The sequence below is a fragment of the Dipteris shenzhenensis genome, chromosome 27 (genome assembly GCF_047967505.1).
Source record: "Dipteris shenzhenensis isolate YYH24624 ecotype China chromosome 27, Dip_SZ_1.0, whole genome shotgun sequence".
NCBI lineage: Eukaryota > Viridiplantae > Streptophyta > Polypodiopsida > Gleicheniales > Dipteridaceae > Dipteris > Dipteris shenzhenensis.
In genome coordinates this window covers 28,276,622-28,348,710 of record NC_141622.1, presented here as the reverse complement: position 1 = coordinate 28,348,710, position 72,089 = coordinate 28,276,622, and the positions used below count along the sequence as shown (strand labels likewise).

At 43.1% G+C, this 72,089-nt stretch overlaps 1 protein-coding gene across 2 annotated transcripts; it reads right to left on the bottom strand.

Annotated features, from left to right (window-relative positions):
* Positions 1 to 18,524: 18,524 nt before the first annotated feature.
* LOC147884120 (3'-5' exonuclease domain-containing protein) lies at positions 18,525 to 57,441 on the bottom strand. Of its 2 annotated transcripts, none has more exons than XM_087398594.1 (8): positions 56,660 to 57,441; positions 56,410 to 56,550; positions 41,216 to 41,348; positions 38,646 to 39,088; positions 32,112 to 32,188; positions 31,866 to 32,001; positions 18,864 to 19,067; positions 18,525 to 18,751 (listed from the first exon to the last, which is right to left on the bottom strand). In XM_087398594.1, exons 1-8 carry the CDS (start codon positions 57,425 to 57,427, stop codon positions 18,677 to 18,679), a joined length of 1,977 nt encoding a protein of 658 aa, XP_087254720.1. In that variant the 5' UTR covers positions 57,428 to 57,441; the 3' UTR covers positions 18,525 to 18,676. The 2 variants fall into 2 exon arrangements, with proteins under 2 accessions (XP_087254720.1, XP_087254721.1); XM_087398595.1 differs by having other exon boundaries at positions 41,216 to 41,339.
* Positions 57,442 to 72,089: the final 14,648 nt, after the last annotated feature.

Here is a 72,089-nt window from a genome sequence, read left to right as displayed (position 1 = left end):
GCTATTGAGCTTGATGACTGATGGTGATGCAGAGTTTACCTCTTCTAGATTTCAGCATCTATGTGATACACTTGGTATCAGGAGGGTGTTGACCACTCCTCATCTTTTTGCTCACGATGCCTTAGCAGAAGGCATAAATCGGATTCTATTGGACAGGATGGGTAGCATGCTACGGTATGCAGGTCTTACCGAATGCTATTGGGCTGAGGCATGTAAGACAGCTGCATACTTGCTTAACAGGTCACCCAGGAGATCTCTGAATGGTAGAGTGCCATTTGACTTCTTGACAGGCAAGGCACCATGTTATGAGCATTTACGTGTGTTTGGCTGCGAGGCTTATGCTCATGGTTCCCGATCGAGGAGGTGTATCTTCCTTGGATATAGTGAGTCTAGTAAGGACTACAGGTTATGGGATTCTTCAACTAGAGAGTTGATACGCAGCCATAATGTCTATTTCAGAGAGGATGCTATGTTTAGACAGCCCAGGACTGTGGATAGTAGGAAAGTGGTGTTCCAGGAGGGTGTAAGTGCACTGATACCTCCGAATTCTTTGCAGGGGCAGCCCATATCCCTTGGAGTGGGAGGTTTTTCCCACGGTGAGCAGGTTATAAAGTTGGGATAGCCACGATTACTTCCTGATTTTGGTCAGAGACGATTAGATGTCTCGAGTATTCCACAGGTTTATACTCCTATGGAGATTGTTGATGCATCTTCTATGGACAGTTACAGTTTATTCCCAGGATGCGGAGTGCCTCTTGCAGATGAGGATGAGGCTATGCATGGTGAGGAGGATACCTTGGCTAATGATGCCCGGTATGATCCATTGGCTGGTTATGCTAGGACAGATGTGGTTTCTGCAGTTATTGACTCGAGTCATATTGCGCATGGGCAGGAATCATTGATATGTTTGCTTCGTAAGTGCCTTCATGGCCAGAAGCAATCCCCTCGAGCTTGGCTTCATAGGTTTGATACCGTTATGAGAGCTCAGGATGTGATGCGCAGTGAGACAGGTTGTGGTCTCAGTATTCAGGAGGTCGCTATCCTTCTGAGGTTACTTGCCATATGGTTCCTTATGGACAGGGATGCTTTGTAGTGGGAGCTGCATGGTCTTGATGATGTTTCTCAGATACTTGGTTGTTTCAGTATGGAGAGGGGGAAGTTACTGAGTACTCCATTGCCTGTATTGGCTCCATACTTGAAACACAGTAGGTTTGACGATCACAGATCAGTTGAGCAGCAAGTTATGGTTGATATGGCAGCCATAGTACTTCATGCATCCATGACTGTGTTGAGACTTGGTTCTCACATGTTTGCCATTGGGGCTACACTTCCGGTTCTTGCTTCCGTTGCAGTGGGAGTTGGTAGCATGATTATGGTAGATTTTGGCAGTAGGGAAGCGGTTGTGGACATCAGGTCCTTATGCTTCCAGGAGCAGCATGCAGGTGATGCAGGTTGGGTAGACCAGCAGAGGTCTATTGTTGGGCATGTGCTTATGGTCACAGGTGGTACAAAGACATTTTCTTTGCACAGTGACAGTTTGGGTGCTATGGACTTAGCACAAGAGCACGTGGTGGTGAGAGTTCACTCTCCCAGTGAGATCTGGCATGAGATCTTGGTTGACAGGCATCTACAGCTTGTCATTTTCTATCCTGCAAACCTGATGTCTGCTAGCAGCTTATCCTCTATGCACTTTGCACATTGTAAAGTGCCGATGGGCATAGGATGATGGTGTGGTCATCTTGTTTTTCAGCCTATGGCTGATTGTATTATATGTGTACTATACTCCCTTAAAGGCACACTGCCTTTAAGTGGGAGGTTGTTGGGGTAAAGGGCAGTGTGCCCACCCACTTGTACAGTGCCCATGTATACTCATATATATATGATAGAGGAATAAGCTAGAGTAGCTTTTGCTCCACCAGTTTTGGTGTCTCCTTATCCCTTTGTGTGTGCTCTCCTCTTCCACAAAATAAGTCCTCCAGCACCATCCATGCAGTACATAGGGTATTCTGTTTCATAATCATAGTGAGGTTCTAGCTCTTTAGGTTGGAGTTATTGCATTGGAGCTACTGGAGCAAGATTGGGGGCTCGAGGATATTGCAGAGGATTGCAATTCCTCAATAGTTGAGACACTTGTGTCCTCACTGGGATGGGATTGAGCCGTGGCACTTGTGCATTGGGTGCTAGTACTGGGTACCTATAGACTGGGATTGGTGCTTATTAGTACTATTGGGGTCAGGGTTGTTGCTACCCTCATGTTATAGAAATAGGTATTTACATCATGGCCTATAACATTGCAAATGGCACACCATAACCTTGGGGGTTGATCCAATTCTAGTGGGTTGAGTCTGTTCCTCAAGATTGGTCACTCATTGGCAGTGTATCTGGCCATATAATGTGGGCACCAGACATTCTTTCTTCATGGGTACTGTGGTGGCTGAGAGACGCGCAACTTCTACTCTATGGCCTACATCATTTCATCCTTTACCCTTAAGGCCATGGCTTCCACTATGTCCTTGGTGGTGTGGTCCTTGGTGGAAGTGCTTCCCTTCTTCGAAGATTTCTTGTCTCACGATGACTTGATTTATAGTCATCACTATCGCTATCGATATTGGTCATGCGGTCCTCAATGTCAATTTGCAGCTTCATGAGCATCACTGAAAATGCACATAGCTGCTGACTTTTTTCATGTCCTTGGGAATGGATTTTTTTAATCTAGAGATGAACCATGCTATGAGGTACTTATCATCCGGTCAGGGACACACTTTGCTATTAATCTTTTCATTCTTCCTAAGTATGTTCTCACCTTTTTTTTCTTGTGCATTTCCATATTTCCCAGTTGAAGTGCAGGGTCAAGGTACCATTTCGAGGCCTCATCGGTTAAGGCCATCGGAAACCATGTGGCTTTGGTTTCATTTGATTGATTGCCTATAGCATAACTTGCTGTGTTGAATACTTGAAGGAATTTGACAGGATCCCCTCATCCATTATACTTTAGAATTTCCAATTTGCCAAAGTGTCTTCAACCATTGTTGTTGTTGTTGTTGTGGTTGCATCGTTGATCAAAGAAATCTTCGAGATGTAGAGCATCATTTTCTATTTCTTCTTCAATCCTTAGGTCCTCCATGCTGCTTGTCGATGGTGAGAGGTTGAATTCTTAGAGAGCGTCGATGGAAGAAGAAAGTTTGTAGAAGTATGCAAGTGCTAGCCTTCATCCAGATCTAAGGCTCATACACAATGCTTAATTGTATCTTTCAAGTGAGTGCATCTAACTTTGAAATCCACAATTGATTTCGACCTTCATAGCTCAAAAATGGCCAAAAATATGGGATTGATGGGTCGAAATCAATGCCTACGTGTTGGTGACTACCGAGACCCAGAACGATGGGAAAAAGAATTGAAAGTTTCCTTTTGATGTAGATCTTTGCGTGTGTGAAATTTGGGTTCAACCCGAGTGTGATTTGGCCTACAAATAGCCAAGAGACGGGCTGGAAAAAATAGTGTCTTTTTTTAAAAAAATAAAATAAAACAATAATATAACGTAACCTAATGTACCTACCTATAATTAGCTAGACTAACCTAAGAATTGTTTCCTTTGTGAGTGTGTGTATGTGTGTGGAAAGGTTGGTTAGAGTAACCTAATGTGGTTAGTTGCGACTAGACTAGAGTTAGGTTCTATCCTACCTCTCTTGCTCTTCTCTCTCTTTTTCTCCTTTCTCAATTTCTCCTTCACACACACACACACATACACTCTCTCTCTCTCTCTCTCTCTAGTGTATGCATGTGTAAAAGGAACATGTATCATCATGGTTTAGGTAATGAAGGCTTTCGTCTTCATTGGGGGTTGCAGGGTTTAGGAGGAGTTTAAGGGTTAGGAGGAGGATCCAGGGTTTAGAAGAGGTTCCAGGGTTAGAAGGAGTTCCAAGGTTTAGAAGGACTTCCAAGGTTTAGAGAGAGGTTCCAGAGTTTAGAAGAGGTTCCAAGGTTCAGGGTAGAGTACATGGTGGAGAACTCATCTCCCTTGTAGATCATGGAGGTTAAGGGTTGAGGAACTAAGAGTTTAGGGGAGAGGAGAAAAAAGAAAGGAGATAAGAGAGAAAAAGAGAGGAGAAAAGAGAAGGAAAGAGAGGAGAAAGGAGAGAAAAAGAGAATGCAATCCCTTCTTCACAGTGACATCCCCACAAGCTGAGACTTGGGCGGCAAACTCAAATACAAATTCTAGAGGGAGCATGGTGGGCAAGGCATCTGCCCCCTGTCTGCTCGCTCTCCCCCAATGCCACATGGCACTTCACAGCTTCTCTCCTCCTTTAGCAAGCACTGCAATCGCGTTCCGACAATAGTCCCGTAGGATTTATGCAGCAGGCTAGAGAAGCCTTTCATGGATGAGGAGCTCTGGAAAGCCCTCAAGGTTCTCCCGACCCAGAAGTGTTCTGGCGAAGATAGCTTGACTCTGGCCTTCTTCCGGAACATCTGGGAGATTATCTCCACCCCTTTCTGACTAGCATGCCAGGAGATTTTTGACACGGGCTCCCTCCCTCGGTCCTTGAGTAGGGGTTGGCAAAACCCAAATCCCATTGTAAAAAAAGTCCTCCAAACCTCTACTCCAAACCTCCACATGCAAGAAACTATGAGGTTCATAGCTTCTTGGATGCTAGCTATTATTTTTGGTCCCCTACTAGAGCTCTTGGACAGATCCCCACTTCATGGACTGGTCTTTTTATAACAAAGATGATATTGAAACTATGTTTTTGTAAAGTGGGTATATAATGAGATATCTCCCTTTTCTTCTTCATGCTTGTCTATTTCCTTATATGTGACTATGTACAACTGTGTCTATTGCCTAAGATCTATTTTAGTTATTTATAAATGGGCAATTGGCTCATGGTTGAGGTAATGAAGGCTTTCGTCTTCATTGGGGGTTGTAGGGTTGAGGAGGAGTTTAAGGGTTAGGAGGAGGTTCCAAGGTTTAGAAGAGGTTCCAAAGTTAGGAGTTCCAAGGTTTAGAAGGAGTTCCAAGGTTTAGAGAGAGGTTCCAGAGTTTAGAAGAGGTTCCAAGGTTCAGGGTAGAGTACATGGTGGAGAACTCGTCTCCCTTGTAGATCATGGAGGTTAAGGGTTGAGGAACTAAGGGTTTAGGGGAGAGGAGAAAAAAGAAAGGAGATAAGAGAGAAAAAGAGAGGAGAAAAGAGAAGGAAAGAGAGGAGAAAGGAGAGAAAAAGAGAATGCAATCCCTTCTTCACAGTGACATCCCCGCAAGCTGAGACTTGGGCGGCAAACTCAAATTCGAATTCTAGAGGGAGCATGGTGGGCAAGGCATCTGCCCCCTGTCTGCTCCATGGCACATCATAGCTTCTCTCCTCCTTTAGCAAGCACTGCAATCACGTTCCAACAGTGGTCTCGTAGGATTTATGCAGTAGGCTAGAGAAGCCTTTCATGGATGAGGAGCTCTGGAAAGCCCTCAAGGTTCTCCCGACCCAGAAGTGTCGTAGCGAAGATAGCTTGACTCCGGCCTTCTTCCGGAACATCTGGGAGATTATCTCCACCCCTTTCTGACTAGCATGCTAGGAGATTTTTGACATGGGCTCCCTCCCTCGGTCCTTGAGTAGGGGTTGGCAAAACCCAAATCCCATTGTAAAAAAAGTCCTCCAAACCTCTACATGCAAGAAACTATGAGGTTCATAGCTTCTTGGATGCTAGCTATTATTTTTGGTCCCCTACCAGAGCTCTTGGACAGATCCCCACTTCATGGACTGGTCTTTTTATAACAACGATGATATTGAAACTATGTTTTTGTAAAGTGGGTATATAATGAGATATCTCCCTTTTCTTCTTCATGCTTGTCTATTTCCTTATATGTGACTATGTACAACTGTGTCTATTGCCTAAGATCCATTTTAGTTATTTATAAATGGGCAATTGGCCTAGTGATATATGACAACATATTGCTATTATAAATTGTAAGAAAGATATAAGCCAATTACTCATGAACCTTGACATGCATATAAATGTCTTGACAAATACATGGGGTGTGATGGATACCCAAGTACATGGGAAATGGATGGTTTTGTTTTTCCCATAATGAACTATGGATAGGTTTTTTGACACGTGGCATTTTTATTCAAACCTTAGGCTTCTAAGGTTTCATTTACAAGTCAATTGCAAGCTTTGACTTGGGTTTACTTCACATCCAGAGTGGTTTTTAAAGTATCCTTTGAGCCACAGAAAGCGAAAGTCATGTCATCGATGCCATGTATGCAAAGGTTATAGTGGTTTTGAGGCATCTCAAGTTTTACTTTCAGTAGTGGCTGTCACCTTGAGGCTGTGATTTTGAGCATACCTTATGCAGATCACTTTGGTTGCAGTTTGAGCCATGTGCGCTCATTTGTGGTGTGCATTGGATTGTCGTGGATGCTTTATAGGCCATTTGGATGCATTGCAATCCCTGTTAGGTGTGCTAATAGGCCTAGATTTTCTTGTGGGATGCTTTATTGATGGACGTTTAGCACACAAATGTTATTTTATGCTGAGGGATAGCTTTGACACATTGCAGTTGATGCACGATGCTCTCTGATGTGCATTGAGACAGGTTATGGTCTCAGTACTCAGGAGGTTGCTATCCTTCTAAGGTTACTTGCCATATGGTTCCTTATGGACAGGGATGCTTTGCAGTGGGAGCTGCATGGTCTTGATGATGTTTGTCAGATACTTGGTTGTTTCAGTATGGAGAGGGGGAAGTTACTGAGTACTCCATTGCTTGTATTGGCTCCAAACTTGAAACATAGTAGGTTTGACTATCACAGATCAGTTGAGCAGCAAGTTATGGTTGATATGGCAACCATAGTACTTCATGCATCCATGATTGTGTTGAGACTTGGTTCTCACATGTTTGCCATTGGGGCTACACTTCCGGTTCTTGCTTTCATTGCAGTGGGAGTTGGTAGCATGATTATGGCAGATTTTGGCAGTAGGGAAGCGATTGTGACATCAGGTCCTTATGCTTCCAAGAGCAGCATCATGCAGGTGATGTAGGTTGGGTAGACCAGCAGAGGTCTATTGTAGGTCATGTGCTTATGGTCACAGGTGGTACAGAGACATTTTCTTTGCACAGTGACAGTTCGGGTGCTATGGACTTAGCACAGGAGCACATGGTTGTGAGAGTTCACTCTCCCAGTGAGATCTGGCATGAGATCTTGGTTGACAGGCATCTACAGCTTGTCATTTTCTATCCTGTAAACCTGATGTTTGCTAGCAGCTTATCCTCTATGCACTTTGCACATTGTAAAGTGTCGATGTGCATAGGATGACAGTCTGGTCATCTTGTTTTACTCCCTTAAAAGGCACACTGCCTTTAAGTGGGAGGTTGTTGGGGTAAAGGGCAGTGTGCCCACCCACTTGTACAGTGCCCATGTATACTCATATATATATGATAGAGGAATAAGCTGGAGTAGCTTTTGCTCCACCATATACGGTGTCTCTTATCCCTTCTTGAGTGCTCCTCTTTTCCCCCACATGAGGATGGTCCAATGATGTGTGGGTGAGTGGATTAGGAGATAAGAACCCTAATCCATATTTTGCATTTGTACATAGGAGTTGGATAAATTGGCCTTCTTTTCTCTCTCACATTTGAGCTTTCCTCTTTGAGTCTTTCATGCATGAGAATCATTTCTTCATGCATCTCTTCTTGAGTGTTCCCTCTCTCTTTGAGCTACTAGATCTAAAACTTAATAGGATAGACTCCTTAAAAGCTTAGGTCTAACAAAACTAGTTTTAAAAAATGCTATCAAAATACTTTCCTTGTCTAGAAGTACTTTTCTTTTTTAATTTTAAAAGAAATTACTTTAATATTATTTTTACTTTTCTTAGGCATGAGCTTTATAATGCCCAGTCCTATGACTGCACATTTACTTTATGAGAATCCCACTTGAGCTCCTTTTCTTCACTAGATTTGTCGATCAATTTTGCTAGCCATTCTTTTTTGAAGGCTTTTTTCTGTATATCCTCCTCTAAGGTTATAGCTCTAACTATAAGGTAAGGAAAGAATCTCTAAAATCATTTGAAAAAAAACTATCCTATTTTGCCTTGGCTAAATGGCCTGGCACTACCCCCACCTCGTATCATATTTTAGAGAAAGGACCTACTTAGTATCTTGAGCGGGCACACTCATAAAAGAATCCCTCAATCCCTATAGTATAGACAAGAGATAACCAATGTTAACACTATGCCTCATTGAAATTACAAACAGAAGATGACCAAATGTAACTAAAAGAGCTGCACCCAAATTGAAATCTCCCTAACTTGACTTAAATTGGTTAAGTTAACCCAACCAGGGCTTAATATACAAAGACTTTTGGTCGGTTTGTCTATTTAACTTGACCTAATCTAGTTAAGTTAACCAACTACTAATGCAACCTCTCTTGGGTGGGTGGTTGGCTTGGCTTGACTAGCTACAAGCAAACCAGCAAAAGCTAGCCCTAATTGACCCTTTGACTAAGTCTTCACTAGGCCTTAAATAGGCCCTCTAGCTAGCCCTTTACTTAGTCCATAGCCAACCTATTTTTTGTTGGCTAAATGCCCTAGAACTACCCAACCTAACACCATCTTACAAGAAGAACCTACTTACTATTGCAGCAGGCAGGCACGATGCACACCTTTACTCAGCCCATAACTAGGCTATAGTATAGATATAAGATGACCAAATTTAACACTATGATCATTGAAAGTATTGATCAAATTAACGTAACTGCTAAAAAATGAAAAGAGCTGCACATGATGTACTCACGAATGACATTATCTCGCATTCAGATGCACACACCCTCACATACTTTAGCAGCCATTTATATAAGACATTTGTATAAAATTAGTCTCTCTCTATTAGATTACTAAAAGTAGGATTCCAAGATTCTTTATTCTAAATTTTACGTACTGTAAAATTATCATTTCTTTTTCTTGCCAGCCTGCTTTGCTAAAGGCATATCCTTAGGTGTGCATTCCTTATCTATGACCATGTTCTTCAAAGTTTCAATTGCCTCCATTGATATCTCATGATCAATCTTGCCCTGTCCTCAAGATCCATGTTAGCTCCTTCAGTAGAAGGGACAAGATGTGCCCAAAGGAGGAAGGCCATGTCTACCTCACCATCCATTATGTCAAAGTATTGCATGTATAATACCTCCAACTACATTGCTAAATGTTTATTGGTGAGTGCCATTATAAAATAAAAGATTTTTGAAAACAGAGAAGATCAAATTTAAGTCAACGCACCCTAAGACCCAATGCATGAAACCGATAGACCTCTCTTCAAGGACTATGAAGTCAAGGACATGAACTATTATAATTAACAAAAATCAAGATCCATTCAACTTCCTCCTGTAACACTCCAAGTGAATAACTAAGGTTAGAGGCCGAGTGGAGCTAGCCCAAATACTGCACCCCAAAACCATTGGTTTTGATCAAGAATTAAGTCTAAAATCTTATGTAGCCCAAATGTGGATTATAGCTACTGCACCAAAAAACCATTTGTTTTGATTAAGAATTAAGTCTAGAATCACTCAAGAAATCAATCTGGAATACCTCAAATACATTGAATTCTCAAAAGTGCCATCATTGCCCTATTGCTAATCATATGTGTGTGCTGAAGCAAGGATTGGATAAAGACTTTGTGCTAATAGAACATGGCTATGAAATATTTTTTATTAGAATAGATAGAGGCTACGTCTAATAGGACTTATTGTAGTCACAAACTTTGGGGCACCCTTTGTTGCTCCATGTTTTTATTTTGGGTAAATTGTGTAATTAAAGATTTAACCAATAGTGTGGGAGCATCATAGAGTTGAAAATGCTCATACTATCTATGCATAAGCACAATAGACCATAGGCAACAAGATTTGACTTGCAATAGTGCATCTCCAAAAAACGACCTTTAAGCTATGTGATTTGTAGAGCTGCTCTTGCAAAAGAGACAAGACTCAAAATACCAAACTATTCATATAGTCTAACTCCCTTTTAAATGGCACAAGATTGTACATGTGGGAATAATATGCAAGCCATAGTCCTAGCAGCACATCAAACAAAGGATTACATATACATGTAATCACGTGCACTTTTTGTGTGATTTATGTTCATGAACATCCTTTTCATGAAATCATGTACGCATTGACAAACAAAACCAAGAAACAAGGGATTGGCTATTTACCATTGATAAAGTGGCATTTACCACTATTGGTTAGTGCTCAAAATACCATTGATAACTTGCCAAAACCCACCAAAAAACTAAGCACTACTGCCAGTAAAAGAAATACTATTGAGATGTAAATTTCGCATAAATTTTCCAGATGGTAATATCAATATTTATAGTAGTAGATATTATTTTACCACTAATAGTGGCCATTTTACCATTGGTAAGTATTCTATTATTGATGGCATCATCTCTATTACCAATGCTACAAATATTGCATCTTCAATATAAGCATGCCGGCGGTTCAATTCTTTCGATTGGAGAGGTAATTTCAAAAGAGCTTCTAAAAATGGTTTTCGAAGCTATATAGATGCTCTAGAGCATTTTGGAAACTTACTAGTGTTATTTTTGACATTTTTGTTTTTAGAGGTTCTTTAAAGAAAACGTAAGTTTGAATTCCCCCAATCTCCTACACACTCAAGCCATCCTCTCCATCCCTTCCATTTTTCCCTTCTACCAATGCCCTTTTCTCTATCAACAATCTATAGATTGTTTAAGAGCTTGACAATTGACAAGGCTTTGCCATCATGGGCCAAAGGTAGCAAAGTTTTCTAGAAGGTAAGCTCTAAGCACTATTATTAGAGCATATGCTCTATTGCTTACCTTGTTATTAGAGAGTAAGCTTTCTCACTTACCCTATTTCAGTCTAAAGTAGAGATTTTGTTCATGTTTTTGTGTTAATGCATCATTAACGATCATCATGTAGTCCAAAATTGCATGGAAATTACATTGAAAAATCACTGGTGAGCTAGATAAATATACAGTAGTAATATCCTTAACACCAATGGTAATACCCTTTATACCGAGATGGTACAAGCCACAATATCAGTGGGCTTTTTGATATTGCCACCAACATTAGTTGATATTAGGATTTGTATCAATGGGTTTATGGAATTTACTACTGGTAGTACTTTTGATTGCCTATTCTTTTATTAGCCTTAATCGCTCTTCATTCAACAAGATTGTACTCCATAGCTCCTGCACATAGAACATTGTAACATCTAATTCGAGAACTGTAACCTCAAAATGAGAACTCTAGGGGAATCTTTCAAAGATTCCCTTCTTTTCATGTGAATTTTACATATTTTTTAAAAAGATGGCCATTTTGCACAATGTCTTTTGACAAAAGACATATAAACCATCTTTTTTTGAAAAAATTTCAACAACGGTATTTTAAAAAATAGGCATGAAAACCTTTACTTAGAATACAAAATCCACATAAAATACAATAATGTTTTAAAACCATTACATTATGGACCTATGCATCCAATGCAAATAAAAAGGCCATGGCATGACATATTTCAAAAGTCTAACATGCTAGAAATTACATTGCTTCACAAATATGCATGCCATTGATTCTACAAAGAATAGTACTCATCCTCGGATCCTATACTTTCAAATGCACTAGAGCTAAAGCTTTGTGGGGTAAAAGTTGTAATAGCCTTCCTCCTCCAAACTATCCACTAGAACATTCTTTAAAGTCAACCTAGCCAAGTTGAGATGCCACTCTCTTTCTTGCATGGCATGTCTTGGTCTTAACTTGTGCACTGCATCCAATCAATGTCTTTGGAATCTTTTGGGATAATGTTATGTATTGTGTCGCCTTTGGCAATTGCCTTGCTTGTCTCAATTGAAATGCATATACCAAAATGTCTAACCAAATTGCTCAGTCAATGATATCATCTACCAATCAAAAAGTAATTTTTTTGTAGATTCATATTTTGGTACTTTTGACATTATAAATGATCTCGGAAGGCCCCTAAATCCTGAAAATGATTGCAAACATGTGATACCTTCCGATGATTTTTTGAAAATCCCATATGGGAAAGCACACACTTGGCTCTTGGTCGATGATATCATCGACCTAGCACGTGGGCACATGCTTTTCCCTTTGGGATTTTTCAAAAAATCATCAAAAGGTACCCATGTTTATAGTCATTTTTAGGGTTTTGGGGCCTTCCAAGCTCATTTTTGATGTCAAAAGTACCAAAATATGTATCTACAAAAAGTTTAAAATTTTTTCCAAATAATTTAGAGCTTTCAAATGTTTTGGCTCACTCGGTCAATGATATCATTAACCAAGCATATAGCTTGGTTGCGCATAAAGCAATAAAGGTTTTGGCTCACTCGAATAAAATTTATCCATTCTTTCTTTATGTGATTTAAAAAGTGGGTAAAAAGTCTCGTTTGGACAATAATGAGTAGAACATGCTATTAGGTGCAACAAGTTAAGATAATAAAAGTTATTTTTTGATAAAAATACAAAGGGCACGGGAAGGAAAAATCTTTAAGCTTTGAGAATATAGAAAATCAATAGATACTTTGCGATATAGCAGAAGCCCTTTTTAATTTATAGGCATGATGTTTGAAAAATGTATGAATTCTATAAGTTTTTAGTTTTTGACTATGCAAAATATAGCTTTTTCTTTTAAGTTATAATTTTAATGAATTTTTTAGGGAATCTTAAAACGAGTACCAATTTTCTGTACCTGAAATAGATGTTACATTGTTATAGCAAGGTGGGGTAAGGTGGACCACAATTGAGTCATAAGAGAAACAGGATGCGCAAGAGAGTATTCATTGTTGTTGCAAAACTGGTTGACTACTCCAATACATAGCATGTTGGGATAAGGGTCAACCACAATTGTAGGCCAAGGAATGCAAAGGACATACGTGAGGTAATGAGATTTCTATGAAGTTTTTGTGGCCCAATGTTTTGGTTGGGAAGATGCCACAACTTGCCTTTATACTTGTGTGAGGTGCCAATTGTAGTTTAGAGAGATTGTACTGACACGTGTTTATGCATTTGGAACTTTTTGTTTGAAAACTATATTTGCATTTGCTAGCATTTTTATTGTGTTATGTTTATTCTTGTTATGTTTATTGCATTTGCTACCATTTTTATTGTGTTATGTTTATTGTTGTTTACAATAGCAATGGACGCCACCAAAGTTGAGCATTGCATGCTTACTCAATGCATGATGATGCAACATTATCTAACACATGATGATACAACCTGATGATAACACATGACGATACAACCTGATATGATGCATGAAAATGCTACATAACATTTGCAAATTTTAGAAAAGTAGACTCAAGCAGCTTAAAACTAAGACTCAAAACTCACGAGATTGTCTTGCTTTCTTGTAAATGATAAGAGAAGGCAAAGTTCAGGACAACAGATAAGGCCTCTTATAAATGGAAAAAGTATTTGCAATAGTGCATATCACATTATTATAGGATTATCACATGGCACATATTGGAATTTGGCTAATAAAGCAAAGTATGAAGTAAAATTTAACATTCATGGAAACACAGGAAGGCCCAAAACAAAAGCCTCAATGGTTGTGACAACAGCAATTTTGAAAGACTACATTCATGAAAATGCTTTACCGCAACCCCATCTATCAGAATTGCATCTTCCAATAGGTTTGACAAAAAAAAGAAGTATTTAACTCTATTGGAGAAACACAAAGGCAAAGAGGGCATGCGTCGGCATCTTTTCATACTTTGTATACTCTTTGGAAAAAAGCTTTGGACATGTTAAAATTCCAAAGAGGCAAAAAATGTCAAAGTGCAATGACTGTGATGATCTAAAGCGAGCACTTGAGAGTGCAACATCTCCAGTACAAAAAGGAGCATACAAAAAAAAGAGAGAATTTCATCTTCGACTTGTTCGACATTGTAGAATAAAATATGCATTTTGGAAGGAGTAAGCTATTAGAGCAAATGAGTACATGTGCATAATTGTAGATGGTATGGATCAAAATACAACATTACCTCGATTCGTTAACACTCCACCTAAGCTACAAGGAAAATACTTTTTAAAGACACATATATGTGGAGTGTTAGTGCATTGATTTAAGTTTTTTGTAGATATATGGATTGATTCCTTGCATCTACATGACAGCAATCAAGTTGTAACATCCAATTCACAATGTACATGGAAAAAAAGATCGCCTACCAGCAACTTTGAGAGTACATGCAGACAATTGCGGATGAGAGAATAAGAATGTACTCTCCTTTGCATTTTGCTCAATGATAATTGCTCATAGAATCTTCAATGAGATTGAAGTTGGGTTTTTGTTGGTTGGGCACACACATGAGGATATTGCTCAGGTATTTAGCACGGTTTCAAGAGAACTAAAACACAAGGACATGGAGACGATGAATGACTTGATAAGAAAATGTGGGAGGCAAGTTGGTGGCTGCTGCAAGGAAGGAACAGTATGCTAGTTGAAAGGATGTATGATTGGAAGAGCTTTATTCTACCTTTCATACAAAAAGATGGTGATGCCCTGATAGGTCATGGCACTCCACACTATTTTTGCTTTTCTTAAAGGATGAAAAACCAGTGATGCAATGGCAACACTATTCTCTTGAGACACAATGGGAACCTGAAGAACCTTACTCTCTCTCAACTTAAATTCCGAGCAAAGAAATGCATCCAACATGGGCTCCTATAAAAGAATTCAGTGAGAAATTCAAAGGTGAAATAGAAGGCTTAAAAGCTTTTATTACATACAAAGAGGAAATGCTCCAGAGATTTCCTAATTTTAGAAGCTCTCTTAGAAACCACAAATAGACATAGATGTCCTTTATTTTATTGCAGTTCAACCATCGAATGATGAACATGAGAACGTGAAGTTTTGGGTTGCAAAAGTAGTGGACATGAGCATGGATGACCAGGGGAGAGCTACAACATTTACAGTGGTATGATATGAGCCAATGGGGTAGGAAGGAGAACTAGGATAACAATACATTGTATAGTAGTTGTCTAAAAAAGGAATGGGTCCCAAACCATGATGCAATTTCAAAGCTTTCCATAGAGACAGTCATAGTATCTTGGAAATCAAGGATGAAGAAGACAAAGAAGCACATGGGGTATGATATAGAAGAAAAAATAAAATTACCGCAACCAATTATTTCGCACATTACAAAGCTTATAAAGATGCTCGCCAAGGAGGAAGTAGAAGGAGATAGTACAAATGAAGAATGCCCATGATAACACCATTCAAATATCGAGAAAGACTGAAGGTGGTGGTGGTGGTCAGATGAGAGTGGATGAAGATGGCACCCAAGTGACAAGTGACAACAGAAACAACATTCGAACAAGCAAATGTTTGGATCGCCCATTTCTACTTAAGTCACTGTAAAGGTAGAATTAAATTATTGAAAAGGCCACGGCAAATCCTTTCATGTTTGGATCACCCATTTATACTTAACTCACTATAAAGGTAGAAATAAATTATTGAAAAGGCCATGGCAGATCCTTTATACAAAGACTCACATCCAGAGCAATATTTCTTGTAAACTTATGATAATGTAAAATTGCAAGCACAGCTATTGCTATTTTTTAGAGTACAAAAGAGACCTCCATCATGTCTCATGTCTATATAAACCTTTTAATTTCTTGAATATTCAAGAGTGTTATAGTTTTCTGCATTGAAAGTAAAAAGAGTCTTGAAGGTCTCTTGTGTATACCTTTTTAAAATTTTGTGAATATTCAAGAGTGTGGTTTTTCATGGATTTAAACTAATAACTCAAGGGAATTTTTAATTTAAGAATATGATTCTTAAAAACAAGAAATACAAAATTAGGATTTAATAGTAGTTTTTGCATTATTAGTGCAACATTGTAGAGAGATGTTCTGAAATGTATTATGTGAAAATGGCAATGCCAGAAAGTAAACTTTTGATTCTCGAATGACATTTTCATAAAGTAAACTTTTCATTTGGAAAGGATTTTAAGTCCGTCCAAATGTAGACATATGAGTCCAAAATTAATGAAATAAGTATTTCTTGTGTTCATTGCCATCCTCATGGGATACCTTCCGTATAGCTGTCCAGTAACTCTGCACCTAGTGGAATACTGAAGTTTGATGATGTTGTGGGTAGCTTGTTGGTTGAGGATATTACACAAAAGTCTATGGATGGCGACAAGCAGGATGTAGCCTTAAATGTGCAAAGGGGTAGATCACAATTCAGAGGGAAGTCCCAAGAAAGAGGCAAGTCTCATAGCAAATCCACGGCATGGAACATTGAGTGTTACCATTGTGGCAAGAAGGGCCACATGAAAAAGGATTGCTACAAGTTAAAAAGAGAGAACAAGGATAAGAAAAATAATGCAAATTGGGGTGCAAATAAGAAGGAAGAGAGTCCAAGGGAGGACAAAGGAAAAGTGAAGATCGAGGAGATCAATGTAGTCAACTAATAATAGTGACAATGACATTCTCTTCATGTCTAGTCTACCTGCAGAGTTGCTTACTACTTCAGATGATGCATATTCCCAGGATTGGATTTTAGATTTTGGTGCTTCATTCCATGTTACTCTCCATAGTGAATGGTTCTCCACTTATGGCCGTGGAAAGATAGATTGTGTGCATCTTGGAAATAACTATGCATGTGACATAGTGGGAGCAAGTGACATAAAGTTTTCTTTTGCAAATGGGTCTGCATTTGTTTTGAAAAATGTGAGACATGTGCCTAAGCTGACCAAGAGTCTCATTTCAGCGGGTCAGCTAAATGATGTTGGTTTTCATACCACCTTTGGCTTTTAGAGTTAGAAAATTTAGAAGGGCTCTATGCTTTTGGCTAGGGGTGCCAAGTGTGGGACTCTGTATCCCTTACATGTATCAGGGGTGTCTGATAATGTTGTTACAATAATCGAGCAACCAAGTACTTCTTTGTCGCATTGCCAGTTGGACCATATGGGCCAAAATGGAATGAAACTCTTATGCCATTTGGGTTATGTACCGTAGTTGAGCTTTTCTAACTTAGAATTTTGTGAGCATTGTTTCTATAGGAAGCAGACTAAATCAGCCCATCAAATAAGGGAAAGAAAGATCTTGAAAAGCTTCATTTGGTGCATTCAGACATATGTTGTCCCATGCCTACATTGAATACTATGTTGCATTCATTGATGATGCAACTAGGAAAGTGTGGGCTTATGCTATGGCTTGGAAGAGGGATGTGTTTGAGGTATTTCAAAAATGGTTGGCTTTGGTTGAAAATCACTCAGGTAGAACGCTTAAATTCCTACGAAGACTGACAATGGTGGAGAGTATCTCTCTCATCACTTTCAACATTTCTATGATCCACGTGGAATCAAGAGGGAGCTCTAGTCCCCTCGTACTCCAAAGCAAAATCTAGTTGCAGAAAAGATGAACCACATCATTCACGAAAGGTTGCAATGTATGCTTTCCAATGCAAGTCTTTCTGACTGGTTGAAGCTACAAGAGGGAATCAATTGAGGGCATGGAGCCCAGGATAAATGAAGAATGAAAAAACATAAAGCAATAGGATCGAATGGTTTGACCTTAGAATTCTTTATATGCTTTTGGGACTTGCTGGGTAAAGATCTTGTTGATATGGCCAATGCATCAAGTAAGAAAGGGGCTCTTTCAATTGATGTCAATACGGGCCTCATGAAATTGTTCCCGAAGAGACAAAACAAAATCTAGGTCGGGGACTGGCGCCCCATAACGATGTTGCAACATATTATCTCGTGCTTTTATCAAGCCTCGGGTCCTATTTGCAGCAGCTAGCAAAAATCGTATGCTTTAAGAACCACTGAGGAGCCATTACCAGATTGGCTTAAGGATATGCCACTACAATGGATTCCACAAGGGCAAATATTTAGATACCTGGGGGCACCTCTAGGACTGAGAGTCAAAGCCATAAATTGATTTGATTGGTTTAAGAAAAAAATATGCAGCAAGCTCAGAAGTTGGTGCAATCTCCCCCTCGGATGGAATGCAAGGTGCCTTATCATTCACCACATTGTGACGGCCACAACTACTTATATTGCATCAGTATGGCATTTCAAGCCCTCACAGTGGCAGGAGATTGAGAAATTATTTCGTGCATTTCTCTAGGCAGAGGAAAATGGCAAGAAACGTATGCATTATGTCCCCTAGGGAATCCTCAAAGCTCCCAAGCAGGCCAGTGGCTTGGGCATCCCGGACATTGCCCTCAAGAATACACTAATCAGCAAGTGGCTACCCTGTCTACTAGTAGGATTGGCCCCATGGATAATAATCACCCATTGGTTCATTGAAGAAGGTTGCAGTCCGAAAGTGGGTATATGGAGGAATCTAAATGATTGGCTTTCTAAGAGAGGTATTGCTAAAGGTATCATACTGCTGGCCAACTAATTGCATTTCTGTAGAATATAGAAGGCCAATGCACTGGTTCGTCACCGGTAATGTGCAGATTAAGAAAATCTCTGCGAAAGTAGTCTACAGGAGACTGATGGATGATCGGACGGAGATAATAGACTTGCTTAAGAATAAGACATTTCATTACAATATAGAAATCTCCCCATTTGCAAGATATTATACAAGGAATCATCCTCTAGGAATAAGACATTTCACTATGGTACAGGAATCTCCCCATTTCCTGAGGAGTCTGGTTTCCATATAAAAGAACCAAAGGGCATCCACTACTGGGTCACTTGGACCTGTATTTTCCTGGCCAGAGCCTGAAATTTTTCCAAGGCACGATGAAACTGGTTTCCCTGCATATAAATCTCTGCAAATGAGTCTGTTTTATATGTAAAAAACACTCTTGAAGACAGCCAGACCAAAGCTCACATGCAGTCACATACAATATGCACAATCACATCATACCTGCCAGTACATGTGATGGCATTCTGAGCATTGCCAGAACAGCAATCGTTCTCTCACAGCATATTCAGGGATCCCCTGGCTTTGTGGTGCCGCAGCAACAGCCTCCTCAGGAGTCAGAGGTTTTGGGAGAAAGTCTCCATTGCACTTTGTGCACCTTGATAGTAAATCCTCTTCTGCTATTGTCAACTGAAACGTACTTATCACCTGTTCCACAAGAACCAAATTAGGAAAACTTGCCTATGGCACTGTACAGAGAAAGAGTCCGACACATTGGACAGCGCAGCATCTAAAAACAGCCCACAATAGTTCTATTTCTGCTCTTTAGAATGATGAAGTCCTATGCGCCACAGCGAAGTGCCCAGCATATATATAATAGAGGGTTCATCTCTACGCACGTCACCAAATTCTCATTCAAATTTGACCAGAAACAGTCCACCAGATTTTTCATGGCAATTACTAGTTAAATTGTTCAACACTCCCTTGTCAAGGACAATCTCAATATCATATGTGCAATATTGTTAAATATGCACTAACACTCAAGGGTGGTTAAAATGCAAATAGGGTCCAGCCTTAAACCTAAAAGGTTGCAAAAAGGTGTATATACTCATTCCTGTCAACTATTACTGTACAGTTAATCGCATGTGTGTATGCTACAGCTGTGTCCTCTATTCTCCATCTCCACCCTCTCCTCTCCTCCCTCCTGCTTTGTCATGGTATCAGAGCTTAGGTCTCCTTTCGCCGAGCCTTCCTCTTTCCCTGTTCTATAGATCTTTGGCTGTAGAGCTTGTTCTCCCTTCATTTTTTTCAATGAGAGGGTTTTTATTAAGTATGAAAGAAACCCCAAGAGCAAAGCTCAAGGCTGAAAGATATCACGCACGACACGAGAAGAAAACACCCATGTGGGCTAAAACAAGATTATCATCAGATCGAGCTAGAAGAAACCCATGTTGCCATGTTCATGACCATCCACAGTTATGGGAGCGCTACCTTCTGATGGTAGAATTTGCCTACAACAATCCTATTCATTCTTGTACAGGTAAAGCTCCAGTTGAGATCATGTACATAAGACCTTTACTGTTATGCTCTAGCCGAGATAGCATGACCTCGGATAGATCGGTGGGCATTTTCTCTTAGATGACCAACTTTTGTAATAGTTATTGTGCGTAATTGAAATGGTCAAGAGAAGTAACTGCCAAGGTCCTAGGTGAGGGCGGAATGGCATTGACTAGATAGTTATGAGTGCTAAGGCCTAGGTGCACCTAAATGTGCAATAATGCCAAGGGGCAAGTGGTTTGTAATGAGCCCCAAGAGAGGGGTGAAAAGGTGCACCAAGTGGAGAGGCCAAATTGCTGACATTTGGCAAGGAGAACTATCTAGGGAATTGAGGGTCTCATGGATAAGCATGGAGGAAAATAACGAAAAAAAATGTACGTGATCTGACGACAGCTATCTATGAGAGTTTGGCTGGGTGGAAAAATGGAATGCCATCGCCCGTGACTGTACTAACGTAGGAGAAGAGATAGAAGGGTGTTACATTTTGGTATCAGAGCAAGGCTAGAGGATGAAGGGGGAGTTTGTAATTTAAGACGAAATCTTGAGAGCCGAGCTATGGCGGTAGCAATGACGAAGAACTTTGTCTCCTCCAACCACACCGTCGCATATGCAGTCACTTAAGCGTCACTTCCTTCATCGAGCTCTACAGCTTCGTTTTTGACGCCTAAGCTTGCTAGACGACGACAGGGTTGGATCGCCTCGAGCGAAAGTTTGGTGAAGACCGCCGTCACGTAACGAACCTGTGGTATCACATAACGAACCTGTTTGTTCCGCTTTGGAATATGGCTGGTTATTAGTAGGCAGAGATGGGTCGTGGAAGAGCGAGCGACGCGCATACCTGAGCATCGAAATCAAAGGTCACCGTGGCCTATGAAGGTTGTGCATGAAGGGGCTACGTAGACGGACGGAGGTGGTGAAGTCTATTACGATTGATTAAGGTGTAGACGGGTAAACGAAGCTATTGACTTCGTCGGTTTTAAGCGGACGTCGACACATTTTGGAAAGGGGTCGTTGGGTCAACCAAAGAAGCGGATTCATGTTGGGGTTAAGAGTGCAGAATATTGGCAAAGCCTTATCGCTCTTGGTCAAAGTGGTAAAGGTATAGGTTCAGCACGGAAGACTGAAGAAACTCCAACAAGAACTTCCATGCCAAAGCAGAAGCGGCAGCAATCTGCAAAGAAAGATATATCCACAGAAAAGACACTTGGAAATGAAAATGCTTCAAAGGGACTGTCGCCAGCACTTGGACTGGGAATTCTGAAGGGGTTCAGTCTGTGAAGATTGCAAACCGTATATATAATAGGGCAGAGTCATTTTGCGAGCTTCGAGGATATCCAGGGGGCATCTCTTTCCCTTTATTATATATATTTCAAGTTTTCAGTTTGCAGTAGTTGTTCCTGTACAGAAAGGGATTTTGAAGTGCTGTACTTTTGGAGTTTCCGCGCAAGAAGAGAAAAAAAAATAAAATTTATTTCCCTTTTCAACAAAATGGAGGCAGAAGGGCAGAATTCTAGGGTGAATCCTAGCGAGTCTAGAGTACAGTCTACACAACAAATGTCACATCAGGCAGCACCTACTTTGATTGGTAGGATTTCGATATTAGAGGATGCTTTACAGCAGATTATGAACCAGCAGCTTCAAGTGAATGCTGGTCAAAATGAGATCAGGGAGATGGTGCAAGCCTTGTCGGCTAGACCGTCTAGGATTGATAAGGGCAAAGCTCCAATAGAGCCAGAGCCCAGTATACATTCCTTAGAGCGCGCAAGGGTCAAAGTGCCCAATATCGCTAATTATAGACCAGAGAAGTACGCTGGTCGGATGACCGAGTGCAGCTCTGATGTGATCGAGGGTTGGTTACACAAGTGGGAAGAAGCCTTCGCCATTTGTGAGATTAGATCCGATCTAAAGAAAATCCGCGAGGCCACATACATGTTTATTGAGGCAGCGGACAGATGGTGGATAAAGCAACAGAAGGATCAAGTTGCTCCAACCACCTGGGAAGGGTTTAAAGCTGAATTCAAGAAACACTTTCTCCCACCTGATGAAGAATCCCGAGCTTGGGATGCTTATAGAAATCTTCGTCAGAGGAGCTTGTCAGTGGCAGAGTACACTGACAAATTCAGAGAATGTGTCATGAAAATAACAGACCCTCTCCCTATGTCGGTTCAGTTAAAGGACTATATCTATGGACTGAACGACAAGATCAAAATGGAAGTTTGGGCTAAATATGTGACTACATTAGATGAATCTATTGCAGTAGCCCTGAACTATGAGGATGCCAGAGGCAGATTTGGTGGATTTGTGCACGCAGGGACTCAGTATGAGCACCCGAGAAAAGGGGGATTTCAGAGGAAATGGGTTTCAAAGACAAGTGTCTCGCAGCCAAGTGGCCAAACCAAGCAGGTGAAGCCGGTTGAGGGACCAGTAAAAACAACTACCACCGTTGGGGTGAAAAGGAAAATAACTCCAATGGCAGCCCGGGCTTGGTCAAAGTCCTCGTTGACCCCTGAACAAAAAGAGAAAGCTAGAAAAGAAGGATTGTGCTTCGGCTGCCTTCAGCGACATCAGTGGAAGGATTGTCCACTGAATAAAGACCGTCGCACGGCTAATATGATAATATCTGAATGCGACGTAGAAATGCAGGAGAGTCCCAGTGCGGAACATATGCAGATGCAACTAGCGGGACCTTCTCAGAGGTTAGTACCTTGTTTGTTATGTGTATCTGTTGCTAAGTTAGTGACGAGTGCACCTGATAACATCCTATTTAAGCCCGCAGCAACGGGGTATACGGCCTTCAATGATACGGAGTTAATTAAAATGAAAGGGCAAGTGGCCAGTCATGATGTCATTGTGTTGTTTGACTCGGCGTCAACTCACAATGTGATTAACTCCAAGCTCGTGAGGAGGTTGAAACTAAAGACAAGTCCATCTGACTATGCATATACAGTCAGGATGGCCGATGGAAGTTCAACTGAAGTATGGGACCAAAGGGTTACCCAGTTGGAGCTTCGGATTCAGGACTATGCTGAGAAGCTTGATTTTGAAATGACCAAGCTTGCTCATGCAGATATAGCCCTGGGAATGGCGTGGCATTCTAGGAAGAATCCAGCCATTGATTGGAAAAAGCACGTATATCAATTCAAGATGAATGATGTGCTTTATGTCTTACGAGATGAAAAAGATATACCTCAGGGACCGTTGGTTTCCGTGATGGAAATAAGAAAAGCTCAAGTTGAGTTTTTATTCCTTTGCACAGCATCGGTAGAGCCGGTGGATGAGTCTTCGGCTAGCACTGATGTTATGCAAAGTGGTGAGATGGCCAAGCTGGCTAATCTTATAACAAAGGAGTTCTCTGAATGTTTTAGGGATGAACTACCTTATGGGTTACCTCCAGAGCGGAAAGTTCAGCATAAGATTGAACTGATCCCGGGGGCAGAACCTGTAAATAGACCTCCCTATAGAATGAGTTTTGTTGAAGAGGCGGAGGTGCGTAGACAACTGGAAGAATACCTCAAGTTGGGGCAGATTCAACCAAGTTTCTCACCTTTTGCTTCGCCAGTGATATTAAAGAAGAAAAAGGATGATACGTTTCGCCTCTGTATAGATTACAGAGCATTGAATAATATCACTGTTAAGCACAGGTATCTGATGGCTCGGATTGATGATTTGCTAGATGCATTACACGGAGCCGTGATTTTCAGCAAGATAGATCTTAAGTGCGGCTATCATCAAATCCGGATTAGAGCCGAGGATGTGCATAAAACCGCTTTCAAGAGCAGGTTTGGTCATTATGAGTTTTTGGTAATGCCCTTCGAACTTACCAATGCTCCAGCGACCTTCGTCATGCTTATGAACGATTTACTACGTCCGTATATCGGAAAGTTCGTAGTACATTTTATTGACGACATCCTGATATTCAGTAAAAGTGTCACTGAACATCGTGAACACTTAAGGATAGTGTTCAGTACATTGAGGAAAGCCAGTCTTTATGTGAATAAAAAGAAAACTATACTGGGTATGGTTAGGCTTGAGTACTTAGGGTTCATAATTACTCCACAGGGGGTAGAAATGGATCCGAAGAAAGTGGCTGCGATACTAACTTGGCCAATCCCTCAGAGTCTGACCGCGTTGCGATCATTCTTGGGATTTGTCCAGTTTTATAGAAGGCATATCAAAGGATATTCTGGAATAGTATCGCCATTGACTGATCTGACCTCAGATAAAGTACCTTTTATTTGGGGACAGAATCAACAGGAAAGTTTTAACACCATAAAACAAGCTGTGGTCTCAGGACCGGTGTTAAAAATAGTTGATCCCCAGAAACCGTTGTTCCTAGAAACCGATGCAAGTGGTATTGCGGTAGGAGCAGTCCTCCTTCAAGAGGGAAGGCCAGTAGCCTTTGAAAGCAAGAAGCTTTCTCCCTCTCAAAGGAATTGGCCAACTCATGAATTGGAGTTGTATGCTGTTATCCATGCTTTGAAAACATGGAGGCATTATCTGTATGGTTCAGAGTTTTATGTGGATGTGGATAATACTCTGAAACATTTTTGTAAACAACCTGACTTGAGGGGCCGCCAAGCTAGGTGGACAGAGCTCATGCAGGAGTTTAATTTGACGATTCGGTACCGAAGAGGAAAAGACAATAAGGTAGCTGATGCGTTGTCTCGCATTATGCACAACCTGAGTTTCACGGTATTAGGGAGTGCTCTAATGACCGAGATCAGAGAAACTCAAAAGATGGACGAGTTTGTCCAGAGCTTATGGCCTAAAGCTCATGTGTTAAAACCCGGGGAAAGTGAAAAGGATGACCTGGCATCCAGAAAAGGCCAAACTTATGCAAGATATACCATAAGGGATGGTATGCTAGTTAGAAATGGCAAGGTTGTAGTACCTGGTCAGAATGATCTCTGGCAGAGAGTCATTCGACAGTGCCATGATAGCCTGTGTGCGGGACATCCAGGAGTCGAGAAGACATATGATCTCGTGAAGCGAGATTTCTTTTGGCCAAAGATGAAAAAGCATATTCATGAATATGTGACACGGTGTTTCTCGTGTCAGGTAAGTAAGGCCGAGCGGGTGAAGCCACCCGGACTTTTACAGCCCTTGGAGATACCACTAAGTAAGTGGGAGAGCATTTCCATGGATTTTATTGTAGGGCTACCTGCAACACAAGGAGGGTATAATTCTATCCTTGTGGTGGTTGATCGTCTAACCAAGATGGCTCACTTCATTCCGACTAGAGAGTCTGTTAGTGCCCCGCAAGTGGCGGATTTGTTTATTAGACATATATTTCGTCTACATGGATTACCTAGATCCATAGTATCAGACAGAGATGTCAGATTTACTGGTCATTTTTGGACAGCGGTATTTGAGACACTGAGGACTGAGTTAGGAATGAGTAGTAGGGATCATCCTGAGACGGATGGTCAGACGGAGAGAGTCAACCAGACTTTAGAGGATATGCTGAGGGCATATGTGTCATTCAGGCAACATACATGGGACAAGTGGTTGCCATTGTTGGAGTTTGCCTACAATGATAGGAAACATTCATCTACTGGGTTCAGTCCGTTTGAGCTGAACTATGGTTATAGACCAGCCAATCCAACTATAGTTGGAGTACCTCAGAAAGTGCCTAGTGCCGCGAACTTTGTAGTTCAGATGCGGGAGATGCTAGCACTTGCGAGAGCTAATATCCACCAGGCTATGGATAGAACCAAAGTGTATGCGGATGAAAATCGGTCTATAAGAGTATTTGAAGAAGGAGAAAAAGTTTTTCTCAGAATTCCTTCGCACTCGAAGTCGTTGACTTCAGGAGAGTGTGCTAAGTTATCACCTCAATACTATGGGCCGTGGTTAATTCTAAAGAGAATAGGCAGTGTAGCCTATAAATTAGAATTGCCGCAGGGGTGTAAGGTGCACCCGGTTTTTCATGTTTCGTGCTTAAAGAAATTTTTGCATACAGGTGACTCACTAATCGAAGGTGTGGTTTTGTTTCAGGAGATAGAGGATATTGCAAGGCGCAAACCAACAAGAATCCTGGACCGAGGAACAATGCAGATACGAAATCGGAAGATACCCACGGTGTTGGTTGCATGGCATGGTCAGCCTCTATCGAAAGCTACTTGGGAATCCGTATACCAGTTACGGAGAGCGTTCCCAGATTTCATCATCGAGGACGCTGATGCTTGAAGAGGGAAGGAATGTTATGCTCTAGCCGAGATAGCATGACCTCGGATAGATCGGTGGGCATTTTCTCTTAGATGACCAACTTTTGTAATAGTTATTGTGCGTAATTGAAATGGTCAAGAGAAGTAACTGCCAAGGTCCTAGGTGAGGGCGGAATGGCATTGACTAGATAGTTCTGAGTGCTAAGGCCTAGGTGCACCTAAATGTGCAATAATGCCAAGGGGCAAGTGGTTTGTAATGAGCCCCAAGAGAGGGGTGAAAAGGTGCACCAAGTGGAGAGGCCAAATTGCTGACATTTGGCAAGGAGAACTATCTAGGGAATTGAGGGTCTCATGGATAGGCATGAAGGAAAATAACGAAAAAAAATGTACGTGATCTGACGACAGCTATCTATGAGAGTTTGGCTGGGTGGAAAAATGGAATGCCATCGCCCGTGACTGTACTAACGTAGGAGAAGAGATAGAAGGGTGTTACATTTACCTTTACCTGTGTTATGCACCAAGGATTAAGCATCATTGCCCAACACACCAAGGCTCACTCCCAAATCTAGTCAAAAGGTGTCAGGAATAAACTATGGGTATTAGAGACCCATCGGGTGTTAGGAAACCCTTGTGGATGTGCAAAGCATCATCAGTCTCATACGGCATGTTAATAACTTAATATTAGGTGGAGGGTGATCCGGTAGAAAACAATCAAACGACTTGACCTGCTGCTAGTGTTCTGGACCTTCGTACTGTGTTGGCAACCCAAGTTGAGGCACCAACGACCTGGCAAAGTGGAATGGCGAATGCCCCCCTTGGAGGGTGTTTATAGGCCTGGAATCCTCCTGCCAACCAACCTACCCAGTCTGTAAATTCCAGACGGGCTGACTTGCTACTGCAGACCCAAACTCCTCAAAATGCTGCACAAACCTGCCACGTGTCATCGCTTCTGCATTGTGCCTGTCTGCTAGCTGTTTCAGCACTGCCCCAACCTCCAGATCAGCTCCAAAAATGTCCAATATGATCCTAGATGCTGCGAAGTCCTGCAGCACTGTTTGCTGCCTTCTGTCATAGACCAGACAGCCCTGCCTTGGTGCCTTTACAGCTCAAACCATTTCCTGGGTGCTGCAGTCAGCTTGTAGACCTCTGACATGAACCTAGCAGCTTTGCACTGCTGCCTTTTCACTGCTCCAAGGTACTCCTGAAAAAGTCGTAGTTATCTGCCAGTCTTTTGTGCAGTTCTTGCTCCCACATGGCAGCTTGCATGCTGCCCATGCAGCAGCCCTGCCGATGCTATCAGTTCTTCCCCCGTGGCATCTCTGATCTCTGTTGGTACACCTTCCCCATGCTCTCCTCATTTGGAGGCTCACAAGTTGGGATGTGACTTACCAAACTCCAACAATTATTTATTGCTTATTTTTATTCCTGCAAATTTCAAGTTGTTGAAAGTAGGACGTTTGAAAAGGTGCAAACATATCTTTTTCTATTGTTCAGTTATGTACTAGTTAAACCAAACTCTAGTGTTTGAAAGTGGAACACTAGTGCAAGGGTTATGGGCATTAGTATCCCACATTGTCTATGAGGGAAATAGACCACGAATACTCAAAATCAAGATCAATCAATTGCACAGAATGTATACACTGATCGACGACTATTGAGGAGAATGTTGATAGTTGCAGGCCTATGAACATGAAAGAGACAAGGAGATACAAGACAAGACGACAAACTAAATAGGCCTAATAGAATATGTGAGAAGGTCAAAGAGCCTAGAATTAATCCTCAACTAGCCCCCTTGGAGAGCCAATCACCAAGAACCTACTGGTGAAATCAAACGTCAAATCAAGGTGGTATTTGAACACTTACACCGAATATTATGATTAGACCAACAGAGGGAGTGAAAGATGTTAATCCCTCGTTTAAGCACATGTCTAAATTCAGCTTATGACACATGACATTACATGTGGCGGCATCGATGGCGCATGGCATGACATATAGCACTATGAGGTGGCAAGGTACCTACAGTAGCATGCAACATAGGTCCAACATATACACCATTTGCTCAAGATGTAGCAAGGCCATTCACATCATGGACCAAGTATCCATCTAGCCAACCAAGGTTCAAGGGAACCTCCACAATCCACCATAACTGGAAAGGAAACTTGCTTGGAGGCATAGCCCACCAAGGCCAAGTCTACCTGTCTAACTCATTTAGACTAGGCCCATGCATAAATACTTGAGAAATCTCACCCTACATCTGGGGGAGACCCACCCACTCTGGAGGGAGTAAAATGTCACTTCTCTTCACAAAACACATATCCACTTGCTCAGTAATTCATTTATTGCATAACTTTATTTTCTGTAAAAACTTTTTTAAATTAAGATGTTTGCCAAAAGGATGCATAGGTTTTCCTATGATTCACTTAGGTACTAGTTGGCTAGTTCTAGCATTTGAGGATGGACCCCCCATAAAGGGATATGAGCTAGTGTCCCACAAGTCTCTGTATGAGAAATGTAAAGAGCACACTTTACCCACACACCCAATCATGCAGAGAATGCATACCAAGTTCCAACTCACCAACTATTGAAGAGAATGTTTGTAGTAGCCATGTGTGTGGCCTCTGTACATGAAAGAGTCAAAGAGACACAAGACAAGCTATATAGGCCTAATAGGTTATGTATGTCGAGTAAACAGACCATCAAACACCGTTTTCCTAATTCCTCAAATAGATGACATTTCTAGGAGGATCTATGATTTTCAGCCGCATAGACCTTAATAATGGCTATCATCATGTTGCAGTTCCCCTGAAGATATTCATAAAATCACATCCCGAACAACTTTTGGACTCTATGAATGCCTTTTCGACTTACTAATGCTAGCCCCTTTTAATAGACTAACAGAAAGATTATTTAGAGACCATCGAGATTTCACAAGAGTTTACTTCAATGGCATTCTTAGTTTTAGTTAGAATGAGGAGGAACATAGAGAATTTGAAAAATTGTGTTCAAAGTCTTACCAGAAAATGCCCTCTTCATCAATGACAAGAAGAGTGAATCCTCCCTTGGCAAGAAATTAAATATTTAGGGCATATTACCTCCAAAGATGGTATCCAAAAGGATCTAGTCAAGATATAAGCAATTGTGGAATGGCCCGATCTAAAGACTCCTCATGAGGTAAAATCATTCTTGGTCTATACTCATATTATAGGAGATTCATTTAGCATTTTGCAAAGATAGCTGCTGCCTTGCATGATCTCAACAACAAGAAGGTCGAGTTTAGATGGACTTCAATAGAGAATGAAGCTTTTCAAAAGCTGAAACATGCCTTAACCACGGGGCCCAACTTACGAAAACCCTTCTTCGTAGCAGCCGAAGCTAGTGGTGACTGCATTGGAGCTGCTGTAACTCAAGATGCTCATGTAGAAGCCTATGAAAGTAGAAGGCTGAAAGATGCTAAACTTCATTATAATATCTATGAGGAAGAACTCCTAGCAGTTATACATGCCTTAAAGATTTGAAAACATGAGATGGTCACAGATTGCCTAGAAAATAGAGTATAGCTGTTGGGAGGGAGTAGCATTGCATAAGGAAAAGCTGCACCAACAAGAGGGAGCAGGATAGCATAAGGAGAAGTGCTCTGTAGGACTATGTGCATAAGAAGCTTGCAGGAGGATCTGCCTTAGTAGGAGGGGCTGTGCAGGAGGAGTACTGCTGCAAGAAGAGAGGCGGCTGCAGGAAGGTGAAAGAGCTACTACAGGAGGATGTTGTTGTGGAATAGCTGCTGTGGAAGAGTTGTTGCAGGAGGCTGCTGCTGTGGAAGAGCTACTGCTAAAGAGGGGCTAATGTGGGGGAAGAGCTGCTGCAGAAGGCTGCTGTGCTATGGAAGAGCTACTACAGGAGGAGGTTGCTACTGTGGAAGAGCTACTGCAGGAGGCAGCCGATGTGGAAGAGCTGCTGCAGGAGGACAGCGTTGTGCACCACAAAGAGGTAGAGAGTGTGCACAATGAAGGGGGGTGGGTCTCCTTTTATAGATGCAGGACGAGGCTGCTGATGAGGCTTGGGATTTTGTGCCCAAATAGGCATGGAGGGAAAGAAAGGCAGAGTGAGACCCTTTCCTCCCCTTTAGAAGGTGATGGTGGCTTCCCTTAGAATGTGGTGCGCTACATAGAGACTGAGTCCATGTGGTGTCTTGGGTCATGGGTGGCCTTGAACTATGGGGAGATACTTTTCCCAGGTAGCAGATTTTACATTGTTTTTTGCACATCGTTTGAACTTGCATCAGGTACTGGATGCTAAATCAGAATATCCTTTTCAAAGAATCTTGACTATACCTAGCTGAAATATTTTTTGAGACATTGTTTATGCATATAGATTTATTGCTCAGTCATGAGCTGTCTTGTACATAGTTCATGCTATAGTCTGAGTCCTTAGTTTGGTCTCATGTTTGGAAGGTATTGATAAGATATACTTCAGCGTGTTTCATTATGCTTTCTTCTTAGTGCATAAACTGATCCCAAGTAATAATGCAACAGTCCCAAATCTCGTATGGCTTCAAGCTCATTCTTGAGCTCTGGAATTCTTTCCTCATTGGTGCCTGCGAGCAACAAATCATCTACATAGAGTATAACTATCAACAAATCCCCTCTGTCTTGAACATACAAGGTACTTTCAGTTGGATTGTTTTTCAAACCCTGACTGGTCAATTAAGTGTATATCTTGTCATACCAAGCCTGTGGAGAGTGTTTAAGCCTATAAAGTGCCTTATGTAGCTCCACTTCACCTTTCTGTCCAGGCATCACAAAACCAATGGGTTGACTTGCATAAACTTCCTCTTGCAAGTCCACATTCAAAAAGCTGTTTAATGTCCAATTGACGTACTTTCCAGCCATAATGAGCAGCCAATGAAGCAACACACTTGATCATGGTCATCCTGGAATTGGGGGCAACGGCTTCATCATAATCTAATCCTTTCTATTTTTGAGAACTAACCTTGCCTTGTATCAATGGTACCATCAAATTTTCTCTTCACCTTGTAAACCTACTTTGTCCCAATAGCCTTTTTGCCCATGGGCAACTCCTGTGTTGTTACTATGAATTAAATCCAATTCTGCCCTCATGGCTCTCATCCCAAAAATGAGCATCCTCAAATCTCTCAGGCTCATCCATATCACAAAGTGTACTCAGCCAAGTTGTGTTAGCATATTGCGCTCCTGAGCTTTTTAAAACAGCCCATGTCCTACGGGGAAGAGGAGCTAACACTTTGCTCTCCTGCAAGGTCAGTTTGAGCCACCTGGGGACTGTTTTGGCTTCTTGCAGCAGCCTTTCTTCTCTGATTATTTCCTTCACATCCGCCATTTACTGGTTGTGGGAGCAGCCCCTGTAAAATGCTATAAATTGGCATTGGGCGCCCTTCAAACACTTCTTGTGAACCTGTAGAAAACTATCTTTCAAACTCAGTCATGGGATGATTTCAGTTTCCAAAAAGGCGCTTGCTTGCATGTCAATCCTCGAGATCTATTTCAACCCATTTTTCAAGGGTTTGGTGCTCGCCCTTCTCCTGATGGATGGAAAGACAGCATGATTTTGATGCATAATTGCATGTTGGATTTATCCAACGTACTAGCAAAATCATTCCAAGCACTGAACTTAGATTGGAAAGTTTTCTCATAACAGCATGATGAGAACATGGTATGACTGGAAAAACCCTCATGTGAGGGCATATAGAAGAAATGTCATATGGTGTAATCATAAATCTAACATGTAGACGTAGCAAAAATATATATACCTCTGCTAGTTGATCTTGCTTAGCAAGACTACGAACACAATATGCAAGATTCTCTGGCATAAGACGACGGCGTAAAAGCTTGACATCTCGAGTCAAAAGAACCCTGCCTTCCTTCTCCGCTTGCTCCACTAATTTCCTGCGATAAACATGAGAAAATGTAAAGCTGCGAATTTTGGTGCATATACCACCATTGCAAGTATAAAAATTGAGCATCGAATTCCTTAAATTAGGAATGATATATGATACCTTGGATCAGATTTTTGCACACGAGGACAAACCGTATCAATACCCACATTACGGAGCTGCCTTGCCAACCCTTCCACCTGGAACACACCCAAAAGAGAAAAAAAACTCGTCAAAACCCAAACAGTAAACAAATGTGTACACACACGTGCTTAGGCACGGCAGCAACATGCACATGGAACACACACATTTCACCTTGAGCCAAAACATACAACCACAAGTTGGAAATCCCTATATCTAAGGAGCTGCAGACGAATCTTATCATTTAACAGTATGATTTGGCATATTGCAACTATGAGCCAAAAAATATCACCATAAGTTGGGAACCCAAGAACTGCAAATGCAGCTTATCACAGAGTAGCATGATTTGGCATATCATGGCAAAGGTCTATGACCAATCTTGAATAATACATTGATAATAAAGCCAAAGAAGGATATCTCAAGGTGAAAGATCAAGCCCGAGTTAGAAGAATGTCTCACCAACATGGATCATATCTTTACATTGCAGCAATCATCAAGGGCACCACAAATTGCAAGTAGAATGTACATTGTAGCTTAGTGAATATTTAGAAGGCTTTTGATTGGGTTTCGTGAACGTTCCTTTGTGATAGAAAAGTTGGAGAGTCTCACACGAATTTCAGTACCAATTAAGTAAAACAAGTCTGCCCTCCTAACATGTTTGCCATACACATTGACCAAATAAGAGCCATTTAACTTTGTTTGGAATTCATGTTAATGTATTCTCATGGGGGAAAGGGGGATACACATTAACTTTTTGAACCTATTGTTAAGAGCTTTTAACATTTCATCTCACTTGGGGAGAGGGGGCACATATTAATCTTCAAAGGATAAATGAGGGTTTGAACTCACCTCTTCTACTCTCATTACATGTGAGCCTTACTAATACGCTAGTGAGCAATGTGTTGATATTAAATGGGGCTACATAGTTTCTTCTTCTTTTTTAACCATGCCATTGAAGGGGAGCCTGCTCTAGTGGCTCCCCACTTGTCCTTTCCCTCATAATAAGCTCCACCCTCTCTTTATGAATCCCCCCTCCCTTTTTCTCTTTTTCTCACCCATTAAATAGCCTAAAGCCTCCCCCCAGCCTCCTTCCTTTCTTATTTATGTTCCTCCCCTCTCCCACATGCATGATGAATCTCCCCCCCCCAATCAATGCCACCCTCTCATTGGATCCCTCTATCTCCCCCTTAGGTTGATTGTTTCTTCTCCCCCTTCCCTTACATCAAGTTAATTGCTCCCATCATCCCCTCCCTTGCCCTCCCAAACTACTTAATAGGCATTTGCATTTCACATGTCAAGAGGACATAATGTATTACATTCCTTTTTGTCCACTTTAAACCCAATGAAAGACGGCCATAGTAGTCAACTCATATGCTGTTATGCTCTAGCCGAGATAGCATGGCCTCGGAAAGATCAGTGGGCATTTTCTCTTAGATGACCGACTTTTGTAATATTTCATGTGTGTAAATTAAATGGTCAAGGGAAGTAACTACCAAGGTCCTAGGTGAGGGTGTAATGGCATCGACTAGGTGGTTCTGAGTGCTAAGGCCTAGGTGCACCTAAATGTGTAAAAATGCCAAGGGGCAAACGGTTTAATTGTGCCCCAAGAGAGGGGTAAATGGTGTACCAAGCTAAAGGTCTAGAATGATGACATGTGGCAGAGGGAACCATCTAAGGAGTTGTGGGCTTGTGGATATGCATGAAAAGAAATTGAATTACGTATCTGTCGTAGCATGCAATCCACAAGGTGGCTGGGAGGATATACGAGATGCCTACGCCTGTGAATTGCCTTGCCTGTGATTGATAAAATACAGAGAGCGAAATTAAAAAAAAGATCGTTTCATATGCCAACTTGTAAACTCAATATGTCCTTGGAGTAGCATATGTGGAAATTTTGACATGTTTATACACCTGAAATGTGAATTTATACTTTGATAGTGAAATTTGTTAAGTCTAAATCTTGGTATTTTGCTCAAAGAAAGAAAACCAACATAATTAAGGCCTACTCCAAGTTGTCAAGCCAAATCGTTTTTACTTAGTACCACACTTATACCTAGATGGCATTGCTTGTTGTAGTTATTTTTATTGGAACCACTTTGAGATATTAGGCTCATTAACGGAAACACCTGCTCAAAAGGCTCTGGCTCCTGCTGTTGTGTCCGCAGTAGATCCCCGCACCCCACTAAGCTTGGAGGGGGAATTTCAAATCATCATTTCCTACAAAGAGCATCTTGGATTGATTTTGGCTTTAGTTGCTTTCTTTTTTATCTAATAAGAGGAAAAATCTCAAAGCATGCTCCATATGACAAATAATTTTGCATACTGCACCAACATATCCTAGTCTACCACATGGCATCACCATGAGCATCTTGTATATAATTAAGGAATAATAACCCTAGTAGGGCTATGTATAAAATTTTTGTGTGTATTTTATGCCTTGTATGATCTTATGGTGTTGTGTGTGACCCTAATCATCAACATATCAAACCATGTTGTCTTGAAAGGTCTTGTATATTGTGTGAGCTTGCATCTTGAATGTCGTTGTGAGAAGACAATTCTAAAAAGCAATTGCATACATTATAAGAACCTCTTCAATTGGAATCACAGCAAATCTGCATAGCAATGAGTGAGTTTCTTGCAAAGCTCATGAAGGATGGACACTATGTTGTAGATGCTAGCAAAAGGTAGTCAGTAGCTTGTCTACTTATATTGAAAGGAGTTTGGGAAATGGTAGCACGCACAATAGAGAAACTGACGTTAGGTTTATAGAAGACAGCACAATGAGACTTTAAATGTGAGAAGGCCTCAGGGTCAATAGACATTTGGAACATTCATCCACCACATTGACAAGAATTGATGTGTTCGGAAGTGTTTCAACATTTATTCTTCACAAAATGAATCATACAAAGACTTTGTTAAAATAGAATCTCTTTGCATTAAGGATGAATAATGAACTGAGCATCGAAATAGAATGAGGTTCTTGCTCAAACAATAAGATTGAATGTAAACCCACATATTCACACACTTGCTATTGAAGACAAAAGATAGAAACTCAGAGGCAGGCACATTTCTGCAAGGCTTGGCTTGCACATGTCTTTTATGAATTCATAGAGCAAGATATTCGCTGGATGTATAGTCCCCAAGCCTAATAGAATCCTTAGGCTGTGAACTGGGTTCTCCGCAAACAGACTGAATGACAACCAATTTTTCTACATAGCTGATTTGCATGGTTGTTTTTTCAAGCAATTAGAGAAAGTTCTTATCTCTGGGAAAAGAGAAGAAAGAATGGACAATCAATGTCACTCGATGGGAAGAATTCTGTGATCCTGCTCTGAGAAGTGTATGATGATGTGGCCAAGCCCCGTCGCCTGAGTAAGTACTCTCTATGTCGGACCCCCTCGTGAATGAAGGTCGCGAGGCATCTCTGATCTGGATAGCGAGGAATCTGGAAAGGAGCCCGAAGCCGTCTCTGAAGAGGCAGTGGTAGCGACCTCGGATCTCGTAGTACACTGGGCACCTGAAAATAAAATGCTCCTCCGACTCAACCTCCTGACAGTCGCACAATATGCATAAGCGATAGGAATCCCCTCTACTCTGCCGCTCTCTATGCGGAGGTGGTGTGATGATACCCGAAACTATCCAATGGAGATCCGTAGTGAGAGGCATATGAAGCTCAATCTACCCCGGTGGTGTGATGAATCCCTCCTCCGAAATACGAAGACAGTAATCTCTGTAGAAACTCAGCTTCATTGGAAGCTCCCTCAGCTCCAACCAGGTCCTAAAGGTGTGTAGCTGCAGGAGATCCTCTCAAATGACCTGGTTGGTGTGTGGCCCAATCGGGATGGTGGGTGGGAGTACCGGAGGTAAACTGTACTGAAAAGGAGGTATCCTATCGATGTGAAACCCTAGTCTCACAAACCATCTGTGAGTCCGTGCATACCAGCATCGCTCGTCTCCCTCTGCTGCCAACCTCATGGAGGAATCGAGAGCCAACCATGGCAACCTTTATCTTCCTGATGTGCAATCCCCATATGATCTAACCCGGTGTAGATATGTGATAGTCTGAAAGGCTGCATCTAGCTGGAGTGGAGAAGCACCAAACTCGGCCTGAATGATGTGATGTGGTACAAACGGTTTTCCTCGGATCATCCGTGAGAGCATGAAGATCTGCAAGCGCTCCACCCGTGTCCACTCTATCTCTGACATGTCAGGGAGTGGAAGCATTGTCTCTCTAGCCGAGCCAGTGAGGCGTATCCCCTACTCAGTCTGGCCTACATCACTAGTCTCATCGTGAAGGTTGGGCCGGAGAAGATGATCCCCAAGTAAGTGTATGAGGATACGATCTCAACTGGTGACCCACCGAAAGTGAACTGCTTCCGTTGCATGTTTGCTCGAGAGGTGTTAAAGATCATGACCTTGGTCTTGCCAAGATTGACCTCCAAATCATGGAATAAACAAAAACCTGCGGTGCATCCAGGTGTCACTGGAGCTCCTCGGGTGTGAACAACAAGAGTGCCACGTCATTTGCATAAAGAAGAATCCTAATGATGATCCTGGCAAGTGAGCAACCGGTCCCTCCAAACGCCCCATGAAAGTCTCAAGCTCATCGATGTAGAGGCCAAACAGGGTTGGTGATAAGGGACAACCCTGTTTGACCCCTATGGTACTCAAGATCTCATATGTCCAACCTGTGCCTGTACGAACTCGGCCTGAGACTCTCTCATAAAGTGCCATGACAACCCAGATGATCTCCTGATCAAATCCTAGTATCTGTAGGCGTGTGATGAGACGAGCTCAAGGTACTGTGTCAAAGGCTTTGTGAAAATCCACAAAGCAGCAATATACCCTCTCCTTCCATGATCTGGCCTCCTCAATGACACTCCTGAGTGTGAGTATGTGATTCATAGTCCCATGGTCTCGCCTGAAACCGGCCCGACCCTCTGCTCTGATCCCTCTCATCTCTGCGAACAAGCTGACCGACGCATCCAATACAGCTACATAGATCTTGGACATCACATGTCCAATCATGATAGTCCTGTAGTTACTTGGGTCCATGGGATACCCTGCCTTATGGATGGGGGTGATGGTGTTGAGTGTCCAAGTGCGGGGGAAGCCAAGGCAAACAGCGTCATTGAATAGCTTTGCTAGGATCGGGGCTGACGTGTCGATCCCATATGCGATAAACTCAGTGCATAGCCCCTTGTGATCATTAGCTCGGCCATTGTGCAGTTTCAATGTCGTGTCCTTGACTCCCCCTCTGGTGAACAACGTGCAAGTGGTGGGACGAGGTGTGTATATGAGATCTGGAGTGGGCTGGTGTGAGACATCATAAAGATGGTGTGCATACGTGTGCCAGACTCTTGTGTCGATGAGGGGTGATGGACACCTACGCTCAAGGAATCTCCGCCAAAAATCCTTAGAGTTGTTACTGTATAAGATGTGCAGCAACTCCTCATTTCGACGAAGAAATGCCTGCTTCTTCCGACGCACGAGACGTCGATATTTGCGAACCGTGTCTGGCGTATTCGGGAGGTGACATCTGGTTTCAAGTAGGAGCTGTCAGCGATAAGCCTTGCACTCTGCATCGTACCAGTTGTTGCAGGGTACGGAACCAAGAGGTGGTGGTCTAGTGGACCATGTGGTGTGGGAAAAGATTTGGAGGGCAGCCTCGTGGAGTGTGCGAGCAACACGGTCCTCTATGAGTGGTATGTGATCGATTTAGGTTAGGATTCTGTTTAGGTGTCCAGAGTAGGCCGGTGAGAGGCTATGATCAAAGTGTGTGTCGTGGTAGGTGTCGTGCTTCCTATGTGGTATGTGTGGTGTGGCTAAGCGTGGGGTGGCGATAGTGAAGAATATGTATGTGTGATCAGCTCCTAGAGGGAGTGGTGCTACGGTGAAGTCGGTGATACATGAAGTGAAGGTAGGGGATCCCATGATGTAATCTACTACACTAGCGCCCCCCCCCCCCCCGCGTGTGGGAAGCAAGTAAAACCACCTGAGGAGGGCCATAGGTCAAGCCCGTTATAGATGATGAGATCATGCATCTTGCCCAGATCAAGGAGCGCGTGTCCATATGGTGTAACACGCCCGTGTCGGTCCGATGAGGTCCTAGTCATACCTACTCCGTCTAGGTCCATGTCTGGTAGCATGATAGAGTCATCTCGGAAGTCCACGAGTGGTGCCTGGCACGTGCTCGTCCTGACATTGAAGTCCCCAACAAGGAGAACTTCCCCGCGGGCTGAAAGGTCTGGGATATCCTGATGTAAGGGTGCATATGGCGATGTCTCACCCTCCTCTCGTGCCACTCTGGCGAAGTGGGATGTGTCTGGCGGGAAGTAGCATATTGCTATGAAAAGGTCATGGGTGTCTGTGCGTTGATCCGCCATTGTTGGTTGGTATTTATTTGTTTTTTCTTTTGTCAGTTCAGTTAAATGTTTGTTTGTTCATTTGTGAGGTATGACACTTGTCTTCAATGTGGATTTCTCTGTTTTTGTATAACTGGAGCAGAAAACTTACCATGATATCACATAAGAATTTTGGACTTCCATCACCACCACAACATGGGTCCCAGGGTGGAGGTCCAGACCAGCTGTGGACTTCCTGTTGAACTCCCTTGCTCCTTCCACCCTCTCTTCCCCGATGAGTCTTCGGTCTCCTTTTCACAGGTGCTTTGCTACCTTCTCTGTGCACCAATAACCTTTCACCAAACTGCTTTGCAATCCGCATATGAGCAGCACAAGAAGAACAAGCTGCATCAACTGTATGTAATCCAGATGTCACAAGGATTCCACCAGCAACTGCAGATCTAACCATCATTGATGCTACTCCACGATATGCATGCATGACACTACCAGGGACAAGACTGCGAGGCCAGGCCAATGTATTCCCTGAACCATTTAAAAGCAACTCTGTAATACCATCCCTTGGACAGGATTCTGCAGATCTGGGCAAGTCACAGCCTGAAATAACAGCCACATGCAATCCTACTCTCAGAAGCAGTCGAACAAAAAACATGGACAACTACATTCTGAATACCAATGTGAAAAATGCTGAAAACAATGTGATTGTGCTAACCATATTGAGGAAGTACAAAACAAACTTATTGCGACTGCTCAAATGCGCTCTGGTAAACCTCAAAATATCATGTCAATTTAGAACAGAAAGATATGCCTACATCTTGTTGTTTATGAGTCAATGGCTGACTGGGCAGACTGAGTTTACTCAAGCACAAGTAAATGTGGACATTTCTACACAAACGCTTTTGCAGTGAGCTCCTGTCCAAGTTTCAGAAACAAAGAACATGCACGTGTGCATGTGCCCCTGCACACGCACGCACACACACACACAAACAACCATACATTCTCAGCCATCAAATCCATCATACAGAGCCATAACAAGCTCTGTGACATCCCAATAATTTCACCAGCATCCTGGAAAGGTATAGAACTTCCTCTGCAGACACACAGATGTGCATAATTACACAAAGGTCCTCACACTGAGTTTCTGTTCCAAGGTCATGATGACGATGGACTCTGTGGGTAAGGCTTATCAAAATCAGTCCACATCTTCTGTGTCCAAACTAAAGTCAATTTGAGAAGAATATTATATTTTCTCATAGCCTCTCCCCAAAAAAAATTTTAAAAAGGCAAGAATACCTACAAAAGGTAGATGGCATGCACACCACTAAAAGACATTATCTACAACCTGAAACAAATCTTGTGCAAGGTGAAGACTGCAAAGTTACTTAATGATAGAAACATACACGTAGATTCCCAAACTCAACATATGAAGGGAAAACCCAATGTTGACCTTGCCATGGTCGCCCACAAGGTCACACCATCAACTCCATGAAGCACAGTGCCTAAGCCATTCATTCAACTGATTCCAACTCTCCACCTCAATAAAAGAGAACTCTCATAACAAGATATTCAACATCTCCAACTCAAGGATTAACATCTAAATGTCAAGTATCTGTCTATCAGGTGATTCGTGGGTTGTTTGTTGGGTGGTTGTTTCTCTGTAGGATTTGGCCCAACCACTGCTGCATCCTCAAATAGCTCTGCCAGCTACAGATTCTTCATTATTGAAGGTAGGTTGGGGCTCTCCAGAGGCCATCTGTATTGCTGCATTATCTGCACAAGATTTAGCACCAACTTCTTGATCAGCATCAGGAAGATCATTGATGGCGCAGACCCTTTGCAAGATGAATGCAGCTTGCAAAGGCTCTCTACAGCAATACAATTCCAGTCCCTGTAAAGAAATCACAAACCCAATCATCCTCGACAGTGAGCAAATCCAGAAGCTCGTTGATTAAATGTTGAGGCTTCTGGTATGGGTTGATGATGGCTTTAATACCATCACTATACCTAAGTTTTCTAGTCACAGCAGAAAAATGAAACACATTATTAACATTCCTACATGGACAATGTAAAACTGTTTTGGTCTTCTCAAATGAAGAGAAGTAGCCAATGGACATAATTTCAAAAGAATGGATTATCTTGTTTCCGGGAACATGCTTCAAATTAGTCTTCACCCTGTTGATCAAATCAATGAAAGCCACAGACCAAGTTCCAACCATAGGGCAAGTTTAGGGAGTAATTTAGTATAGTGTCATATTAAATAAGAGGGAGGAAGCAAGCTATAACTCCCCTCCCCTCCGCTCTCATTTAATGAGCGCCCCCTGCCCCCCCTTCTTTTCACACCTCCCTCCCTCGCATTCACTTCTTCCAAATTGCAACCCCCCTCCTCCTCTCTCTTCTCTTTTCACTCCCCTTAGATAAATAGTTTTTTTCCTTGTCTCATTTTCATCTACTCCCCCCTCTAATTTAAACTTATTAAATGGAATTTTGGTTTTTTGTTTAATCATAGACATAATAGCATGCGATAATAGGGGATTGATGGTCAATTAAGGTGTTGACTATTGATTATTAAATCCAAGGTCTGTAAAAAAGTGAAGAAAAGATGCAGGTTCAAATCAGTTATGCAATGCAAAATCAACCTTCATATAAGCCTGATGAGTTGCCTCAATCTCAAGAGCATCATGGATGAAAACATCTGTTCAATCAGTTATGCAATGCAAAATCAACCTTCATGAGCCTGATGAGTTGCCTCAATCTCAAGAGCATCATGGATGAGAAGAAGGCAATATGCATCTGCTGCAGCATAAGCCATCTGCTCCGAAGAGAGTGGCCTCTGCTCCCAATTGCTGCACTGTAGATCCTACAAAAACATCCAAAGAATCAGCATGAAATCTTGGAAACCTGCAAATGAAATTGAACCTATTTACAATGACTCAGTCGCTCTACTAATAAATGTACCATACAAAATACCAAATATTCAGAAACTTTGTGAAAATTGACAAAGCATGGATTGTCAAGAGTGCACAAAAGAACCCTTACCAGTGCTAGCATTTCCTACATTTGGATTTGCAGCACTAGCTCTGTGTGGAATCCCCCAACCATAGTTGGATTGGTTGGCCTAAACCCATAGTTTAACTCAAAAGGACTCATCCCTATGGATGAATATCTTAGGCAAGTTCTAGTAATGGCAACCACTTGTTCCATGTGCTTTGCCTTAATGAAACGTATGTCCTCGAGAGTTTGGTTGACTCTTTTTGTCTAACCATCTGTCTTAGGATGATCCGCAATACTTATTCCAAGATTAGTTTTAATTGCATTAAATAGTGCTGGTTAGAAATGACTAGTAAATGTTCTATCCCTATCTGATATTATGATCTCGATAACCATGCATACAAAATATGTTAATAATTCAATATGCTACTTATGAAGCACTCAATTACTCTCGTGGGACTGAAGTGAGCCATTTTGGGAAGACTGTTGACCACCACAAAAATAGAATCAAAACCTCCTTGTATTTGTGATAGATCAACTAAAAAATCCATGGAAATGCTCTTCCATTTACTTGATGGTATTTCCAATGCTTGTAAAAGGCCAAGTGGCTTTACCTGCTCTACCTTACTCACTTGACACGAGAAACACCATGTGAATATCATCTTGCCAAAAGAAATAAGGTTTTACAAGTCCTATGCCTTCTTGACACCTGGATGTCCCGCACATGGGCTATCATGCGTCGATGAATGATCTTTTGCATAAGATCCTTCCAATTAAGTATTACACCTTGCCATTTCTCTTTGTAGGATCGATAGGCAAAGAGAGAGTGCAGGTTACAAAGAGCCGATAGAGTCCGTCCCATCAAACCTTAGATAATGAAAAAATCTAAGGTACTTGTACCTAGACCTAGGACTAAGTGTCCTAGGTGTCACATAGGACTAAGTGTCCTATGTGGCCTAAAAGGCACTAACACTACAAGTGCCTACACTTATGCCTACAAGGCACATACCATGGCCTATAGGGCATCACTAGAACCACCAGAAGATGGCATACAAACCCCCCTCCATGGGATGGGCTGAAGTACTCTGGAAACGTCTCAGAATACCTGGTATTTTCTGGTCATGGTGGCACATGTTCATCCAAAAGGATATAGCCACCTATGAATGTACAAGGGATGTCAGATCATGTAACAAAGGGAACCAAGTGTAAAGCCTGTCGGAAGACTTCGAACTTGGGACGAGGAAGTGCCTTTGTAAACATATCTGCTATGTTGTCCTCTGTGGGAAGATAGGACAACTCTATGTCTCCTGCTAACAACCGCTCCTGAACATAATGATAGTGAACTTCAATATGCTTGGTATGCGCATGAAACACTGGGTTACGCGCAATGGCCAAAGCACTCTGGCTGTCAGTGTAGACGATAGTGGAGGATGTCTGGCAAATACCAAGATCTGTAAGTAATTGTCGAAGCCAAACACACTCTACTGTAGCGGTGAAAGCTGCCCTGTTCTCAGCCTCACAGCTAGACGTGGCAACTGTTGGTTGCTTCTTGCTGAGCCAAGAGATACATGAATTGCCAAGCAAAAAACAATTGCCAGTATGTGACACTCTGGTGTCGGAACATCCTGCCCAGTCACTATCCGTGTAAGCATGCATGGTAAGTGAACCCTGATCACCATAGAAGAGGGCTAAATCCTAAGTGCCTCTGAGATATCTGAAGACTCTCTTCACTGCCTGCCAATGCTGTAAACTCGGCATGTGCATGAATCTGCTGAGCTGAGATACTGCATACTGCAAGTCAGGTCCGGTGTGACATAAATAAATAAGGCATCCAACAGCCTGCTGATAAAGAGTGATATCACATGGTGGGCTCCCATCATGAGCTGAGAATTTGAAGCCAAGGTCCACTGGAGTAGAGATTGGCTTGCAATCCTCAAACTGAAAACGATCAAGAAGCTGCCCAATATACTTGGACTGAGACATCATGATACCCCCCTCAACATGAGCAAACTGAATGCCCAAATAATAATGGAGCCGTCCCATGTCTGACATGTCAAAAATCTGCTGCAAATCAGCCTTGAAAGCTGTAATTTGCTGAGTATCTGGGCCCGTGATAAGCATATCATCCACATATAAAATCAGCACTAAAAAATCAGATCCACTCCCACGGACATAAAGAGTGGGTTCTGTGGGACTATTCTGAAAACCAAGGGATAGTAAGTGTGCATGAATTTTGGCATACCATGCCCTGGGTGCCTGCTTCAAACCATAAAGGCCTTTTCTAAGCCGGCATACCTTATTTTCATAATTAACAACCTCAAAGCCAGGAGGTTGTGTGACATAGACTTCTTCCTGCAGATCCCCATGAAGAAAAGCGGTCTTGATGTCAAGTTGGTGCACTTGCCAATGATGATGGGCTGCAATGGCAATGACACATCTAATGGTAGTAATCCTAGATGTGGGAGCAAATGTCTCCTCAAAGTCAATGCCTTGTTGTTGGGCATACCCTTTTGCAACAAGATGGGCCTTGTATCGATCTATGCTGCCATCAGATTTCCTTTTTAGTTTGTAGACCCACCGCGTTCCAATGGCATGCTTGCCGAGAGGAAGATCTACTAATTCCCATGTGTCATTTTTGGCAATAGATTGTAACTCAGCTCTCATTGCATCCATCCACTCTTTGCTGTCAAAAGCAGTAGCAAGGAGTGCAAACTCAAGAAAGTGACCATGCTGTCTATTCCCTGATCTTGTCCGGGCAGCAAAAGGCTGATCTTGTTTGCTGTCCCTCAATGTATCAAGAAGCCATCTGGGAACTTGCCTTTGCTGTCTATTGACAGCTCTTTCTTCAATGACTGCATCATGAGTAGTGGGATCATTTTGTGCCGGAAGAGAAACCTGCAAATCAGCATAAGGGTGTGGCTGATTATTGCTTAGTGGGGGGCCTGCAGGAGGCTCATGTTGCTGGTCAAAATCCTCTTCTGATGATGGCAGAGGTAACCAAGATTCAAAGGCATCAAACATGTCAACATCTGGCTTTGCTTTGCAGTCCACAAGAGGAGAAGCTGAATGTTCAGCAAAGATTACATCTCTACTGACATAATCTTCCCAGTATTTGGTTGATATACCGATACCCTCTGCTCTCCTGGCTGTAACCAATAAATATGCATTTGATTGCCTTGTCATCAAGCTTATGTCTCAGCTGAGATGGTACATGAACATATGCAAGAGACCCAAAAAATCTCATGTGTGAAAGTGAAGGCTTCCTGCCTTTCCATGCTTCATAAGGTGTAATAGTCTTCAATGCCCGTGTAGGTGATCTATTCAGCACATAGTTGGCACACATTACTGCATCAAGCCAAAATTTATTGGGCAAAGACTAAGCATGCATCTGGCCATCTCCATTGTGGACCTGTTTTTCCTTTCAGAAACAGGATTCTACTGAGGAGTGTAAGGAGTAGTGCATGAGTGAATAATGCCCCGTGAAGACAGAAATGCATCAAACTCCTTTGACATATACTCTCCCCCCCTATATGTGTTGAGGGTGACAAGCTTGCATCCTGATTCATTCTCAACCATATTCAGCCATCTCTGAAAGCATAAGAAAACTTCAGATTTGGCCTTTAAAGGATATACCCAGCAATATCTTGTGAAATCATCAATGAGAGTCATGAAATACTTATACCCCCCAATGGCATTTGTCCTCATTGGGGCACAGAGTTTTGGACAATTCTTTTGAAAAGGAAATCGATGCATCTTACCCAAAAGACAACCCTCACACACATGTTTGGAAACTGTGCGAGTCTGAGGTACATCATTTGCCATCTGCTGTGAATGTAGCTTTGCAAGAGCTCTATAATTGAGATGGCCCATTCTCTCATGCCAAAGATGACTTTCAGCAAGCTGTGAATCTGAAATAGCCAATGCTTCAATAGAAAGTGCAGCTGAATGATGATCAAGGTGATAAAGCCCTCTTTGCAAAGTGCCAGTGAGAACTATGGCATTGTCATCACGAAGATCATAAACTAGACATCTGTAGCCATCAAAAATCACTCTGAAACCTGAAGTAGCAATTGCTGAAATTAAAATCAAGTTGACTTCAATGCCAGGCACAAAAAGAACATTTGTCAGAGTGACAAGATGGCTTGAAATGGATGTGAGCAATGGATGTGAGCTGCACATCTCCAACTCCTTTTACAGCATATGAAGCATTATTAGCACATGTAACAGTCCCCCCTCAAGGTGCATCAGCTAAAGAATGAAACAACTGTCTGCAAGATGTGACATGCTTGGAAGCACCACTATCAAAGTACCAGGACTGAGCATCATTAGCAATAAAGAATGCATCAGCTTTGGAGGGATCAAATGAGCAATGGACAGCCCATGCCCAATCATCTTGTAGAGCATGTGCATGTGAAGCATCTTCTGGCTCATGGGATTCAATAGCATGAGAGGCATTAACTGTCAATCCTGCTTTCTTTTTCTATGAAGCAATGCGCTTCCTGCATTCTGAAATGTCATGTCCAGGCTTGTGACAATAGTTGCATCGTTTCTTCTTTGCCTTATCTGCTGTATTTTTAGATGCATGGGAGGAATTGCAGCTGCTATGCGCAGATTTTGGCTTGCCCATAGGCTTGGAAGCCTTGCCTCTTCCTGTCTGCTGTGAAGCCAATGCATGATCAGGAATAATGGCTTGTCTATTAGCTCTACTTTGCTCTTCCTGCAAAAGCAAAGTAACTAGCTGATCAAAAGAATAGTGGTCTGGATTACCCATGGCCACTAATCGAAGGGTTGTAGCAAACCCTTGATATGTATCTGGTAGTCCATTCAATGTGGTACTGACAAGCTGTGAATTTGGCACCACCTCATCAATGTTGGCAAGCTGTTCCATGAGGCTCTTGACCTTTGTCAAGTATGAATCCATTGACTCACCTTCATTCATACTGACTTCCTGTAATTGCCTTCTCAAATATGCAACACGAGCTTCATTGCGAATCTGATAGAGAGAAGCCAATTTATCCCAAGCATCCTTTGCTGTCCTGCAAGACCAGATGTGTGGAATAATGATTCTCTTGCATGATAAAGCAATGCATGAATGTGCATTTGCATCTCTTGCATCCCATCTTGATTGTTCTTGAGTTGGAAGAGCAACAGCAGGAGTGCTAGAGGAAGAGCATCAGGAGGAGTACCCCCTGCAGAAGGACCAGCAGTAGAGGCAACCACTATAGCATTGGCTGGCCTTAGATCAGCCCCAGAAACAATATTCCACAAATGCTTTGCAACAAGAATATGTTTCATGAGAGAAGACCACATCGAATAGTTGGTGCCATCCAACTTATCATCTTCACGAAGAACTCCAAATAAATCTTGATTGTTCCCAGCCATAGCAAATGTGATACCCTGAAAAAGACCTGAAAACCCAAAAGCCTCAAGGCTATCACTGCAAAAAGCTGGCTGTCCAAAAATGACAGCAAATATCTGCAAATTTCTGACCCAAATTAAAGGGCAAATGCAGATCTGACCCAAATGTGACTGTGACAGGCTGCAAAAACAGCAAATCTGGCAAAAGCCCCAAATTTAATGAGGGCAAATAGGCCAAAAAGAGGGAAAATGTAGAAAAGCCCCAAATTTTACTGAAATTTTTGCAAATGTGACCCAATGTATGATAATCTGACTCAATGTCCTGCAAAAGTGACTCAATGTCCTACAAAATGACTCAATGTCCTACAAAATGGACTCAATGTCCTGCAACTTGACCCAATGTACTGCAATCAAAAAGAGATTGCACACCAAATCCCAAAAAAATAGCCTCAAGGTTTGCAACTGCAGAAATAGGACTTGCTGTCCACAAATTAACTGCAAAAGTGCACCTGTCCCAGAGTATAGACCTCAAGATGTAAGCTTCCAAACTATTGAAATGGCTTGGGAAGATTTCAAACAGTAGAAGGAAGATAAGGATAACAAAAATCCTCAAAAGCCCCAAATTTTGATAGTGTTCTGCAAATTTCACACGTGCCAAACCTGTACGGGGATCCCAAAGCAAGTACATGTCTGTACGGATGCAGGTACGTTGTACGGAACCCAATGTGCGGCACAAGTACACTGTACGGAGGCTGTACGAAAGAAGGTACATGGCGAGTACGGAGCACAACGTACGACTGTATGGGACAGTTACGGTGAGCAGCATACGGCTATGCAGAAAAGTACAGAGTCAACGTACGTTTGCGGTACGGCGATGCAGATACGTGACTGTACGTCGTAGGTACAACCTTGCACGACAAGTGTACGAACCAATTGCAGCACCTTCCGTACGCAGGTACATACGTACGACGATGCAAGTACAGTCCTGTACGAGTGAAGGTATGGACGTACGATGGCGCAGGTACTGTTGTACAACAGCACGTGAACAGTAGGTACGATGCTGAGGATCTCATGTACGATGCTAAGCACGTACGGAACCGTACAGTTGTATGGCGCAAGTACAGAGAGCAGTACGGTTGAGAGAAGCGGGTGCAGGAGACGAATCTAAACGTGGCTCTGATACCACTGTAGGATCAATAGGCAAAGAGAGAGTGCAGGTTACAAAGAGTCGATAGAGTCTGTCACGTCAAATCTTAGATAATGAAAAAATCTAAGTACAAGGTACTTGTACCTAGACCTAGGACTAAGTGTCCTAGGTGTCACATAGGACTAAGTGTCCTATGCAGCCTAAAAGGCACTAACACTACAAGTGCCTACACTTATGCCTACAAGGCACACACCATGGCCTATAGGGCATCACTAGAACCACCAGAAGATGGCCTACACTCTTAAGTATACCATTATATTATTCTCTTAAGCATATCATTATCTGTGGCGTATAATACTCGTCCACTCTTTGTGTTTCTTTAATCTTAGTCATTAGAGCATTCTCAAATAATGTGAAACTCACATTATGCATAATGTGTGATTACGCCTCCACTACTTTATTATCATTCCCTCTCTCAGAGTATCATCAATGACATCGACCTAAACCTCTGAACCATAGAAAATAATGTCTTCATGCTTTCATAACAACATACGACTCTTATTCACAAGTTGGCCAATTGTGGAGAAAGCTTTTTTATTTCGAAGGCAACTTATTGCGTGACCACTCGCATCGTTTCTAGGAAAAAAAAAGCTTTTTGATTTCGAAGGCAACTTATTGCGTGACACGTTACTTGGAGCTGAAGGTTATCCACAGCACGGGTGAGGATTGAGTGATTCTTTTCTCCATTTCCAACTGGTATCACAGCAAGGTTTCCAGCTCTAGATCTTCACATAGAAGGAAGGTGTCCCTCTACTCGAAGGCGACCCCGATTCAACTGATCTTTGCACAAGAGTTATGTCATTTTCTATAATGAGAGTTATTTGCAAATTTGTTGTGTGTTGTTTGCAGCTCCAAAACCTCTTCAACCACTGGTCTTGCTTCCTCCTCCACTCATATTCCTTCTTCTTATATGGGACCAATTATCCCATTTGGAAAGTGAAGATCCGGAGTCATCTAGTGGCTCGGAAGTTGTGAAAGCTCATAACACGAATGGAGGCAAAGCCAGAGGATAAAGTGGATGGCAAGGGCAGCATTCTTGTGCTTGTAGATGCGATGATCTTGAAGCATGGGAGGATAAAGATGCCCAAGCCCTTGCGCTGATCATAGGCGGACTCACATCCAGATGGCAGATACGTCAGTAGAGGCGTGGGCCAGTCTGAAGGGTGTCTATATGAGACAGACCACATCTTGTATTCTTTTTTTTTGCGCAAAAAGTAGTGCTAGTTATATTACTTGAAAGCGAGAGTACAAGAAGGCCTAAAGGCCAGTGGGCTGTAATCACAAGCATGGGAGGATAAAGATGCCCAAGCCCTTGCGTTGATCATAGGCGGACTCACATCCAGATGGCAGATACGTCAATAGAGGCGTGGGCCAGTCTGAAGGGTGTCTATATGAGACAGACCACATCTTGTATTCTTTTTTTTTGCGCAAAAAGTAGTGCTAGTTATATTACTTGAAAGCGAGAGTACAAGAAGGCCTAAAGGCCAGCGGGCTGTAATCACAAAACGGATTCAGCCCGAGGAGTCAAAATGCTAAATACAAGCCTCTTAGGGCATAATCATCGGAGAGTGGACAAACAGCCACGGTGGAGGGGCGTAATGCCACTGAAGACTCTGAGTGGAGTGCTGGAAGAACAACTCCCGATGGTCCCAGTCGCGAAGGAAACGTCATCTCTTTTCCTTCCCTGCCCGGAACTCTCCCTGAATCTGATCCCACTGACCCTTGAGCGTGTGAATGATCGTGCTCCAGATATCTGCTAGGGTCTGGGTAGTAGAAGTAGTCTGAGCTCCTACAGTCTGCGCGCATCTGGAAGTCCAGATATGCCAGCCTGCGATGCTCCCTATGATCCTGCATCTGTCTCTGTCAGATGCCAAGGGAAGCTGTCCATGTATGCCTAGGTGGCCTGCGTGATGAAAAAGACGGGATCCTATCTAGAGAACTCATAGGCCAAGTGATGTCCCGGCTCAGTGCTGCACCAGCAAATGGCTCCCCAAGTGATCGGTTCTAGCTCGAGTGTAGCCCTCGCTAAGATCCCCATGATTCCCTTCCAAACCGTCTGCGCATGCGAGCAGCTCCAAAGGCAATGCTTCAGGGCTACTCCTCCTGAAAACACATCTGGCACTGCCCCTCCTGCCCCATCTGTCTCAGCCAGCTGCCAACTGGAAGCCCCTTGTGTGCCACCATCCAAAGGAAGTAGGAGATCTTCCTCGGACGCCAGCTAGCCCAAAGAGTCTTCCAGAAAGTGCGAAGAAAGACCAAGGATATCCCTTGGGCATACCATCTATGTGCCTGTGTGGGTAGCCCATGCTGGAGAGCCCCAAGAGCACGCCGACCCGTGCGTGCACTGTAAGAAAAGAAGGGGGTAGGGTTCTCTGAGGTCTCCGACGGTGGCCAACGCCACTCCCCTGGGTCCCACTCCACCTCTGTCAAGGAACGGCCCTCCCATATCCAGAGTCTCCAATCCTGGTCCTGCATAATCAGGGGGTCTATATGCAAAGTCTTCCCTTGCAGCGCTACAATGCGGAGGCGCTGCCAGGGAAGCTGGGGGTCGATCACGGCCTCTCTGCTCTATAGGCGACTGTCATCAGTGATGGAGAAGAAGTGTGTACGGAGGAGTCCGAGAAGAGGCCTGCCACCACCAAAGGAATGCCTCGTGGAGTAAACTGTCCTAGCCACCTCTCATCTCCCGGGAAGAGCTGTCCGGTGACTACGGGAATCCTCCAACCTGCAGGGATGGCAGCATCAATCTCCGCTCGCCGAGCCTGGATCCCACGTGCCGTACCTACTACTGCTGCCAGCTCGCTTGGGCTCAGCTAACTGTAGACTCCCTCCAAACCCGGAGCGAGCGCGCGGACCCACACGCCCAGAGCGCCCAAGGGATATGGGATCTCTCCAAGCTGACGACCTGTATCATCTGTCACCTGGCTGTTCCAGATCAGGGGCTGTCTGTCTATCTCCTCTCGGCAGCTAGTGGGAACCTGGGAAAGGCTATGTCGCAACTTCCTCTAGACCGAGATGAGGCTACGGAGGAAGGGGGAACGGGGGTGAGTCAAAGGAGCTGAAGTGAAGATCCATCGGATAGAAGGCTGCCAAGCACCCCCTCTCTAGGGAGTACACGCACTGAGACCATGCTATAGCAAGAGCTTCCACGTCTGCCCTCCTGGGGTCAGACCGCGGATGACTAGCTTGCCAAGAAGTGCCTGACTCTGCAGTTCTGGATCTATGATGCCGAGGCCGCCCTCTGCTTGGGGGAGAATGACCGTCTGCCAGGCGACCCTAGCTCTGGTGGTGCCGGAACCGTCTGAACCAGACCATAGGAAGTTCTGCACCAGTCTCCTCAGCTGGGCTACACAAGACCTCGAGAAACACCAGCAAGAGGCCACATACCAAGCAGTGGCAAGTTGACCACAAGGGCCCTGCCTGCCAAGGAAAGCCGAGCCGTGCTCTAGAAAGCAAGCTTTCGTCGTATGGAGGCTAGGACCGGCAAGAACTGCTGAGCCGGTGTGATGTCCAGGCCGACCTGGAATCCCAGGTAATGTGTCGTCTGTCCTCTAGGGATCCAGCGAAACCCCACGAAAATACCCCACTGTGAGCTGGCTCCCGGATCCGTAAGAAAACCAACTGACTTAAGCCAGTTGATTTTCGCTCCAGCCGCAAGGCAAAAAATCTCTAAGGACAATCTCACTCGCTCCAGTGACTCGACATCATCCTACACATATAGGGCTGTGTCATCTGCATACTCGGAGTCCAGAAGCTTTGCATCATCTCGAATAGGGAGACGCATCCCGCGAAGACCAGTGGTACGGGCTCGAAGGAAGTGTGTCATGGCCTCCGCAAAAAATAGGAAGAGGTAAGGCACTAATGGACAGCCCTGACGCACCAAGCGCTCGAGTGTGAATCTCTCCCCCATCCTGCCGCTAATGATAACCCGACTGGAGGCCGATCTGTAAAGGCTAGCAATACCTCTGATCCACTCGTCCGGGAAACCAAAACGAGAGTGTACCTTCCAAGAAGGACCAGTCTACCCTGTCGTACGCCTTCTCAAAGTCGAGAAGGAGTATGGCAAGGTGCTGGCCACTGTGTTGGGCCCATTCCGTCGCCTCTGAGAAAGTGAAGATGTTGTCCAAGATGCTGCGATCTTGGACAAAACCAGTCTGGGTGTCATGAATCAAGTCGTGTAGCAAGGGACGGATGCAGCTGCTGATCATCTTGGCGAGGATTTTGTAGGCGGTCAGAAGGAGGGTGATTGGGCGCCACTGTCTGATCTCCTGGCGGCCCCCCCCTTTGGGGATGAGGCAAATCAGGCCTGTCGCAAGGCTCTCTGGCATCTGCCCGCTGGAGAAGATGTGCTAGAAGGCTGCGAGCAAGGGCCGGTGGAGCTGCTCCCAAAAGGTGGTGAAGAAAGCTCTAGAGAGGCCATCCTCACTTGGGCATTTCTGCCCATCAATAGCGCTCACCGCATCCTGCATCTCCGCCACAGTGAAAGGGGCGAGAAGGACGTCGCTCATGCTGGGCTGCACGAGCCGCGGTGTAGATCTCCACACCTCCTCCCTGCAAATGTGGCCACGAGAGTCTGGGGACTCCTGCTGGAACAATGATCTATAGAAGTCTGTCGCCAAGTCTCGGACCTCGTCTGGATCTGTCCTGACACTACCATCCTGCGCCCTAAGAGAACGGAGCTATTCCCCTGCTAACCTCTGTCCATGAGTCCTGAAGAACTCTCTGCACATCCTGTCGCCTTTCCTAGCCCAGAAGGACTTGGAAGCATGAAATGAAAACTCTGAGCGACACTGGGTGATCTCCTCTAGCATGGCACGGGCCCGAACCTCCTGCTGTCTGAGCTCCTCAAAGCCTAGAGAAAACTGCTGCATCCTCTGAATCGAAGCACGATCACATCTGAGATCCCTCTCCCGCGTCCAGCACCGCTGTCTGACCTGAATCGCCTCCTGCTGGCAAATGCGGCTAGACTCAGCAAGCGCCTGAGCTACCTGTGCTGCCATATCCCTGGTGGGGTCCCAATCCTGCTCCCATAGGTCCACTATCCTGCTGTGAACCACTGCTCTGGAGTAGATAGAGTCTGGGATCCGGCATGAACATGGAGGTGAGGATTGAGAGGCTAAGTCCAGGACTAGGATGACTGGGGCATGGTCTGAAAGTGTCGTCCCTGGAACCACTCCTAACTCTCCTCCTCTGCCAAGCGCCCAATCACTGACATAGAAACGGTCCAGCCGCTCCAGAAGTCTGCCTCCCTCCCTCCTGTAACCCCAAGAGAAGTCCAGACTCCCAGGCCATCTGCGAAAGGAAGGCTCCCTCCAACTGTCCCGACCTCCCACTGTGAAGAGGAAGGAGTCCCACTCTGCCTGCTCTGCCTGAGCTATACCAAGGAACTCTGGGCCCCGTCCCTGCTGATCCTCTAAGGTCTCAAGGTTGTTGAAGTCCCCTCCTACAATCCAAGAGTCCATCTCTGGCAACAAGTCTGTCAAGGATCTCCAAAAAGCGGATCTACGTCTGAGATCAGTCGGGGCGTAAATATTGAGGATGCCGATATGGGATCCCTCAATATGGAAGCCCACCCAAAGCGCACGTCCTGGGATCAAAGTGCCAAAACCACACACATGCTGAACTAGAGAAGCATCGATGGAGGTACAAACACCCCCGCTCCTCCCTTGCTCACCAATCGAAGGTTCCCAGTAGGTGTGGGAGCGTCTTGTGAGGACCTTCCCACAAATACTGGTCTGTGAAGCGGAAAGCTTGTGTTCCTGTAGTAGGAGCACATCTACCTTTCCCACCAAGGCTGGCTGGAGCTCCTGTCTGAGCACCATCTTCCTGGGGCCACGGGTGCCTGATGAGTGGAACCCGTTAACGTTCCAAGAGATAATGCATAAACTCATGAGGGAAGGTGGGCCACAAACAGCTCTCTGCTTGCGGTCGAAGTCGAAGTGGTCGGATGATGTCCTGCGTGGAGACGAAGGCGCTTCTATGAAGGTTTCGAAGGAGAGGCCAGATCATCGGACCCATCCTCTAAAACCTTCAGCAGAGGGAAAAGGCCCTTCGTCCCGTGGTGGTATGCTCTCTCTAACCAGCTCGACGCCTCTGCCAAGGAAATGCTGTAGAAGCCCGCAACCTCTGAAGTCCTCCATGGGCGAAGCCCTTCCGCGTAGGCCCACTCCAGCGGTGGTCTAATAATGACCAGGGGTCGGAAACATTTGGCGCTGTGGCACCAACGCAGACGAACATCACCCTCCTGCCATTGCTGCTGAAGAAGCTCCGCTGCTCTGCTACCAATCCAGTCCTGTACCTACTCCTGGGACTGGTCTCGTATCGTCTCCCAAACATTTTCATTCGTCCATTGCTCATTCCCTTCACTGGAGATAGTGAAGGAATAGCTAGGACCATCGTGTGGGGCAAGGATGGACACCTTACCCTCTGCCCCCTTGCGGAGGAAGAGGATGCTGATGTCTAGGCATGCGGGAAAGGAGCCAATACCCACTGCATCCAAGTAATCCCAAGGACCTACTCGGTAAAACTCCAATGGAAGAGCTCTAGGAGCAGTCCTTGGGCATGGGGACGAAGATGAGGAGTCTGAACCAGAGGGAGGGGTGCTGGCTACCTGCGGGGAAGGGCCTCTCCCCTCCACCGGGCCCAGAGAGATAGGCGATGGTGAGGTCTGAGCTGGCTTCGGGGCTGCAGGTGGCGCAGGTGGAGGGGGGGAATCCCTCTGGATCATGCTCGAGGAAAAGAGTGGAGCGGAAACCACTGGTGCGGAGGGGGATCCTGGAGGGGGTGGGGGTCGGAGAATCGAGGAGGAGGGGGGAGGGGGGGGAAGGCGGGGTGAAGGATGAGGGGGAGGCTGGCTGACCTTCTCCTTTCCCTTCTCCTTCCCCTTGCCGGGCTGCTGATGAGTAGGGACCATCGGAGGGGGCTCTTGCTGTAGATGGGCAGGTTTTTTGGGGCCTTCTTTGTTTCCCTTCCATTTTTGTTTGACCTCTGTCCAGCCTTCCCCTTTGGGAGTGGATGTCGCTGGCTGGTGCGGAGTATCCTGAGTTGCCTGAACGGGGGTCCTCTGAGGTTCTGTACCCGTGAAGCGAGGACATGAGCGAGCCTGGTGCCCAAAGCCATGGCATCTCAGACACTGGTTTGGGTGACCAGTGACCAGAATGCGCTGCGTCACCACACCTGTGTCTGTCTCTATCTCGAACTCCGAGGGGATGCTCTGTGGATCAAGGACTGCCACTTTGACACGTGGCACCCCTTGGGCTGCCGCCACATCAACGTAGGTGTCCTGCATAGGCCAACCAAAGTGCGCCCCCGGGTCCTTGATGATCGGGCGAAGCTCTATTGCGAGACTTGGGAAGATAAGGGTAACTGGATGGCGAGGAATGCGAAAGCAGGCATCGAAGTCCGCTACACTGAAACCCCTGTACCATGGGACCATGAGGATGATCTTCCCACCCACAGAAGTAGGGGATCGCCTGACCATGTCGCTCGCAACCTGTGCTGAGGAGAGCTTAAGCCAAAAGATGCCACGTCCCATGAGTGCAACCTCCTCAATGTGACTGTCCTCGAGGTAGAGGGTGGACTGCAACCAGTCCCTGATGTCTGCTCGTGAAGGGGAGTAGCCAATGACTCTCCCATAAACTGATGTCTGGGAGAAATCCGTGGCGGCCTGCTTCACAAAGGAGACCTGGTGCTCTGTCAATGTAACGCGATAGACTGATGGAGGGGGGGGTCCATCTGGGCCACCGGTTCCGGGCACATAGCCGCCATATCGCTTGACTAACTGCGAACTCCCGAGGCGGGGGAAGGGAAAGGAAACGGAAGGGGAGAGGTATGGGGAAACGGGGGGGAGAAAGGCGGGGACTAAAGGGATCGCGGGGGAAGGGGAGGAGAAAGAGAGGGGGGTGGGTGAGCGGAGCGGAGCGAGGCGGGGTGAGGTGAGGTGAGCGGAGCGGAGCGAGGCGAGGTGAGGTAAGGTGAGCGGAGCGGAGCGAGGCACAGACCAGCTGCGACTCTGGCTACCACCACTCTGAATTATCCAGAACTGCAGCATTGCCTCGTGATATGTTCTAGCGTGAAGGTTTCTGCCAGGTACAAAATTGCCCTCCAAAGTTTAAGCTTTTCTGAGTTTTTCAATCACTGGCTATTAGTGATCACTCTGAAATTTTTCCAGAACCACAGTATTGCCTGGTGGTACGTTCTAATGAGGACGTTAAAAATGGTGCTACAAAGTACATATTGGCCTCCACCTTTTAAGCTTTCCTGAGTTTTTCAATCACTGGGCCATTTACCAGCAAAATCAAAATATTATCCTTGTGAAAAAAGTTCAAGGCAACAACGAGTACCCCGTTTACCTTTTTCATTTTACCTTGCAGAGAGAATATCCAACGACCTGTTCGCAGACAGTTGCCAAGCTTAAGCTCTCCAAGGCCACGGTATTGATCAAATGAGATGAACTGCATCCTCGAAGCTCATGATATAGCCGACCAATATCTACATATGGGTCGACCTATCCAACAATCAAAATGGTGTCCATTGGAGTAATTAGATCTCAACTCCTGAATTGAAATCCCAGTAACTTAAACCAGGAAACAAAATGAAATGGCCAAGTATATCACCTTGTCAAAACAAGAATGAGCATCAGGTCCAGGAAATGATCGCGCTAGGTTTATCAAGTCTTGCCTAAATCTGAAACCCAATTTCAACACACTTCTGGAAACCAGCATTCTCTTCATTGCCTCCCAAAATGACCATGCCGGAAGCGACATCATGTCTAACAGGAAAATCACCTCCTTTTTATCTTTGAGCTCGTACATTGATCCATGAGCTCCTGATTGTCCTCGAGCGTTGCTCCCTACAGTATCAGTCGAGCCTAATCCCTCGATCAACTCCTCTGTGATGTTCTGACAAAATGCGGTAGTCTCTTCGTTGAGACTTGTGCTGCTTTTCTCCTCAGACGAATCGCCTGATAGCTCATCGCGATTCACTTCTGCCCCTTCAAATGTCACCCTCTCCTGCTGCTCAAGGTCCCAATCTGCCTCCCCATCATCGCCTGGCATACAATTATCACAGCTCAAATCGCCCTCTTCAGCGAGATCGCCCGATCTCTCAGTCTGAGAATCGCACAGCTCCTCATCCGCCGCGTCGTGACGCAACCTGCAAGCCAATTGCATGATCGAGACGCGAGGGCATGCCCCTGACTTTCTGCTGCGGAGGGGCTTCCACTCGGCATCCATACCCACGATAGAAGCTCGATCCAATGCGCAAAGGAAGAGCTTGAATTGGTAGGAGTGAGGGGAATCGACGAAGTGAATGGAATCTGTGGAGATCGGCCATGCTCCCGAAGAATTGTTGGGTGTTTCGCCATCGCCATGAAAGGTTGCCATCTTCTTGTTGATGAATCTTGTCAAATGCTGATAAATCCTGTTCCTCTTGAGACTTCTTCCTTTTATTACGTTTCTATTCCACGTGGCTTTCCTTGGTCGCTCCACGTGTCTTCATCTTCCCTCCGTTGAGGTTGGACCCAAAACCTGCTAGGCCCCTTGCACCGACTAGCGGTGATGCGGACTGCCTTCCCAAGAGGCCATCGGATGGCACCTCCTACTGTTAGTGCCGTCTCCTCCAAGAGCTTGATCACCGATTCAAGGCGATTGGACTTTTCTCCCTCGCAGTACAAACTTTAAAATTCAAAGTCTACGCGAGCCGCTCGACAACACTACTTCATGTGCTGGTAGCATATTCATCACCAACACATCATTGCCTCTAGAAAATCGGAGGTTAGGGAGTACCATCGTCGGAAGAAGGTGCCCCTAGGAATGATGCACTGCATGGGGACATCCCCACCGATGACCAGTCTCCGACACCAATCTAGCCGATGCATGGGAATGGCCTCTAAGGCCCTTTTCCACGCAACTTGATGCGGCGGAGGTGCGGGCACGAGGCAAACAAGGGTGGTGAAATGGCCACCAACCACTCGAGCTACGCGGTGGGTGGAGATGCGAGCATGCGTGGACATGTGGTGGAGATGCGAGTGCGTGGACACGTGGAGCGTAGGGCCAGGGCTAAGCAAAGCATAGCTGGGTTCGAAGAGCAGAGCAAATACACGTGGGCATGAAATCTACATTGAGCACTCAATCTGATGGACTAGGGCCTCCAGGAATCAAATCTGGCACCGAAGCCCAAAGTAACACCAATTAATGCCACACTCGGGAACTGGACATTGCCCACACTACCACTTGAATGCACACACCTGCCCTGAATGGGAATAGGCCCCAAGGGGCAGGTTTAGGTTGTCCGGACGCTCCCAAGCTCCTAGAAGCACACAAGAACATCAAGTAACATAGTGCTCGTCTATTCAATTTGGAAGTTGTCCGAGGTCGCCCGCCTGCCCACCCCTCGCCTAAGCACGTGACCAAACCAATTACAGGTGAGCAAGAGTCTAAACGAGCCAATAATGTCTACCCGTCTAAACATCAAACCCAAATGGACGTCCTCTAAAATCAATTACAGGTGAGCAAGAGTCTGAACGAGCCAATAATGTCTACCCGTCTGAACATCAAACCCAAATGGACGTCCTCTAAAATCAATTACTGTGAGGCAAGCGGGATGTCCTAGCCTAAACCTGCAAAAACAGCACTTTCATCGCTTTCAGAACCGAATAGAATGCAACCCCTTTCACCATCAATCTCTATCCTTCCTTGCCACCCTTGAGGATGCTCCGGGGTATCACCCGTCTCACCTACAAGCCTCCCTCGGTCCTTTCCCTAATACCATATCCTCGTGGCATCCCTGGTGAGATAGGAAAGGCACCTTCGAATCTATGTCACCCTCAAATGGTGACATGCGATACTTGCTAATAGGGATCCATTTGATGGTGACCTCAAGACCCGCATCCCTTCCCTGTGAGATGTCACTTGAACAAAAGTGGAGGATTTCCTAGAATTTATGGAATTTGTGAACCTATGGCAAGGTTCTTGGAAATTTTCAAGTTTTCTGTCTAAAATGGGATGATGTCTATGACCTCATGACTTTCACGTTGAGGGCACATTAGCTTCCTTTCCACAATTCACTTCTATATATGCCTCTTCTTACTATTATTAATTGAGGATAGTATAGCTGACATTCATTTGATACAACTGTAATATGCAAGTGTAATACCATACTAGATGCGAGAGATAATATTAGGCAGATGGTCTTTATTCTTCCCTAAGTCAATTTCTCCTAGTGAGCATATCCTTTTACTACCAACTTGCCTTATAAGTATCTACACGTTGGCCATCTTTATGCTTGACTTTATAGACCCATTTGATGCTATGACATTGTTGCTCTTAGATAGATTCACCAATTCTAAGCATCAATTTTTAGAATGCCATTGTATTTGGCACATGGATGTAGGTATCCGATAAAAACAATCTAAAAAAGTGAACACTTGGCTTGTGCACAATCCAAGTTTCCTCTAGCTTGCAAGTTAACAATCTCTTCTATATGCAAATTTTAGAGGTTTGCTTGAACTTTGTAGTAGTAGAGTGTATGATCAAGAGTAGGCCTTGACGGGGAGCAACCATATCATATAAAGGATTTGGGGGTGACCTATTGAGCAAATATACCCTATTGCAACAACTTATGTCTAAAACTTCTCCTTTATTTGCATCATACTACTTGCATTGAACAATGGCGTTGTTCTTTTTTTCTTCCAGAACTAAAAAGGCCCCCTAATGTTCTCAAAAAATAAAATTCTTATATTAGTTATGGAGTGGGAGTGTGATTGAGGTGAGGGGTGAAAAAGGCACATTCAGTAGAGAATTCTAGAAAAGGACACGTGTCAAGGGCATTTAAGGGTTGCTCACTATATAAGGGGTATCTAAGGGTTGCTCACTATATAAGGGGCATCTAAGGGCCTTAGTATTTTCTTGCATCCTAAGCCGCCTCTACCTTGTGCCTTGCTCGCCTTTGTCCCGCTCTCTCCGTCCCTCTTGCTCTCCTCCTCCACATGCTTCCATTGTACTCCCCTCTCCGATCTGTGCCTCCCCCTCTCTTCTTATCTCGTTGTCCTCCCCTCTCTTCGGTCTCTACCTACCCTTCCTCGTCCTCTCTCCCTACTCAACCTACCCATCCTCCACCTCTCTCCCTCTTCATGTTTCAACCTGCTGGGAATTTTTTGCATAAAATTAGAAACCTTTTATAGTTGATTCAGGTTGGGAATTTGTAGCAAATTGCAAGCTATGAATTTTTGAAGTCAGTGGAGCCATTAGTTTGTCATTTGTAGCGAAATAGAATCGTTACTAGCTAGAGTTAGGATCACCCACAACCCTTAACGCTAGCTAGCAACTTCATCTTGATTCATACCACACGAGATCACTAAGGAGGGAAATGACACAAAGCAAGAAGTCGTTTGGGCAAACGGTAGTGCAAGAACGCCGCCTTCGATGTCACATTCATATGGCTCTATCATGCAGGCTCAAATGGCTCAATCATCAACGGTCTACATGGTTACATCAAGAAGGTTTACAAGCGATTGCAAACAGCTTTGGCCAAGTGGCAAATCCTACGTAGCAAACTATGTGGATGTCCCCTCGTTACGTCTTCCCCTGCGAAATAAGAAACCATGCATAGAATGGTTTCATGCGGGAGATGTGGCAGTTGTCCTTGTTCTGTGATGAAGTTTGCTGGAGTGCTCAAGCTCGTAAGTTGTCTTTTTTTTTAAATAAATAAATAAACAGGTCGGATATTATTAATGAGAAGAAGGGGGGTCAGTCCCCAATAGACCCAATACAAAAGGCGGCCAAAGAAAAAGGGAAAAGCCTATGCTAGGATAACTTGGAGTCAGGTTAAGGAAAGTGACTACCCAACATCAATAGAATATTGGCTGATTAGAGGGTGTGAGATCTCCATCGCTTTGCTGCGTCCAGTAGGACAACGGCCTTGGCTATTTTTAAGACCAGAGTTTCTCTGCAAACTCCTAGCAAATTTTCACGAAAGGCGAGCTGACTCCTTGTTTGCCATAAAGTGTGGCAAATTGCTCCTCTCACGAAGGGCCAACAGGCTTGGAGGGTTGATGGGAGGCCGAAAGCCTCACCAAGTATTGTTAGCTGCTAGTCCCCTTTGATTCGAAACCCTGCCATTAAACCAAGTAGATCTGATTGGCTACTTCTATTCTTTTCCAAACGCATCTTGAAATTGGACATCTCCAAAATAAATGCATAATGTGCTCAACAACCCTCCCACAAAAAGCACACAGTGGATTCACAAGGAATCTCTTTGCCAGTTTTTGGTAACCATTTGGTTGGCAATCTTCCACAGTAGGAAACTGTATTTTCCCTTACTTTGCTCCATATTTCTTTAAATTTGTATTCCTTGTATAATTTCTGGGAAATGAATTTGAGTTTTTTTCAGGAGACAACAGGAGGAATCTTTAATATTCAACATGAGGTTTACAACAAAGATGTAACTGTTAACAGTACTGTACAGCAAACAACTGATCAAAGAAAATGAGAGAGAAGGTTCAATCAGATGTTCTCCATGTGAAAGGCTGGAGGCGTTCTCCTCTTTTGACTGTACTAACCCTTTCAGCTGATATCTATCTGTCCAACATAGTACTATCATTCACAGAAAATGAGTCCACTGATTGTAAAAGCTCTTCAAGGGTTGGTTTCTCCTTGTCCTTTGGCTTAGTCGCTTCTTGTATGTTGGTGGTGCGAGAGCCTCTATTTGTACTTCTAGAACTGAGCATCGAAGATTAGAAAGTTAGTGCCATGACAACTTACATTTCAGCTTGTAGACGACCAGAATTTGTACATAAGCCTAACGAAAATGCTTTTTGGAAGACTGGTAGCATGTGGACAGCTTCCATCTTTTATCAGCAAATATTTTGAAGTCCAAAAACCACAGTTCAAGATGTTGGTAGCTTATGGAAGCCAAATTATGGTGTCAATAGTACATTCCTTGTCTAATTGTCTGAAGGCATGTTGACCTTATAATGAACATATAATTTATTGGGGATGGACAAATTATAGTGTCAATAGTACATTCCTTGTCTAATTGTCTGAGTGCATGTTGACCTTATAATGAAAACACAATTTTTTGGGGATGGAGAAAAATCTATAAACCTGCATTTAGAGCTTAAGTCAACCATTTTGAAAAGCAAAATGACTGAAACACCTCAGCAGCAGTAATGGATTAAAGCTAATTGGCAAACACATTACTCGCCTAGAACATTGATGATTTATCTGCTTGCATGATTATACCACAATATAGTGAACTTTGGCGATTCACAAGCACATCATAACATTGATTACCTATCTGCCCCCACTATTATTGACCTATGCATGCAATTGATTTCTTCAGAAAGAGATTTAAAAGTAGTTGTTTCTGAAAAGCATATGATTATTTGTGCCCAAATTTGAGCGTGAGTGTTTACGTCTTTTGCATATGCTAGAGCTAGAGTGTGTAAGAGGTAGGCTTTCATGCTGGCAACACATGTGCAAGTGCACAGGAACACTCACCACAATTTGCACACACTGATGTTTAAATATGTACCCAAAACGGTTTCACATGCATGCATGTGTTTCACATCATATACTTAAATTTATAAACAGAAATCACATAGTTTTTTTATATATTGGTGCGTTTATATATACACATGAAAATACACTCCAATAAAGTAACAACAGGATTGTTTTTTATTTTTTATTTATAATTTCTCATTTACATTTGTTGGTGCATGTGCAGATGCACAATGCTAACACACATGCATAGACGTATATGTGTGCTTGCAAACACAAATGCTTGTGCATATGTCACTCCCTTTTCAGTGATCCTCGTCGCACGACACGCCATATGCATGCACCCCTACCAATGTGGGCATGCACCTTGTTATACATAGACACCACACGCGAATGCAAAAAATGGAAATTAGAATAGGTTCTTAAAACGTTGATGTGTATGTCCACTCTAGCAAACTTATATATGTTGTGTGCATATGCATGGATCCGCACCCCCTACACATGCATGTACCCAGAATCAGAATATGAAGGTTTGGTGAAGCCATTAAGCTCAAAGTTACATCACACAAAAGGAAGAACATGTAGAGATTATATGCATCTAGTTTATATTACATCATCCAACGAAGACAAAGCATAAATGATTCAAACATCATTCTTTCATTATGTTTACAAGTATAATAAGTTTGGATGTCAGAAAAGACATTAGATGAACTAAATAATATTGAAAATGATAGTATCTAAAATTCTCTACAATTCTTTACCCAATGACTTACGTTAACAATGAGAATGGGTGAGTTGAAAATGTATGGATTTTTATGATTTTAAGAAGTGATGTCCATCCTATTCGGCCTCGATCGCCAGGGAGAAGATCAACGGCATAGAATTAGTGCATAATTATTTACATAAAGTTCATGAGGATTGTTAGATCATGCATGCCTTAAATCGTATGAAATTGAAAATAGTAAAGTCCCAAGGCTATACAATCTTGATGAATCCTACTTAGAATGTATGAATCTCATTATGTTAAATGTGTTCACACTGATGTATCTCTACAAAAGGTCACTTGGTCCTTATGAAATTATTGCTTGGAAAACTAAGAGGGTTTAAGGAACATATTAAGGGCTTCCTACTACAAACATTTTGAATAAAGAATTATGTGGCTAAATCATTGTTTGCGCAATTTCTTACGAATAATGTAGGGATATCATAAATGTGATGCTAAGTGTTGAGCCTATGATGGACTACTATTGCATTTTCTCTAAATGAAGGCATTGTAAGGTCAAATTGCTAGTCAATATTTAATAAAATACTTAAAACCTATGTGGCACTATTGTAAATGGTCTTCTAAAGAGCTCTTTATGGCATTTTATCAAGATAAATTAACAATGGCAAGATATAATAAATTAACTTGGAAAGACCACGTAAACAAGCATCGAAATTGGATCGACTTCTAATGCAATGGGGCTAGAACCCTTAGTTCTCTTCTCAAGACATGTAAATTAAATAAGAGGAGGAAACTAAGCTTGAATGTATTGTGAAATGGTAGCCAGGTACTTTTTGGAGTCGAGGAATAAAAGGTTTGGGTTTGTAAACAATCGCTATGGTACTTTCCCCTTAAAAACATAAGGAGTCCACATCCAATTCGAATCAGAGGAGGAGCTTGGGCTAATGAGAGTGCAAGGGAGCTTCGGGATAATGAATTGGGGGGAGGGTTGGAGGGGGGGGGAGTTTTTTGGGGATAATGTAGGGAAATAAAAGGAGGCTAGAGATTCAAAAAGGGGGGTGATTGAGAAAAATGAAAAACAGAGAGAGAGAGAGAGAGAAGAAGAAGAAGAAGAAGAATATATTATCGTCCTCTGAAGACCAAAACCGGCCTATGGGACCTGAGCAATACAATATCACAAGTACATGAAAGCTCCTCCCGAAGATGGGGGGGTGGAAAGAGAAACCACCTTCTAGGATTCAGGTGGATTCCTATGCTTGAAGAGCTTATACACAAATGTTCCTAAAGCTGAAGGTGACCCTTTATGCAGCAAATCAGCCAGTTTGTTATGTCCCTCAAGGAGGTGATTGAACTCTTCCCTAATGTGTGCATAGTGAGGGCATATCATTACCATGTGTTCTTCTGTTTCAACCATACCTTGATCACATAGTTGGCATATTCTACTCTCCCTTGGCATCTTTTTCCATCCCCCTGTTTCTATTTGCAGCTGGTGTGATCGGGTGCGAAGTGAGGCTAAAGCCCTCCGTTTATGCACTGCTATAGGTGTACATATGTACTTCTGCGTTGTTGTCTCCCTTCCTGTATAGAGAGAGAGAGAGAGAGAGAGAGAGAGAGAGAGAGAGAGAAGCGTGTTTAAGGTTGGCATTATGCTCACCAAGTTGCAATCTCTTGTTGTAGACATATGCTCCTAATAGGATTGATATTGCTAAGTTTAGACATGGGATCCTTCAATACATTAAAATGTGGACTTGCATTGAGTGACTCGAATTGCATGACGTGCATTGACTATGCAAGGCTTTGGTATCAGTATCTAGGTCAATTGATTCCCAAAGGTCATGTGTTGCTACCCATGTTCCATGACTTCTCTTACATGTCATGATTGCCTTTGTAGCTTTGATAATGACTTCTAATCCTTGATGTCACCAAGTGACTCCCTAGATGTCCTTGCTTCATTCTGTTGAGGAACCTTTGTCATGCTTGCATCACATGCATGATCATTACCCATTGAAACCCTCGTCTCTTTTGTCCATTTGGCATTTTATTTTTTTATGAGGATGTTATTTTCTTTGTTGAAAACAAGAAAATATGCATGTATGACCATACAAAAATTAGATGCACACACATATGCTATAAGCCAAACATCCCACATTTCTAGACACGTGCATGATCATTACCCAAAACGAGAAAATATGCATGTTTGACCATACAAACAATGTTCGATCCACATAAAATTTTGCAAGTGCATGGAAATATCTCAAATGAAATTGTATACAAAGTTTGGCACCATAGGATACACAAACATATGGTATAAGCCAAATATCCCACATTTCTAGTCACTTAAGCACCGTGCATGGCCCAAAATGAGAAAATGTGCTTGTTCACAACCATACAAATTGTGTTTCATCCATGTAAAACTTTGCAAGTACATGGAACTCACTCAAATAAAAGCATCTTCAAAGCTATTGGAGATCATCTCCTTACATGCGATCCCCTATATGAGGAGTATAAGAAGGCAGTGATGGAATAGTCTGGACTTGAGCTTGTTAATGAAGTAATTTTAGATATTAACTTTAGAACTGCATTGCGTTCTAGATATATAAATTAAATGTGATTTGGATGGAAACCTGTGCTAGGATTTGGTAAGAAACCTAGGCAAGGTTTTGTTAGTATATGAGTCCCTAGTGGGACCATAGAATAAATAAAAGTGTTAGCAACCCGAATGACAAATCATAGTATCGATTCAAAGGGGTTGAATCAATAGGCTAGAAATTGGGAAGTGAGACTTCCATGATTGTTAGACTAGTTCAAGTCCTCAGTCAACAAGCACTTACATCATTACCATTTCATTGATAGCAAACATGAGAAGTAGTTCAATAGATAAGGGAAGCTTAGTTGAGAGGATAAGGGGTGAAAAGAGTTTCTTGACGGTAAAGTTCCAAAATTTGCTAGACAATTACTAGAGAGACAAACTTAGTAGTATGTTAAAGGGTTGCAAGCCCATGTCGAGAGCAATGAGTAGGAGAGGGGTGCTAGTATTGGAGAGGCATGCTAGTAGTCATGTAGCAAGAGCCATTATTAAGTAAATTTAAGGAAAACTTGAGGGAGCACACACAAGATCATTGAATCTCTCTAAGGAGGATGCAATATCCTCACCATCTCTTCATGCTTGTGACTTGGTGCTACTATACATTCTTGATAGCTTTGTGTAATCAAGGATCCAATTTGGTGTACCGTGTAATTAAATTGGAATTTGTTCTCTTGTGTGTATCATGCCTAAGGTTTTGATCATTGAAATCAAGTCTATCAAGGCAGAGAGTATTGTTTCAAGATCAAGGCCCTTGGGTAGTTAGTTTTCATTGTATCTATGGGTTGGTCGAAGTCTTGTTTTGCTGAAGGATTCTCATAGCCTACTTCAACACTAAACAAAAGTGTTCCTCTTGGATTGAGGAAGCTCAATATTCACTTAAGTTCTCACTATCAATAACTTAGAGAGAGTTCACCTCAAGATGGCTAACTAGATACCCATCCCAAACTTTGAGAAAACCAGGAAGCTTGATGGTCCAATTATCCACTATAGAAAATGAAGGTCAAAACTTGATTGGTTGTTAGAGTCATCTAGAAATTACTACCATAATGGAGAGGACATCAAGAAGGCCATCGAAGCGGTGACCATTCCAATGGATGATTGTATAGTGTATTTACAGAGGCACTAGCAACCATCATCAATAACATCCTTCCTTATATCTAGTTGATTGAGATGTCATTGTATCAACGAAATCTTGGAAGGTGCTCAAGGAGATGGATTAGATGAACAATATGGCCCGACTACTTGATGTTGAGATGAATCTTTAAATAGGATGGACAAGGGAGATTCGATGTAGGACAACATCACTAAGGTGAAGGTGGTTTGAGATCAATTGCCTATAGTTAACAAGAAACTATAGCCATTTGATATTGCCATATTGGTGTTGTACATTCTTCCTTGGAGACAAAAAGGGTTTATAATGACCATGATTCTAGGACAAAGGTTAGTGCCAATTACACTTGAGGGTCTGGTTCCATTCACTTGTAGGGGGCTTAGGAGAAGAAATATAGTAGATCTAAAGACAAGGCGTTCCTAGATAAAGTGAATAACAAAGGAAGACCCAACATGAGCAAGGCAAATTGAGGTCTAAGAAACTAGATTAAACTAGAAGCACAAGATGTGCTTCATTTGTGGATAATGATGACACTTTGCCAAGGATGACAATACAGCCCCAAAATAGCCAAACCTCATATGCAAACATTGGTGCTTGTAATGACATGGGTTCCACATCCTTGTTAGATTTTGCCTCTAGATCTAGCATCACTGTGGGTAGCAACGTACCTATCACATCAAGGTAATTGGGACTATACCATTCAAATGCACCACTAGAGACAAAAAGATACTCACAAAGGTATTCTATGTCTCAGATCTATCCAAGAACCCATTGTCTATCTAAACTTGCAAGGATTGAGATGGTCATGGTCTTAAATGAAAATAACATGGTCATATGGTCCAAGGCCACATGTGCAATTATTACGCAAGGGGTAGAGGAGGAAGGCCTCTGCAAGATTAGTGCCTTGAAGGTCCAAAATGAGAGAGATGCCTTAAGTAGCATGGTACATTCATCCATGACGAATATTCGATCATGGTTGTGATGCATAGATCTAGAATGATCCATTTTGTTGATGGTGAATAGGAGAGATAGCTCATCAATGGATAAGGGAAGATCAGTAAAGAGGCTAAGGAGTGGAAAGAGTGCTAAACAAAAAATTTGTTGAGTAGTTATTGGAGAGACAGACTGAGAAGTGTGTTTAGAGCCACAGGTAAGAGTGGTATGCTTCTAGATGCACTAACTGAGCACAAGGCCACAACTTGGAGCAACAAGTTAGCAATGACATTGTGAGAAAAATTGCAAAGTGGATTCAAGCCCAAATTGAGGGAGCATTGTAAGTGATATGTCAAACGTGTCCAATATATGTAATGGCTGGTGCATGGCACATTAGGGAGAAATGTAAGAGAGGAATTGAAAAGGAATGAGCTCATCAAGCTATACACAAAGACCACAAAAAGGTAGGGAGAAGGAGAGGGGGATTTACACTAGATAAGGGATAAGAAAGTAAGAAGAGGGAAGGGGGCATATAATGCACTTAAAGGGAGGTAGAGGGAATCTAACGAGTAGTCCATGTACCTTGACGAAGGATTAGGGATCCTTTTATAGGTGCATTATCACCTCCCTTCACCTATAATATTTGACATAAGTAGATTTTTTCCCCCATTGATTACACAACATGGCATGCCACCATCAATGTCCTTTGTGGGTATTTTTGCATGTGTCCCTTCCAAAATATCCTATGGCATCTCCATCATATGTAAAGTATGAGAATTTTTCCTCATAGGTGGCTCCTAAAGGATATCATTGTCCTCCATACTTATCAAAAGTCCTCCATGCTTTTTCTAGCTAGGGTCCCCCATAGCCTTTCCCTATTTTTATATCTTCCATGCACATACATGTCCTCATGTGAAGGGTTGGCACATAAAAAATCACCACCTCATTGCCTCATGGGTACTTTATTATTCATCACACACATTAACAAATTCAGTTGGAAGGTTTGTACATTAAAACCTTGCCACCACATCCAAGGCATTTTAGCCTTCTCTATGTTATTATCTATCATACACCATGTACACAATTTATTTAAGGACCAAATGAATGGTCTTTCTCCCCCATTATAGATTCCCCCTTTAGGCTTGGGATTGCAAAGCATCCTAGGGCTGGGCATGACCAAACATGGAATGGCTTGAGAAGTCTCTTATTAAAGAAGAAGTTCCATGAGGATCATTCAATTCATCCACCAGTATTGAACCATTATCTTGCTCCTTCAACCCATTGTAAAGACCGGGCAAGAACTCCTTATCAAGATGATGATCAAGTCTCCCATCAAAGCATTCAACCAAGTCATCCTTTTTTAAACCTCAATCATAACCGTTTCAAACTTTGGAATCTAGATGGGACTTTTAATGTTGTTTCTTCACCTCCATTTGGAACAAGGCCAACCTCATCCTTCAATAGTTTTTGCTCTGGCGCAAGGAGTCTATGTCCCCTTAAGTAGGATGAGGGATTCTTTTATAACCTTACATTCGATAGTAGATGTAGATTATTGTCCCCATTGATTAGCTATACTTTTATGTTCTAAATTGAAGTTAGAATTGGCATTGTTTTGCCATAGTGAGAGTTGCAAGCAAAGGGGGGGTCCTGGTAGACTATCATTTTTCCATGGGTGATAGGAAAATAGAGAAGTAGCCCTCAGATGCTACAAAAGAAGCTTTTCACCTCTACCAAACACTAGTCCTAGAATGAGGTCATGCTTCATCTTTAATAGCAAGTCTTCCTTTTAAAAAAGGAGAATAGTGAGCTGAACCACAAGTTCTAGGAGCTAGAGGAGAGATTAAAAGTGGATAAGATTAAAGTAGAAAATCCAACTCCCCACTTAGTTTTAGATGATGAAGTTGTCTTCAATGAAATGGAAGAGATGCATGAGAATCTCAAGGGAGAGATTTAAGAGAAGTTCAAAGGAGAAGTCAAGAGGTCAAGCCAAAAGACTAGGCAACTAAAAGATGCTCAAGATCAAAGGTTTGCTAGGACAACTAGGATTTATCAAAAGTCTCTAATGAAGAGACCTTCAAAAAAATAAGCAAAAGTAAATTGGTCAAGGAGGAGCAGATGGAATCCTTACATTCAATTCAAAAGCTAGTAAAGCTCAGATTATTAGACAATCAAATAAGTTGAAAGGATCACGAGTGTGGATTTTAGAGGAAATCACAATATCAACTAAAGAATAAAACCTTGGAGCTTGCAAAGGTAGGGCAGGTAAGAATGAAGGCAATTGGGCTATCAAGATAGACCCTCAGTCTATAACCGATGTTCGATCTCCATTTGTTTTCTTTTGTTCTTAGGTTTTTTTTTTCATCTTTGTTGCTGGTTGAGAGCAAGTTGTAGTTGGAACTAAATATTATTACCTCATCTTCTTAGATATAATACAAAACATTACTTTTTTGCTCATTTAAAAAACAAAATCCAATGGCGTCTCCATCAACTGATAAGGATGAGAGCCTGTCCTCACACATGGCTTCTAGTGGATATCATTCTCTTCCGTACTTTCCAAACTCAATGAGTGGCCCACCATATCCTTTCCCCATTTTTCTATTGTTGATTCACAGACGTCTTCTCATGTGAAGTGTTGGCATCTAAAGAATTATCACATTATCACCTCATGAAGACTTAATTATTCATCATACCTTGCCAAATGCACCTACAAGATTACATTAAATCCTTGCCATCTTGTCCAAGGCATTTTTGGCCCTCCTTATACATATGGTTATCTATTACATACCATGCACACAATCTATTTAACCAAATTATTGGCCTTTTTAAAGCTATTATAGCACACACAAGATTCCATTGAAGCCCTCTAAAGAGACTCACAAGATCCTCACCAACTCTTCATCTTTGTAGCCCAAGTGCTACTATAGATTTTGGAATGATTAAATCTCTTTGATAGCTTCATGTAATAAAGGATATCTTGTGGTGTAGCCCATTGTAAGTGAATCCAACATTTGTCTTTGTGTGTTGGCATACCTAGGATTTTGATTGTGGTACTAGTCAAGTTTAGGACCTAAGAGAATTGCTTCAAGATCATGGCACCTAGGTAATTATATTTTTATGTACAACCTATGGTTGGTCAAGTTAGGCTCTATCACCCCACTAAATACACACATGTATGGGATAAGCAAAACATCCCACATTTCTAGACACATGCACAGTGCATGGCCCAAATGAGGAAATATGTATGTCTAACCATACAAATTAAGGCCTCTATGAGGCTTCATCTGCAGCAATAGATACGCAAGGCCTCTACGAGGCTTCATCTGTAGCAGCAGATACGCATACATATGGTAAATGCCAAACACCCCAACTTTTTAGACACTCAGGCATCTTGCATGGCCCAAAATGAGGAAATATGCTCACAAGCTCGCCCATCTTGTAAATACAATCCTTCATGCCCTTCGATGCACGATGAGATATGCTAGTAGGTAGTATGAACTGAACACATGAGCGATGGTTGATTAGTTGCTTCTACACTCACAAATTTGGAAGGAAAAAGAGATTATGCCAAGTCATACTTACTTGGAGCATCTTGTGCCAATCATGAGATTTCAAGCCGTATAATTGATCTACACCTCTTTTCTTGCTCTTTGTGAAGGCACCCTTGAAACACCTCATGCATCTAGTGGGAGTACGAATTGTAGTGATAGCCCGCTTCACTACCACCATCTCTAGCTTTGATAACTTCCATGTTGCATGGGGTAAAAAGACACAGCCATTTGGCCTTTCTTGTGCCAAGCTTTACACATCCTTCCTGTGGTGCGTAGATCCTCCCTTATTCTCAAGGAATCTCATGTCCCATTCAAATGTTCCCAAATGGTAGATGCCACATTCTTGAAGATATGCATGGGATCAAGTAGGTGATTGATCTTCATGTGGGACCAATATGGTAGCCAATAAAAGATGGAGTATCTAAACAAAAGATGATGTTAGCGTGCAATCTTTATTTCCATTCAATATAGCACACAATAGTTACAAACCCTTACCGACTCATGCCACGTGGAGGTGGAGTCTTGGAAAGGTCCCAAATTTCCATCCAATCTCCTACAGTGAGTGACTGTGGGGGGACTTCATTCCAAGGGGCAACATATCTAGAATGATCAGGTGGAAGAAATCGATGGTCATTCTCATAGAT

Excerpts from the sequence above, each read along its gene's own strand:
- LOC147884120 (XM_087398594.1), bottom strand. The coding sequence starts at position 57,427 with ATGGCAACCTTTCATGGCGATGGCGAAACACCCAACAATTCTTCGGGA. Across the intron at positions 56,551-56,659 it reads CTCATTCTTGTTTTGACAAG|GTCGACCCATATGTAGATAT; the intron begins GTGATATACTTG and ends ATTGTTGGATAG. Across the intron at positions 32,002-32,111 it reads GTGCAAAAATCTGATCCAAG|GAAATTAGTGGAGCAAGCGG; the intron begins GTATCATATATC and ends TGTTTATCGCAG.